The sequence below is a fragment of the Gigantopelta aegis genome, unplaced genomic scaffold (genome assembly GCF_016097555.1).
Source record: "Gigantopelta aegis isolate Gae_Host unplaced genomic scaffold, Gae_host_genome ctg2877_pilon_pilon, whole genome shotgun sequence".
NCBI classification, from domain to species: Eukaryota; Metazoa; Mollusca; class Gastropoda; order Neomphalida; family Peltospiridae; genus Gigantopelta; species Gigantopelta aegis.
The window spans coordinates 2,127-74,215 of NW_024533076.1; the positions used below are offsets into that span (position 1 = coordinate 2,127).

Consider the following 72,089-nt stretch of genomic DNA (forward strand, 5'->3'; position numbering starts at 1 on the left):
GGACAAAAAAACCTTCCTGAAATAAGGATCTACCTTTCTATGCATTAGGAATAAGTTGTGTCCATACATCCAGTCAATCCTTTTATACCACCATCACCCACTTTAACCGACTATCGATACTTGAAAGTCAATGATGGGTCTGTTATGGGTATAATATTCAGTGGTGTGTTTTGAGTGGGCACAGATTTAACCCCTTATTGAGGAAAAGCACCTTGACGAAGATGATGCTATCCACTTTTCATAGAACTCTCAAAGAGGCTTGTGTGATTCAAATGATGTATCACTTTACCCAAATTTAAAAAGTGGTGTGATGATTATTTCAATGTTTACCCATACGAGGAGAAAGACGTGGGATTGGATGGAGGGATTTTCTTTGATGATCTTGACACTCATTCACAAGGATAAATGTTTCAACGGTATTTCGTACCATCTGTGTGCAAGACGCCTGTCATTCCATCTTATATTCCACTGGTTTCACCAAACACAAGGAAACACCATATACACAAGAACAATACAAATGGCAACAACTTCGTCGTGTGGACGATTATTGTAAGAGTTCAATCTCATTCATGATCGTGGGGACAAGGTTTGGTCTCCTTACACCTGGAGCTTTCGTATCGGAAGAGTATTTTTGATGTCTTTACAAACTGACAGGCCCGCTGGGAATCACATGCATAAACCTGAAAGAAGGATCACCTGAAGATAAATTAATGGAAGTTTTGAAAAAAAGAAACCAAAAGACTGATTTAGGGACATGAATTAACATAGGATAGTTGTGTATAGCATTGATTTAATGATTTCATCTTACACACCTATAACTAGGTTTCTTTCTAAAGTATATCAGTGAAAATAATATCTTTAATATCAATGCTACCATTGTCATGGATATTTGTGTATAGCAGTGATCTCATGATTCATCTTACACACCTATAACTAGGTTTTTCCCTCAATGAAATGCAGTATCTTTAAAAGCAAATGTTACATTTGTCATGTTGGAAACATTCCCAACAGGAAATAGAGAACAATATGCAAGTGATAGAAGACAAGAATATAAGAAATGATAAAAATATATCATACATGACAACGATTGTACTATTTACGTGTTGGTACATATCTATATAATAAATAGAAATAAAAACTATAACAGCTGTAGTGTAGTAGTTTAAAGATATGTTAATCCTGTTATAAATAACCAAGCAATCACAGAATGGAGATAGGTAGATAAAGAGGAAGGAGGTTAAAGAAATGTCAAGAACAGCTGGAACGCTGTTGTAGTAGCTGACAAGCGACAAAAGTGCTTCCATATAATAATATTATTTAAAAATCCACTTTCTTCTTTTCCGAAAAGAAATGAGAATAAATGTAAGTATCCCTTTTAAAAAGTCCTATTTTTAGAGGATAAAAACCTCCACTTAAAAACGGAAGGCATAGTCATGCAGTAGTCACATGACGAGGCAAGTGTCATATGACAACTTGAGAAGAAAAACCCAAAGTTTGGAAGAGAAGATATCTGATACAAGAAGAGGAGAAAAGAGGAGAACTTGAAAACTGAAGAATGAAATAAGGAGATATATAGTTTGAAGAGCGAAAATGGTGGTTACAAATGGATAGGAGGTGAAGTTAGTAGCAGATGAAGAGATCAAAGTGTCCCTTTTGATTGTCAAATTCTAATTCGATAACAAAATCATCTTCGTCATTGAACCTGGACACCATCATCATCGTCAAATCTAACAATTAATCTAAAAAAAGTATAAAAGAGATTAATTAATTAAATACATAATTTATAGGAACCTACCCTTTCTTTTGTTTTCTTGTAATAAACGTATCATCTCTGGAGGTACATCATACTTTTTGCATATCTAAAATTGTCAACAATTCAATAATAAAATCTCTAAACTACAATCAAGACATACAAATCTACATGTAATACATGATTATATGTAGTACAAATATCATAATATATTACCTGTATTTTTAACTCATCAACTGTTAATTCACTTAAAACAAAAGAGCTGATAATTGTCTCTTTATCTTTACGTACATATATGGTAGTGACTATATAAAAAAGATTATAATAATATAATACACTATTACTAGTGTTAGATAAACAATTATATATTAAATAGCAGATTTGATATAAAGATATAACAGCATTGTATTCTATATAGTTTTTATTTTTAGACTACATACCACACGCATATAGCAATAAGTGATGTTAATATAATGGACTTATCTATATGTACACGAACAGGTAATTAATTACCAAGGTTATTAGGGACTTTTCATTGCTTTGTGACTGGTGGTCCAACTTCAAGTTGATCAAGATCCTCCTACATCGAAATTGAAATCATGAATCAAGACATACTGACAGACAGACATACAGACATACTGAAAGAACACAGACACAGACAGACAGACATACTGACAAACACAGACAGACATACTGACATACATACATACAGACAGACAGACAAGATAGACACAGACAGACATACTGACCATACATACAGACAGAGGATACTGACATACATTACAGACAGACAGACAGACATACTGACAGACAAAGACAGACAGAAAAGAGGGTACCTTGTTTGAGTAAGGTGTTTTACTAATAGTTCTTTTCATTTCAGTTTTCCTGTGAATGTAGAAGATGGAATATGTGTAATTATAGTCTGCAAATACTGAAACAATATTATATGTTTATATCTTTATGCAGGACATTGCACATAATAGAATTAATAAAAGAATGTACTTGATAGTTGCTAAAAAAAGTAGACGGAGCTGGAGAGAATGACGAAGGAGCAGAAGATGAAAGAGGAACTGTACCATCCAGCTGTTAATACAGGTTGCTTTGATTCACCCTACAAATGAATACAATATATTGAGTATGTTCTATGCATAGAAGGGTAGACATCTCATCTATTCAAACTATCAGGAAGATGTATATAGATCTTTCAATATATAGATATGTATATTTGAATAGGGTCAGGATAGCATTAGTCCTTATTAGTTATAGTAAAGTTACTAGTAAAGTATTATGACCATATTATACATTGTACATATACATGTACATTTTGCAAGATGTTAAGTGAAAGTTTTAAGTACACGTTTACAGATAATTGTACCTTTATAATTTTTTAACTTACTGGTTGGGATTGAAAAGGAAAGGTTTAGGACCAAACGTACTAGTGGGAGTGAGAGTGGTCTCTTTACAAGGAGGATGAAACACTGTGGATGGACCATATCAGCATCAAGATTAACTGAATTGTACGAGCGTTATGAATTTCTGTAATCTCCTCTCTACACTTCTTGTTTCATCTTTATTTTTACGCTCAGCACCCTAAAAAAATCAGCAACATAGAAGGGAAAGGTAGTTTAGAAAAAGGATATAGTGATGCAGTATTTAGAGTGGTGTAAGAGTTTCCTTCTTACTGACCTTATCTCTGAATATTTTACACGGGGGGGGGGGGGGACAATAAGCTCTGTGTGATGGTTCACGTTCAGTTTTCAATATCCTCATATGTATCAACTACTATATGAAAGAGGTAGGCCTTGACTCCTTTTGACTAGAGAATTCGGTACTTAAACAATTAATCCTCAAGACAACCTAACAAAAAAAAAATCAAGACAAATGAGAAAGAAAGAAAAACTTACTCTTGCTCCTACTTTGGGGTTCCAATAAAAAGAGGCTGCATTATATCAAATCAATAGTTTTTTCTTTTAGCCCTTCACAATTTTTTCGATCTGCATAAAAATAATACTCATATATAACAGTGATTTAAAATAATAAAATCTAGAAGCTCTAGACTCTGTAAAGGCTTGCCAAACAGAAGTGACTTATCATATATACTAAACATACCATTATTTTACAAATATTTTACATCACTGTGGTTAGTATAGAGTTGTATAAATTAATAATAATATCATAGAAATATAAAGGGAATTCAGATATAATAGATGCGTGCATTGACTATTAAGGACACAGATATACAAATACTTGTGATCTACCACTGTTACCTACCTATATCAAATGCTTTTTGGTTTGGGTTTGCCTGGAGATCATACCAATACTGCCAATGGGTATATTCAATACGTCGATCAGGTCATCGAGAAATGAAAGATGGATGTTAGATTTTGCTGTGTCCGGTAATGTTTGATCTGTATTTGCTCGAAAATATAAGTTGTAGAATTGACCTGATATAAAAACAAACAATGTTAATGTTAAAAAGAATTAATAAGATACAAGGTTTTAACAAAAGACTTTCTTTCAAGGCCGGAAAACAATTCCAACCAAAATATTGTAATAAGCATATCCTTTTCATCAATAACTATTAACTATAACAATAGTTATTATTAAATCAGTTGTATACATGTAATTGGACATCACTGATATGGTCAAGCATTTAATACAACATTGTGAAGTGCAAATAGCACATGCTCTGCACCTTTATTTAAATAAGTTAATGTGGTTTCTCCTGTCTTTGAGCAATTGATGTCGGTGCTTCCCAATATAATCATGTACCTCTCTTGAGCTCTAAACACTGTTATTGGTTCTTTAGCAAACTCTACTCCTAAAAGAGATAAATAATAAATATTAATAACTAGTAAAAGTATTAATAACTATTAATAACTAGTTAAAACTATTAATAACTATTAATAACTAGCAAAACTATAATAACTAGACATGTATATACTTAGTACACTATATTCGTGTGCATAGTTAATATCAAAAATGTGTTACGAAATAGTTGGTATTAGTAAAAAGGGAAGATTCTAGAAAGATCAAGTGACAAACGATAGTTCAGAGTCAATTATTTAACCTCTAAACTCTTATCATAACATTCTATTTCAAATAAACATGTACATGTATTGATTCTTCATACTTAGAAACCAAAAAACTTTTAATATATCTATCTGTAATACATGTATTAAAGCTTAGTGAATGTCACAAAAAGTTCGTGGTTGTCTTCGTCTGTAGTGCATTAAGTTGTATTCTCAATTCTCATACCATTAAACTATGGTCTGATGTTGGAGCAGATGAGGGTCCTGATAATACAGTATTAGATTGTGGGAGAACCCCTCTGATTTTGGTATCATTACACCCATACTCATATCAGGTGATATGATATTGATTGAGGGGTAGTTGGAGTTTCTACAGGTAAATGACCACCACTCTACCTCCAACAACTGCACACCCCACCCCAGCACCAGCAAGACTACGCATTTTATCAGGCTTGTTGCTGAGAAAAAGATACATACATATATGTACATATACATTTGTCTATCCATTCATCTGTATTTCTATTCCATACACTATCTATCTATTTCTCCCACTGTGTTGCCATGATAGAGCCCCCACCTGACGGTGCATATAAGTCATACAACCAATTGATATAAGTGCCGTTAGAATCGTCACCGGATATTGTCCTAAAGAATATTAAGTTAGTTTTTGTACCATTGATGTCAATGGTACAATACATTATTGTAGATACACTTTATATGCACAATAATTATTTTCCATTTTTGTTTGCTACTTAGTTGTGCTTAGTAGAAGTGATTGTCTACATAGGAGAATTTTGTAGAGATTTGAGTACTTGTAGTATTTGTTAAGAGTCGTAATATCACGAGTGAGGGAGGGGTACTGGCCTACGAGGGAGAGAGAGAGAGAGAGAGAGAGAGAGAATCAGAGGACAATTACATACTCAATCTCACCTCAGTATGGGCCATTACTGCCGCTTGCATTTGGTTTGGTATGGGAATGGGGACAGAGGGAATAGACCAGTTTCCTATCCTCCGTCGTCCTCGAGTGTTACCTTCTCTCTGTTGACCCTCCACAGAGGCAGATGTGGATATGAGATAGTACTTCACTAATGTATTATTTAAGCCTATACTACTAAGGCTGTTCTCACTAGCACAACTGTTGGAGCTACTGTGCTGCCAATACTTCTAGGAGATCCGTCTAAAAGGATGGGTTGGAGGGATCCTTTGTGTACGTGTAAATCCCGATTGAGTTCTCTACAGAAAGATATAAAATCATAATAAACATGACCACATGTACATGTATTGTAAAGGCTGGTCTATGGAACGAATGTTTTCATTTTGAGGAATCAAAGATTTGGGGAATTATTAATGAAGTAATAAACATATACCACATCTATCTAGTAATAGTTATCAGACTGCAACACATATAGCATGTACTATAAAGACAATTCTACAACCAATAATCTTAGTATATTTTTCTAAGATCAGTAATCTTAGTATACTCCTTCTAAGATCAGTAATCTTAGTATACTCCTTCTAAGATCAGTAATCTTAGTATACTCCTTCTAAGATCAGTAATACTTAGTATACTTCTTCTAAGACATATAATCTTAGTATATTTCTAAGATCAGTAATCTTAGTATATTTCTAAGATCAGTAATCTTAGTATACTCTTCTAAGATCAGTAATCTTAGTATACTTCATCTAAGGAATATTATCTAGTATATTTAAAGATCAGTAATCTTAGTATATTTCTAAGATCAGTAATCTTAGTATTATCCTTTCTAAGATCAGTAATCTAGTATACTCTTCTAAGATCAGTAATCTTAGTATACTTCTTCTAAGACATATAATCTTAGTATATTTCTAAGATCAGTAATCTTAGTATATTTCTAAGATCAGTAATCTTAGTATACTCCTTCTAAGATCAGTAATCTTAGTATAATTTTCTAAGATCAGTAATCTTAGTATACTTCTTCTAAGATCAGTAATCTTAGTATACTCCTTCTAAGATCAGTAATCTAGTATACTTCTTCTAAGACATATAATCTTAGTATACTTCTTCTAAGATCAGTAATCTTAGTATACTTCTTCTAAGACATATAATCTTAGTATATTTCTAAGATCAGTAATCTTAGTATACTCCTTCTAAGATCAGTAATCTTAGTATACTTCTTCTAAGACTAATAATCTTAGTATTATTTCTACAACCAATATACTTTTATACTATGTAATATTAACAATTATATATATACATACATATAGTAGTAAAAATGAAATGCATTTCCTCTATTAGTTCTGGGGGATTACACCACAAGTTTCATAATCTAATATAACCAACAACATCAAAGAGGCAAGCAATACAGTGTACGATGAGAGCCTATTACGAAATGTAATATTGAATAGTAGTGTCAATACATGTCCTTATTGTATGGTGTCAGTACATGTTGTATGGTGTCTTAAATGTATATTATTTACTTGTGTCCTAACATGTAGTGTGGTGTTACTATAATGTCAATTTATGTAATTACATGTTTACAAGGTAGTTTTTTTACAAGTAGCCATCAGGAAGTGGATTATGTTCACAGAATATAAAGCTGTAGCTTTCTCGCTTCTAACAGTGTTTACAGCTAAAGAATATAACATACATGAGTATATATATATATATATGTGTGAGAAGACAGATCAATGAATATAATAACAGTCTTGTTGTTAGTTTAATCACTAGCCCATAGCATACTAATACTACAATGTAGTAATTATTATAGGTTGCTATAGTGAGGTCGATGATTGGTATAGCATATGAAATCCACACCCACTGTATAAATTTATGTATACTTACTCTACTTTCAATAACAAACTAAATTGATTTTTAAGAAGTCATGAATACACTCTATTAACTATATGGTATATCAAATTTATTTTCTATCTTATACTGTCTTATGTTAATATCATATTATGATATCTATTATGTACTAAACATGTTATCTCCAATATCAATATCATAAACATGTCATCGACATAGGAAGACGCAAAGGTTGTTAATTGTTGTATAACAGGGATAAGGTGAGACATATTATAGGATAGGGTGAGACATATTATGGGATGGCTTATACGTAAATATACAGAATACATTGTAGCTAATCTCAGTTCTCTTATACAGATAACAATACAGGATACAATGTGTTACTGGTTAATACAAACTGTCTTCTTCAAAACCTTATATTTTTGTTATATACACTATCAAACCCTCAATCTGCAAATCCAATGTCTTGCTGTGCATCAGGGTCTTTAAAAATGATCCCAAGTTCCAATCTTGTCTAATTAAATTTAATAGTATTGTCAAATAGAATGGAAGGATTCAAGCACAAATAAATAAAGACATGTTTTTCAACAATAAAAGCCAGTTCCATTTACACTAAAGAGCAAAGAAAAGATATGATTATGATCATAAAGAGCTGAGGTCTAGATGATAAAACCAATTTAACAAATTAACATAGAACTTTTAAGAATAATAATTTAATTCTCTATAAATGAAATTTTAAACAAAACTCATACCTCAACATAGGGTGTATCTTAAACCACTAATTTTAGGGCAATAACAGTATAACCATTGTATTTATATTACAATAGACATATTATATAGCAATTAAGCTTCCCTGAATACACCTTTTAGTGAAGAGACTTAGTATTAAAGATATCCTTCAAACTTCCCTGCATAGCTCCTAGTAAACATGTACATGTTACATATATACAAAGAGGGAATATTCCTTTAAATAAAATTAAAACTCAAGGACACCAGAGAAGTCTAAGCAAACAAGATTAATGAATGCATTGTAAATGTAAGAAACTACATCATCTCCAATTCTATAAAAAACCAGTTGACACAAATTGTATCAAAAAATATTAGGTGGAAAATGCAAATTTATGAATATGATGACTAGATAGTAATAGGTTGTTCTATACTACATGTACAATCTCATTGTGAGATATATTTATAAATACTATATACACATGGGATACAAAGAAAAAAAGTTTATATAAACAGTCATGGATATCTTAGTGATTACTATAAAGCTGTTTTGTGTAGTATGCCTACAAAACTTTTTATAAAAGTATTTTATATCTGCTAAATTTAGTAAGCATTGTATACTAAAATGGTCTCAGAACATCAATATAATATACTCAATAAAATAAAGTACAAAGTTCCAATTTTTAATGCTTAAAAAGAAGACATCACCGATGTTTACTTCCTGGAGTACCTTCAGACAGTTTACATAAAAGGTCGATGGTTGAGTGATTTCATTCCTTCTAATACATTTATTGAAAATAACATCGTATTAAGACAAAATTACAATGAACAATGGGACGTACGAAAATCAATCAAGACTATTACCATGATGATGATGATATTAATAATATCTATTGTCCTTATAATCAATTAAACAAAATGAATTAAATAATAGAGGACTCACCTACTTAAATGATACAACTTTTATTTACAAAATATCAGGAATTCACTAGAAAACAATGCAATATTAATTATTACTAATTATAACAATTTAAAATTCATGAAAAATAACATAACTATTAACAACCCCACAAAGAAGTACATTTTTAAAATACTTTGACTATCTGGCTACAAAAACTGGCCATCATTTTATTGCATTGGTATTAAACAATAAAACATAATATAGTATATGTTTACTATGAACAAGTACAAGATAGATAGTAGCCTGACTTCAATGTCTTCACTAAATAATTCTGTGTTATAAACAATACAACAACATCAAAAGACAACTGTCTACATACTGAAAAACTAATATATAACAATTATACAGGTAACTGACCACACAGAGACGGACAGTTATTACTATATCAAATAATAAACATTACCAAAACACAAACTGATAATGTAAGACTAAACTTTCAATCTATCTGTTCTTTGTCATCATGTCTCGTGGTAAGACAAACCACATACTGTTGGCTTTTCCAAACACAATGGTAATGATGGTGTATATCAAGTCACAATATACATATTCAAAGTTCTTAAATCTAAAATCAAAAGACCTGGTATATCACTATACCATTAAGTTGATCACCCAACTATACATGCAAGTTATTAAATCAACCTGAATGAACATGTATATCATTGAGTTACATCATAAAGTTGAACATGCCACCTATACCTGAGTTACACCTTGTATCATGGAGTTGATCACGTTACATGTGTATATGCTACACATGGAATTATATTTGAGTGATCCCGTCCACTTATATACTAAAGTTCTTAAATCATTTCTTTACATTAAACCAGGCAGGTCTTAGAAACCTTATTCTACCACATTAGCTCTCCACAGTTGTCCTTGTGATTCCAACAAAACTAGAACAAGCAAGTTTATAAACTGGTTTGACAACAAGTCTTGCATCAGACCTATCATAAATACTTACTACATACATCAAAGGAATCCACTTACACTATAGCAACTGTTACCATGACAACCATTTACATATGTGTGTGTGTGTGTGTGTGTGTATATATATATATATATATATAATATATATATAACCACACACAGTCACACACACACACATAGTGTATTAAGCAAGTAAAATAACTATACAACCTACATGTACTTATGATGATAATGATCATGTGATTATACATATTATATTGTACATGTGAACATCGTGTATGGTATGATCGATCCATAAATTAGTCCTGCTGGAACAAGGAGCATATTGTATGCCCACATCTTAAGAATTTTATGTCTAATCATAGTTATAATTGATTAGTTAAGATTTTCCTATTAAGAAGCTTACTGACTATAACAATGATAAGAGAGAGAGAGGGGGGGGAGAGAGAGAGAGGGAGGAGAGAGAGAGACAGAGACAGAGAGAGACAGAGAGAGAGACAGAGAGAGACAGACAGAGACAGAGAGAGACAGACAGAGACAGAGACAGAGAGAGACAGAGAGAGAGTGACAAAGAGAGAGAGAGAGACACACACAGACAGACAGAGAATCCTACAGTATCCATTGTCATTGCTGAGACATGATAACCCTTAACTGTCATTATTTGAGGTTTGTTTAGTTGGTCAAGGCACAATTCTGATAAGAATTAGAGTAATTGGCACAAAGCCATCAACCCATCTAACACAACCACACCATGCATTAAAAGATACTTCACACAGGAAAAGTGGTTAAATCATAGTGAATTAGATACATGCAATATACAGCTTGTGTTGTAATGTGTGGTTGTAACATGGAAACTTGATCAGGAGGGATAATCTAATATATATTATATGTGTTATAATAAAATAGTCTTTGTACTGGGTAATGATAAGTACTTCCCAGAAACACCTTTACTTTGCTGCCCATTTTTGTGGACATAAGAGCGGCCTGGTTAGATAATAAATCAATACTGTAGCATTTACTAATACTTTAAAGTTTAACTGACAAAGACTAACAGAATATCAGTGCATCTTAACACAATTAGATAACTCAGCAATGTTTACTAGTCTAGCAAAGCAGTTATATAAGCAGAAAGCTCAATAAAGGCTGCCCATTTGAAGCTATCTTTAACATGTCCTAAATACTGACGTTTAGAAATCATTGGAGTCTAGAACTTACAAGAGTTAAGAAAGCTACCTATATACAGTAATGCCCTGGTGGGAACAAGAAAGGAGTATACACATAATAGTATATTATATATTATATATACATCTACATGTATTACAGAAATTAGCAGCTGTCAGTTTCATTCTTCACCAGTGTAATACTACTACAAACAATTGAAAACAACTATACATCTTTATAGGGACTCCCCCTTCACTATAACCGCACTAATAAGATTATTAACCATGTAATTAAGAGCCTTCCTAAAAAATGTTAGTACAAGCCTAAGTGATACACCCCCAAATATAAGAAAGATCTATTATATCAAAAGTTCTCAAGTTTCGTAAACACCTTCAAATAGAGGGTGGATATAATTTAGTGGTAGATATTAGACCTCCGCCTAATTTGTATGAACTTTATCCTTATATCACTGGAATAAAGGGAAGTACCCTGTAGTCATGAGGCATAACGTCATTTTAGAAAACAAGGGCCACATTCATGAATTGTTAGCAGTGCATGTAGTAGCCATGTCTAACTGCATTACAATAGTATTAGATTTTACACACTATAATTACAGCTGGTCAATACTCTTATTGAAAATGAATATATTGTTTAATATAATTATATAATAGGATGCGTGCCACAAAAAATAAACTGTTCTATAACAAATTATAATCAGGAAATGGAGCTAGTAATATATGGTCATATGACACAGCAGATTACAATACCATTTGTTCAGGAAAGCAAGTCTGATTTCCACAGAAAAAATCAAAGAAGTTGAAATTACAGCTTTTAACCAAAACAAAAACCAATAATCAATAGATACAAATTAAATTGTAAAACCAATTTAACACGTAATATACTTTGAAAAAGCTACATTTTAAATAAATTCACAATACAACAAAAAGCTATTTTAATACAATTGTCTCACACCTCTCCAAATTCTTCACTTGTATTTGCTCCGTTGCTGGCGTGGACATAACTCAACCGCCAATAGTGGTCCAACCTGTGTGACAAACAGGTATTGTAGCAGGCGCTACTGGGAACTCGACCGGTAAAATCGGTCACAAACAAGACAATATTACGTAAATAAACGGTCATTGTCGTCTTGAAATAAATGGCTTTATATAATGTCTATTTACCTAGCAAGGATCTAAGGATCTTCAGCTGTGGAACATCGCGCCAGCAAAGGCTGGAACACCGAGACTTAGTAGTAAGAAACTCGAAATTGCCTTTCTTCTTTACTAACAATCACTTTTAGAATAGTTAGGATATCTCCCGTAGTCTTACAAATTTTGGAGGTGTGTTGGTCATGTGATCTTAATGAGACACGCCTTTTTCATAAAATGAAATTGGAAAGGCGTGTCACTTCTGAAACACTGCATGTTGAATGCATGGCTACCATATGCTGAGTAGAGCAAATAGTGCCAAGATAGAGCTGATGTCTTCTGATATCAAAGAGAAAGTAGAAGAATGGTTGTCTCTTGACAAGGTGAGATCAATTTCATGTTATTTTTTCAGTTTAATTAACAGAATAGCATTTTAGCAAAAATTGTATCAATTCTGTGTGTTGTTTTTGCTTTAGAATGAGACCACTCGGTCTGAGATTGAGTCTCTATTTAAGAATGGGAATGAGACTGAACTCAGAGCTAGACTCGGATCCAGGATGACATTTGGGACAGCTGGTAAGTTCACAGCTACCACTCCTTTCTAGATTTTCATCATTTTGTGTATTTTAACAAGACTGGTACAAGCATTGTCTAGTAACACCAATAAATGTAAAGCAATTGTTATAATCGATAACATCTATATTAATTTTAATTGATATCATGTCAATATTTTCCTATACCATAGTTATTTTTCTATGTTTTTCTATTTGTCTATAATAGCATAACTGAGTTTATTTTTGCATATTTTGGACATGTTATAGGTTTAAGAGCCAAAATGGGTGCTGGATACAGTCATATGAATGATCTGACTGTTCTTCAAACTACGCAGGTATTATAAAGGGATTATATCAATGAATAGATATAATGATATGTAGACAATGATGTATGAATGAATAGATGAATAAAAGATAAATAGGTTGTAAACACAAGATGTACATATATATTGTGTTCTACTTAATATATCTATTGTTCCTGTGGATGTGTTGATGTGTATGAACTGATTGGTCATACCTATAGACTGAGTAATATAACGTAGTAATGCATTAATAGTGAAGTGCTGTATTTGTTGTTATAATGTAATCAGCCATGATATCTTTTATAGTTCACAAGATATAGAGTTACAACTACAGTTAACCATTATATATTGTATATGTGTTTGTTATTACATTACATTATCATATTAATTCTGATGCAATTATAATATATTATAAATGTATTTTCTTTACATGTAGTAGTGATTAGATGTTACATGTGATGTGTATCTCAAGTTAGACTTTTTGACTCCATTTCATAATATTATTACATTTATTTTACTCTGTGTATGTGTGTCTCTCTCTCTCTGTCTCTCTGTCTCTCTCTTTCCTCTCTCTGTCTCTCCCTCTGTCTCTTCTCCTCTCTCTCTCTCTCTCTCTCTCTGTCTCTCTCTCTCTCTCTCTGTACACAGGGTCTAAGTAAATATTTGGAAGAACAGTTTGGTAAGGAGGCGTGTCACTCAAGAGGTGTGGTTGTTGGTTATGATGCTAGACACAATAGTCATAGGTAGTCGATATCATAATAGACTTTTCATAATCTCTTTTTTTTAGATTTAGTCAGTTGGTCTCAACAATCTTTGTAAATCAAGGATTCAAAGTATATGTATTTTCTCGTATAACTCCAACACCTTTCACAGTATGAAATAATAAATATTGATCAATGCACACATGTGTGGACTAAATGGATGGAAGGACATACAAATAGATGAATGAATGCATATAGTAAAATATATGGTTAGATTAGATGGATTGATAAAAGTAATGATTAGCTAAATGGGACAATCAGACAAATGGATGATTAAAGGACACATCAAGGACAATTCAGATCAATCCATTAATGGGTGGTCTTTATATTTTTTAGCCCTATGCTGTTCGTAAGTATAACTGTGTTGCGGTGTCATGGTAACAGCCTCTCACAACCCTAAGGAAGACAATGGATATAAAGTGTATTGGTCTAATGGTGCACAGGTACAGTAATTCCACTATCATCTTTATCATCCTGTGTTCCTCTCTCTCTCTCTCTCTCTTCTCTCTAGATTATTCCTCCTCATGATAGAGGAATATCTGACTACATTAATGCTAACCTTACTCCTTGGTCAACTTCATGGGATACAACAGTTTTAACCAATAATCCATTAATTTTTGAACATTATAAGGAAATTAGAGACAAGCTATTTCTCATCTTTTTGTTAAAATATTGTTTATAGAAGAGATAAGAACAGACGGAGTCCAGTCACTTGTGTATATACAGCATGCATGGTGTGGGATACCCATTTGTAAAGTGGCATTTGAAACGTTTAATTTACCAGAAATAGTACCAGTTAAAGAAACAGTTAGTACACGTTTAAATAATAACAATAAGAAATTAATTTATTGTTAACAGCATTGATAAACAACTGATTATTAGTTAATTAATATACATGTACATGTATTTGTTAATTTACATGTAGGTGGAGCCTGATCCAGATTTCCAACAGTTAAATATCCTAATCCTGAAGAAGGAAAAAGTGCATTGGTAAAATCACCTATAATGATATTCATAGTTTTGTTCATTATGATGTCATATTACATCATTATTTTTAGGATTTAGGAATAGCCACAGCAGAACGTCTTGGACATAAAATATAATAGCTAATGATCCTGATGCTGATAGATTTACTTTGGCGGAAAAACAACCTGGAGATGACATGACACCATGGGGAATATTAATGGTAATGAGATTGGAGCTATTTTAGCATGGTGGCTTTTGAGAACTACAGGCTGAAAATCCTCAGTTTGATGGTAAGTTAGATGGTAGCTTTAAAATTAGAGCGTTTTCTCTCTCTCTCTCTCTCTCTCTCTTCTCTCTCTCTCTCTCTCAGGTTCTAAACTCATGTTATTACAAGTACAGTATCTTCTAAACTGTTAAAAACAATGGCAGAAGTTGAAGGAATTCAAGGTTTCAATTTCAGTAAACTATTACATTTATAAATTCTATTAATTGGAATGAACTAATTTCTGTTTATTCCAAGACTTTTCTTGTAAATATTCAATAGCTTACAATTGAAAATTTAGAAGCAAAACCAATTTATAATGTATAATAAAACAAGATTATAATTGAAATAATCATCCTATAATTATTCCCAAAAGACTTAACAGTGATTTAAAAATTACAAAGATTTCATAATTAGATACAATGTCTGTGGAAAACTAAAAAAAATAGCTATTTTTCAAAGTTTATATGAACAGATCTTACTTACTTTACTTCATGTACTGTAATTTATTTCCATTTAGGAAACTTTAACTGGATTTAAGTGGATGGGTAACGTCTGTCATGATCTCCTTGAGAAAGGACATGAAGTCCTTTTTGCTTTTGAAGAGGCAATAGATTCATGTTTGGTACAACTGTCCTTGATAAGATGGCGTTAGTGCTGCTGTAGTGGCTGGAGAACTGGCGGGATATTTATACGAGAATGGGGAAAACATTTAGTACTTTTGTTAGAGAGAGATATGGTCTTTTTGTGAAAATATGGTCGTTTTGTGTCTGATAATTCATATTATTTTATCTGTAACTAAAAAGACCGACCATTTCACAATCGCTATTTGGAGACTTAGAAAGATAAAAGGTACCTCTCTTCTCTCATCCTCTCTCTCCATCTCTCTCTCTCTCTCTCTCTCTCTCCTCTCTCTCTCTCTCACCTCTCTCTCTCTCCCTTCTCTCTCTCTCCTCCGCTCTCACTCTTCTCTTTCTCTCTCCTCTCTCTCTCTCTCTCTTCTCTCCCCTCCCTCCCCTCCCTCTTTCTCTCTCCCCCCTCTCTCCTCCATTTACTCACCATCTCTCCAGATATCATCAGTCATTTATCTATTGTCTTTGCTAGTATCCTGAGACATGTGGTACAGCTCGTGTTATAAGTGTGTGTGATTTAACAGTGGGGTATGAACAGTACCAGACCACCTGATTATCAGCCTGTAAGTATAGGAACCAGACCTGGACAAATATTATATATTCTCAATAGATTTTACCAGTAGATCCAACCTGTCAACTGATTACATTTCAGTTGGATAATCGTTGTGAGTTCACTCTTCGTACATCAGGAACGGAACCCAAGATTAAGTACTATGTCTATATGTCTGGTCCACTGGCGTCTAGTAAGTTATAATAATAAATACCTATAATGAACAGATGATACATTATATACATGTACATGTAATTTTGTTTTTTTTTCACTAGTACTCCTGAAGAGTCACTTAAGACAACACTTCGTGGAAAACTGTACATAATATTATAAGTGACTTTTTGCAGCCCGATATTTTGGACTTATCCCAAGGTCACCGTAACTATGGAAACTATTATTGACTCTATAATATTTGGCTTTATTTATCCTTCATCAAATGGTTTTGTTTTATAAAATTGTTTGCTTATTAAACCATAATATTGTTAAGATATTATAATTTTATATTAATTTTAATACTGTAACTTAGTTTTGTTAATGGACATTGTATTCTTGACTTTGTTTTATGGGTGTTGTCATAGTTTGAAGATAAGCAAGTAATTTTTTTAAAAATATTCAGTAATAAAAAAACTAATTAATGTTGTATTAAGTGTAAGATACTCCTCCACTTACTATAAATACTGTTTGCAGCAAAAGAAAAGTCTACTTCACAGTAAGTCTATTTACTTTATTTATATTGTTTTATTTACTTATTTTGCAGCTCATACTTCACAGCATGTAAGCAGCCATGGCTACTAGTAATACATTGTATGAAGAGAAGTTGAGAGAGAAAACCAACTCTTGATGAGTTATGTGAACATGTCAATATTGGTACTAAATGGTATACATTTGGTGTACTCCTCAAGTTAGATATAACTAAACTAAATGCTATTGAAGAACTGAATAGAGATGTTGATGTTAAAACTTTAAAGATGTTTCAGCTCTGGCTGAATACCAACCCTGAAGCTATGAGAATGCAAATTGTGGATGCTTTAAAGAAGGAAGTCATTGGAGTGGTGCCTCTTGCTGAAAAATATGAGAAGATATTGAGAGAGTCTTGTGTTATTACTACTGGTGAGTATTGTAAAACTACACTCACGTTTTGTAATGATAATAAATATATATGGATGTTAACGTTTTTACTGTAAAAACATAGAACCAGTATGGACCAAGAGATGAGTAAAATTGTAGAATTGAGAATAAACTTGATACATTGAATAATCAGAAGACAGCAGAGATAGAAACAGTTGCAATCTTAAACTCAAGCAAACAAAAGGTAACATTTTAACATGCTTCATTCGTAGTTAATTATTTATATTTAGTTGAACTGCAGTCAGTTAAGAAACATTAACACAGAAACAACTGGATATAAACGAATTGAAACAGATTCTCAAAGGAAAGAAGGTATGAAACATCATAGCACTGAAATAGTGTTAATACTCACAGTGACTGAATAAGATCCCCTTCACTTCATCAGCAAATTTTAAAAACAATGAGATAATAAGAGTTTTCAAATTTTTAAATAAACTGTCATGAGTAGCATGGACTTATAAGTATACTATGACCATTGTAACACTTCTAACAAGCCATTTAAATAAACTAGACAGTACCGTGAATATTTCTAAAAATGCTTCTTGATTTATCTATGCTTTATGTGCAGAGACATTGGAAACACTCGGAGAAACATTAAAGAACGAGCAAGTTCAGATGAGTAAGCTGAAATATAAACTGGAAACACAACATACCATTAACAGAGAGATGAAAATGAGGTAGACAGCTTGAAATCTACCATCAGACAAATTGAAAATGCAAGAGATAGTAAGATTTAAATACATCAATATAATTATGTGTCGTTATACATGTACATGTACACAATAATGCATGTAATTAACATGTGAAATAATATAAACAGCTGGTAATATTGAATTCTACTTATATGGAAATTTTTAATTTCTTAGATGATGAGAAGGAATATTTGTCTGTGTTAGCCAAGATATTGGAAGAAAACGAAATGTTAAAAGAGACAGTTAGATCACTCATATCACAACTTCAGGAAAAGGAAGAACAAAATTTTCAATTAAAAAGCACCAGAGGTATTATTTATGTTATATACTGTATTATATAATTTGTCTTCTTATAATTTAGGGCGAGGTTTTTTCTTCAGATAGTGGCTATCATTCAAGCTCAATGTTATCTGAAGAACTAGATTTATATTTTGAGGAACGTCATGCAAAGACTACAGAAGTCAAAGAAAGTTAGTAATTTATAATGACACACATATCTTATATGGTATCTATTATTATCAATAAAAATATTTTACTTGTACTGTAGGTAGTGATCATGTTAAGTGGTATGGTGATGGCGTTGATCTTATCTCACCTACAATTCAAGAATGTGAAGAGGTTGTTAGTATAATGAAGAAGCAACAAAAAATACTGGAAGATTTATTTCAAAACATCATCTCCAGACAGTGTACTAAATGTCTTATGTAATCTCAATGACATTCTAGTGAGGGGGCTTGATATACGTGATACACCTCTTGATAGTTGTTGCATCTCTGAATTATCACATTTATTGACTTACAACAAAAACAATGGAGTATTTACGTATTCTTTCTTCTCCTCTTCCACCTAAGGGTCTGGAGATGATTACTAATGCTCTTTCTACTAATACCACACTCAAATCGTTAGGATTTTGGGCATGATCTTAATATCACAGACGAAGATATACCTCACAATCTCTACCCTGTTATCAGGAAATAAAACATTGGAAGAGTTACGTCTTTATTCCTGTTCTAATATTACCGAACTAGGAAGACAACAACTTTCTGAAGTTTTAAATGGAAACAAAACAATACTTACTTTATATGTTAACAATTGTTTTCTTCGTTAACTATTGTTAGTGTTTTTTTATAGTTTTATTTATTATAATTACGTGTGAACATGGAATTGTTACTAAGTTCACCTTTGTGTGTATGGCAATTACAATACATGTAGATTACTTCAAAGATCTGATGATTTAGTTACCAGCTGTAACTGTAATCATATACCCTTGAGTTTACCAAATATATAGTTATGGTTCTCTGGTCTGTCAATCATTGAGTCAAGATAGTGGACACAAGTTGGCTTTGTATCCTCCATAAACAATCTGCTTCATATGATCTAGTTATGAACCTAAAAACAGCAAAAGTAATAAACATTTTATATACTAGATCCAATTTAATTAAGGTAAAAATATCTGAAATTTTTTTTCAGCTTTTTTTGATGGAATCATGTAAGATACTTGTTCTAATAATTGATCATGCTTTAAAAATTTTTTAAACCCTAGTACTTTTGCAGAAATGTAGTTTGATTCCTAAATATCTGCAATGTTTGGAGACGTCAAATAATAATATTAAAGAACCTATAGAGCTGAAACTTTTTGAAAATTAAAGATGAAGTCATTACTACAATTATACGGATGGATTTATTTCTACAATAATATTTGACATTTTTACAAAGCTATAAACCTTCCTACTTTAATCACTATTATTATTATATGTTATACAAATCGTACAAAGAAATGCATCCGTAAAAGTACTAAAAATTGATCATTTTCGTTCTTGAAATTGTCAGCAGGTTGTTACATTATCCATAGAATCAAAAATCACAACAACAGTATCTAACAGTGCAAAAGTCGCCATCTTGATAATGAATAATCGATTTTCATTAATTAAAGCCAATGAATACACTTAGTGTCAGGTTATTGATAAGTGACTTTCGCGGGGTTAAAATAGTTAAATATATTATTACTATTTTTATTATTGTTGTTATTATTGTTATTAAAGCATGGTCTGCTTTGAAAGAAGGACATAAAACTACGAACAATAATAATAATAATAATAATAATAGCAATAATAATTAATACATTTTATTTAAACTATTTTAACCCGCGAAAGTCACTTATCAATAACTTGACACTAAGTGTATTCATTGCCTTTAATTAATGAAAAATCGATTATTCATTATCAAGATGGCGACTTTTGCACTGTTAGATACTGTTGTTGTGATTTTTGATTCTATGGATAATGTAACAACCTGCTGACAAGTTCAAGAACGAAAACGATCATTTTTAGTACTTTTTACGGATGCATTTCTTTGTACGATTTGTATAACATATAATATAATAGTGATTAAAATAGGGAAGGTTTATAGCTTTGTAAAATGTCAAATATTATTGTAGAAATAAATGCCATCCGTATAATTGTAGTAATTGACTTCATCTTTAATTTTCAAAAGTTTCAGCTCTCTAGGTTCTTTAATATTATTATTAGACGTCTCCTAACATTGCAGATATTAAGGAATCAAACTACATTTCTGCAAAGTACTAGGGTTTTAAAAATTTTCAAAGCATGATCAATTATTAGAACAAGTATCTTTACATGATTCCATCAAAAAAAAGCTGAAAAAAAATTTCAGATATTTTTACCTTAATGGGGCTCACCTGAGGAGGAGGAGTAAAGAGCAAATCCCTATAATACTATTGTAGTTAATTTAGCATATCAGGAATGGCTACCAGACATGATACGTCATACGAGGAGAAATTAAAAGAAAAAACCATCTCTTGATGAGTTATGTGAACATGTCAGAGTTGGTACTAATTGGTACAAGTTTGGTGTACTCCTCAAGCTAGATACTACTAAACTAGATGCTATTGAAGAACTGAATAAAGATGTTGACTTTAAAATTTTGAAGATGTTTCAGTTATGGCTGAATACCAACCCCACTGCTACCAGAAAACAAATTATTGATGCTCTGAGAAAAGATGTCATGGAAGGAATGACTATTGCTACCAATTATGTCTTAGCTTTAGGAGGACCTCCTCATGCTACAGGTAAGTAATTATACTAGTATTAGACAGAGAACACAATCATACTATGGATGAAGCTCTTTGATAAAATGGTGCCTATATGTCTCTGTTGCCAATAATGCAAATAGGGTTTGTGGTACACAATAACAAGTCCCAATGGTGCCTGTATCCTCTATGTGTCCAATGGTGTCCATAATGTATATGTGTAGTGCCCCTAAGTTTTCTAATGGTACCCCGTAGTCACTGTGGTGCCTAATGGTGTCCGTATTCTCTGTGGTCCTATGCCTATGGTACCTAACATGCCCATAGTGTTATGTGGTACCCAATGATGCCCATAGTTTCTCTAGCTAGTATATTTAACTATATATTTTTGAGAAATCTTATGACATTTTTATGCAGATATCAATCAAAAACTTGACGTAATACCTACAGATAAATCTAGTTGTGAAGAGTATGCTATTGCTATATTTAATCATCATTATGGTCAGCTATCTCAATCTCTTCAAGATTCTATTAGTGTTGCTCATATTCTTCATGAAGAAGAGATATTATCAGAGACACTACTTGAGCATATTGAGTCCACCAAGTCAGCCACTGAGAGAAGAGCATTTCTGTTATCTGCTATTTGTGGTGCTATTCATATTAGCCACTATAATCTAAAGTGTTTGCCAGTGTACTTTTAAAGTTCACAGACAATGTACCATTAGCTATGCTATCTTGAATGATTATAGTAAGTTTTTACAGTAACATTCTATAATAGTTATTTTACTACTTTATAAACAGGTGTCATTGTTCCAAGAAAGAGTTACAATCAGACAGGAATTCTTGTGCCATTCTAAATACTAATGAATTCATGTTCATACATTAATACAATTAAGGGCTTTTGATTCCATCTATGTACCTTAATAAAATAGTTCAATAATTGTATGTTTTTTTAATAGAGACAGAACATTTCATCAAAATCAAAATTGGTTGTCAAGATAAAGAGGCTTACTACTATAATGGTCAGACATTTTAAATACTTTATACATGATCATTGTTGACTAAATAGAAACAGATGTACTGCCTACTTCTCCTGTCATAGCAGCAGTGTCAGGTGAAACCAACTCAAAGTAAGTTATGGTTACATAATGTCTTCAAAAATAGATAGGCAATGTTAGTATTATGAATGATGTAGATTGAAATAAAAATCATTTTATTATAGTTTTACAATTTGTATGTAGTATTTGTATTATATTGATATGCAAAAGTTTTTATCAAGAAAGAATTATGCAATTAATTTGTTAAGATAGTGACTCTATGTCTTCAAACATAATGGGTGTCATTACTAAATGGTACTCAATCTCAAAATAAAACAAGTGCACATATGCACACAGTGTTTACATTTAATTCTTAATAGATGCTAGCATTCTAATTCCTCAAGCTATGGGAAAAAAAATTTAACGAAATCAGAGGGAAATGTGGACGGATATTCTTCAAAGTTCGATGTACTATTCTAAATAACCCACCACCTATCAAAGACATTAAAATCTTACTTCAAGATTGCTATACAGACCTTAAATCTCAATTAGTTAATGTTAATACCATTGATGAAATATTTAGATATAGTGCGAGACAAGTGTACCCTCACTGATATCAGTTATCTGGAAACAATAGTAGAGGAACTTGACATCAAAGAAGCCAAAGTCCATATTCAGGCATACAAAATATCTATCGAAGCATTTTGTACAACTGTGTCTGTTCGTCTCTGTCTTGATGAGAATTTCAGATTATCAACTACTCTCCCTGCTCTCTCAAATGTGAAACAGCCACATTTATTTTAGATTGGAATCCTGATGATTTATATTTTAGATGATATTAGAGATGTTCTCTCTGAGTGCTTCGAAAGATTATCAAAACATGTCCAGATTAATATCATCAAAAAAACTAACTCTATTGCTGTGATTTGTACATTTCCATTTAGTCTAGCAACTTTATTAATTTCCAAAGCTCAGGAGACCATTGATTTAATAAAAAGAGAGAGTTTAATTAAACTCACTATTGGGCAGTGCATTGTTTTTGTTAAGAACAAAAGAGATGAGGTAAACCAACTTGATTTTGCTATCATCATAGTTAAAGAGAATGTGTTTCTTTTTTTTTTGTAGGAGATTGAGTTGGTAATGGGCAGAGGGTGCAAAAGAATTGATGTATCAATTGAAAACATACTCAGCCCTCATACAGATGAAGGATTTTGAAGTAGAAAATTACAAAAAGAGACTAAGAAAGATTGAAGGTAAAACTTTAAGTTAAGCCTGAAAAATTGAGTTAAAGATATTGCATTTTACAAAAATGCTTTGGATTAACAAAGAATTAGAGAATCAATGTTATAAATTCAGAAACGTTTGTCAATCAAAAAATCATATTGTAAAGATTCATTGGTTGATTTATCATAATTTACATTGCATCATATGATGAGGTAGTAAATATCACACTGTATTCTATTACTAATATACTGATTGACAAGTTAAATATGAATTGATAGAATTATGAAGAATCTATTGAAAGTGTAAAGTGTTTAAAAAAATTAAACTCATAAGGTTACATAAGCCATTATGTATATGTATTCAAAGGTAGTATACATTCTAATATTAGTTTGTACTAGTTAATAGAATTACTTTGCCCTAATATTATGTTATACTTATTCTGTAGTTTCTGAAGAGATGATATGTACCAATTTGTTAGGAAAACTCAACCAGACAATCTACATATACTAAAACCACATGTGCCCTCAGACCAAAGAAATGATCTTTCTTCTATGAAGAGAACAACATAGGTATAGATACTCATCTATAATATCTATTTCATCTACTAACTACTAGTGTAATAAATATTTCTCTTTGGATTAGGGCCAGCTGTTTTAACATTAGATAGTGACTATTGTTCACAGTCTTTAGATGTCATTCCACTGTCAGAAAGAGGAATCACAAGAAATGCCTATGTTTTCTAGCAAAGGTTAATATTTATAACAATTACACTAACAATAAAATTTGTTTTAGTTACTTGGTAGTTTTGTTTGTTAAGTTTTGTCCATCCTAATATCCATATATATATTTCTATAATTAATAATGTATTGAGTATATGATTATAGTATATTACTTAGTAATTTTTTTGTAGAAGACAATGGAAGCGTCAAGCTCTCAAATAACACTGTTATACTCACTTCACCTAGTGTGGAGGAATGCAATGATGTCATGAGTCAATTAAAGAGTCAACATCTAATGGGAAAACATTGGAAGATTACTCTTAAGGCATTATCTTCTGATAGTTTACTAGTTGTGCTATATTACATTAAAGATTCTCTAGTCCGTGTAAACACACTTGATATAAGTGACAGTCCTCTTGATACTCGATGTGTTTTTTGAATTACGTCATGTACTGACATACAACAGAACAATTGAAGTATTATGGTTTTACTCTTCTCCTCTCCCTCCTAATTACTTGCAGACAATAACCGATGCTGTCTTTACAAACACTACACTAAAAGAATTATTGTTATGGAATGATCCTACCATCACAAACAAAGACATACCTCACATTTGTGACATAATATTACTTAATACGTCATTACAAAGACTGTCTCTTAATAACTGTCCTAACATTACTGAAATTAGAGAATTCTCTAAAGTAATAGAACATAATAAAACATTAACTGTACTATATGTTAATGGTACCTACCTTCGTCTTGAGTAATTTCATTATTTATTGCCATATAATTTAATACAGAATTGATTTGATTTGTTTTTAGCATTACAGGAGTTTTATGTTAATTGAAACTTCAGCATCAGTTCTCTGTGTTCTAAATCATTTCAATTCTTCTTTGAAATTTCATACTTTGTAAAGATGGACTGGTTGATTCAACCAATCCATTGTCATCATTCACATTGCATTATATGATAAGATGCAAAAAATAGTAAATATGACAACACTGTATTTTATTACTAATATACTGATTGACCAGTCATGTAGTGAATTGGTAGAGTTTTGAAGACTCTGTTGAAAAATATATAATGTTTGAAAAAATCAAACTCACTAGGTACATTGATTGTGTCATATATGTTAGCATGTGACATACATGTCACTATTTTTGAAACCTATTTAATCATTTTAGATGCAACTAATATTGTTGACGTTCATATAGGTAACACTCGAGTCAAAAGAATCTCATGCGGTCTTTGTGCAAGTTGAATAACAATTGTTTGCATTTATTTACTAAGCATTATATCAAAATATTTGGAGAGAATTATCTTCACAACAATATATTGTAAACCAGTACATACTATTATCATACATATTTATATTTATTAAATGGTGTATCCAACTGACTCTTCTCCCTGTCTGCAGCACTAGTTCACTATACTTTATCAAATACATGACATAAGGGTCACTATGGGATTATGTGTAGAGTTTACTACATTACCTATTCAGTTATGAAATCAATAATATGTATTATAATTTGATCATTTTACACATCATTTCTCACTACAACATGTATAGTAACCACATCACACAAATTAAGGGTATAGCTCAAATTACTAATCTGTAGTATAGACAAAGCAACTGATGTTTTCTAAATAATGCCACTCATAGGATATATGAAGTGTTTTAAGTAAGATGGATATAAAAATCAGAGAGTCCTCAAAGTCGAAAAAGGGCATTAAGAGCTCAGCTAGTTAAGATTGATCCAGGTCTTAGTGATCATCAGCTCCACTCTCTCAAGCTGGCATGTCGTCTTCTGGATATACCACAAGAGACTGCTTACAGTTTTATTGACCTCTACGAACTAATAGAACATAAGATGCCTCATTGTGCACCCTCATTGGTTTATCAGATGCTTCTTCGTGTCGGGTTTCCAAAGTGTAATTTACAAGAACTACATCGATTTGTAACTTTTGAAATTCATCTTGAAGAGAACATAATGTTAGATCTGGTGCTAACATTAGCATTCTTATTAGGAGAAATGAATAGTGAATGTTATGAAAAAAAAGTCAAGGAGATTGCAAGGAAGACATTTCTACCTGAATATCACCAAACTCGTATCTTATCTCCTTCTCATCTTTTAGAATTGTTATTAGATAAAGGTGTTATTTCATTAGAAAACTTAAACTACTTGTTTGCTTGGTTTGAAGCAGTTGGTTGTGTGGAATACCACGATCATCTCAGACAGTTTTGTGTACGACATGGGATACAGGAACCAGACTGGAGTAATTTGAGAATACCTATAGGTTAGTAGATATATATCTTTGTAAGTAGTTCATATTACTGGTTGTTTTCTTTGACCACTACTTTGATTATATAATAATTAATTAAACTATTAAATTATTGATACAGTCATAACTATGTATAAAGTAGTTAGGTATGTTATAAGATACCGCAATGTAGAATAGACATTATTTATTGTGCAATAACTATCTCTAAATCTGATAGTGGTATTTCAACTCTTTACATTAACATAATGATAATTAGGAAGTCATATTTGGAATAGTTTATACTAATCAAGTTGTAGCATGTATTAGTGGATTACTACGGAATTCATAATACATTTGAATTACTACTCACTGTTGTTTTAAGTACAATATACCAATTAGAGTGTAGATAATTCATATTAATTTAGATTCCATAAAAGAGGTTGTTCAAATAACTCTTAAAATTATGTTTTCAGTGTAGCTAGAATTCTACTACTGTTTACTGACATGTCTGCCTTTTCATTTTCTACAGATCCTAGTCATCAAGAAGTGACATCTGATAGATCTAGATACGAAGATAATGCTATCACATTGTTTCAACATTACCATAATGCTCTCTGTCAGTCTCTACATGATCCTATCAGTGTAGCTCGTATGCTTCATGGAGAGAAGATATTGTCAGAAGCAACATTAACAATTGTGGAGTCTACTAGACAAACACTGTCACAGAGAAGAACAACTCTATTAGATGCTGCACTTGATGCTATTCGAAACAGCTATCACAATTTGGAGGTGTTTGCCAGTGTCTTATTAAAGTTCACTGATAATGTACCATTGGCTAATGCTATTTTAAGTGACTTTAGTGAGTTTTATATATATATATATATATATTTATATGTTTATATATATTACTTTGTTTGTTCCCCACAATTAAAAAAAGCAACGTGTCATTTCAATGAGGCCTTGGTTACCATAGTTTCATTTATATAATGTAGGGCCAATACCGAATTACCTCAAAGCTAAACCTACAATATGTATAAACCCAATTAGAAGCCAGAAGTAATCTTTGTGGTTTATTTGCCCAATAATAGAAGCCATGATGTTTATTTCTTTCATAGAAAAAGAGTTTCATCAAAATGATCATCAAGAAGAGTCTTACTACGTTGAAGGTAAAGTATATACACATATAATAATTTAATATTTGTTAAATATAAATAAACATCCTAATTCTCTTGACATAGTAATATCATTAATACCAGCTTCTTCAAGTAAATAAACATTTAACTACAGGGATGAATTAGATTTTTTAACACTTATATACCCTCTACTGATATCATAGTATACTCTGTTCACGTTAAGAGTGACCAATAACTCAGATTTATAACTCTGTCTAGGAATGAACTAGAACAAAGTAGTTGATATTATTCAAAAGCCCTTGTAAATCTGCTAATTTATATATAGCTAATTATTTGATGTAATAAAGTAAACATCATGTACAATTTTATTACATTATGTAATAAATGTACTATAGAATTGACTAGTGTCATGTAGTTAATTATTAGAATTATGATGATGAGATGTTGGACCAGAACTGTTACTATGAAATTTGTACATACACTTCAATGTATTTTATAGAGATGTATGCAGCTTAAATGTATATGAATTGATTAAAATAACTAGTTTATTTAGCTAAGATTTAGGAAAGTTACAAACCAAAAATCCCGTATAAAAAGAATGGCATTAATAAAGTAGGCTAGACTAAGAAGAGACAATTGCAAAGAATCACGAAAAGCTTCAATATGACTTGCAAAATTTTTACAAAACTAATGCTATACCAAGTTAGGTTGATGATGTAGGTCATTATTGGGATTCCACTAAACCACAGTCATCCTTAACGTGAATAGAGTATAGTAGCAACTACAAGTGATAATCTACCACAATTTATGACAACTGTATGGTTCCATTTAACCTAATTAAAATTTATGAAAATTTCATTTCAGGCAGTGTTCTAATTCCTCAAGCAATGGGTAAAACATTTAATGAAATACGAAAGAAATTTGGTAGTACATATTTTAAAGTCCGACGAGCTATTTCAAATAATCCACCTCCTGTGGAGGAAATTAAAATGTTACTTCAAGTTAGTTTCATTGATCTGAAGCCTCAAATTGTTCACGTTAATACCATTGATGAAGTATTAGATATAGTACGAGACAAGTGTACCCTCACTGATATCAATTATTTGGAGATAATAGTAGAGGAATTTGACATCAAAGAAGCCAAAGTCCATATTCAGGCATACAAAATGTCTATTGAAGAATTTTGTAAGACTGTGTCTGTTCGTCTCTGTCTGGACCAAAATTTTAGAATGTCAAATACTTCTCTCTCTCTCAAATGCGAAACAGTCACATTTATTTTAGATTGGAATCCTGATGATTATATACTAGATGATATCCGAGAAGTTCTTTCTGAAACTTTCGAACGATTATCTATATATGTACAGATTAATGTCATTACAAAGACTAACTCTATTGCTGTGACCTGCACCTTTCCTCTTAGTTTATTTCCTTCACTTATTGCTAAAGCTCAGGAGACTATTGAATTAGTGAAGAAGAAAGGATTATTGAAACTCAGAATCGGCCATTGTATTATTTTTGATAAACGCAAAACAGATGAGGTAAGAGATAACTTTGATTATTGGTAAGGTTATTATTTATAATGATCCCATAATATAGGAGAAAAAAGTTCTGGAGATGGCAATGACAATAGACTTAAAAGCACTCATTCAACGAAAGAATATGGAAATAGAATATTTGAAGTATCAACTTACACAATGTAAAGGTAACATTTGACAAAAGTTCTAATTCTGAGAGTAAAACAATTGCCAATTAATTTCAACTCTGCTGTGATTATTACTGGAATGATTTATATTAAATTGATGTAAAGAATACATTTTTTTAGCTTTATTGTAAAAAGGGTTTTATTAGTGAGTTAATTTAACAAAAATAAAATATAGCAAATTACTAATAAAGTTATGCTTTGTAAGTTAAAATTTAATAAGTTATGATTTTTTGTTAAGACGTAAGTTTTCTATCAATGATCACACAAAATGTTAAAAGAAATGTATTACAACTAGGTTGAAATACTTTTTTACTATTTTATTAGTCATTATTAGCATAATTGAATAAATTCTTTTTTTAATAATTACTGCAGAGAAACCGTATGTTACACTACTCACTGAATCACAACCTAGACCTGACAACCTATTACAATCTGAAGTCATGTCACGTACCCTTCTTTTCCCAGGTGACATTGTTGATGTCCACTCATTCATTTATTAGTATAGTAGTTACGTTGATATAGGACATTGTGTAGATATAAAAAATTGTGACATTGATACCAACTTACCACACTACCTTTATTAAACTTATATTTATTTGTAAACTATAATATTAATTTATGTAATTTATAATTTATTTTTAGAGAAACGCTTTTCAAGAGCAGAGAGTGGTTATAGCTCACAATTATCACTTTCATCTGGTAGTACTTCTAGTGATTACTTAATAGATAGTAATGGTGGTGTCACAAGTGAAGAGAAATCGACTGAAAAAAGTATGTCACCATCCACATCATTATACCTCAACTATTGAGGATAATATTTAGTCTGATTAGCAATTCAAATTTGTAGTATGTAAAATTAATCGTTTATATATGATTTAGATCAAAACATGTTAGACATCTTTTATTTAACATTAACCACAAATTTTGTAATTGCAATGAACAATTTTGTATAGGATAGTACTTAAGTTCCTTTAACAACTTACCATAACTCCGTAAAAAAATATATGTGCATCACCATGCTAGTAAACTATATACAAAACTGCAATTATCATTGAGCAAAATCAGCATTAATGCCACGAATTTGCAAAGAACAATTGTTAAAAATGTATATATTTTCTAACAGGAGTTGGTGCTGGAACCCATATCATGTGGCACAGAGATTGTGTTACTCTCACCTCACCTACTATGGAGGAATGTGAAGAGGTGATAATGAATTTAAAGATACTAGGAGAACATTGGAAGATAATCCTCGACAAATCATCTCCTGACTGTTTACAAATAATGCTTACAAACATCAATCAATGCTTAGTGAGGACACTTGAGATATGTAATACAGCATTTAATAGTCACTGTGTCAATGAGCTATCCCATGTATTGGCTCAAAACGAAACATTGAAGAAAGTATGGCTTAAGTCCTCTCCTCTTCCACCTGATAGTCTGACAATTATTAGTGCTGCTCTCTCTGTTAACAATACACTGCAAACATTATCAATATGGAATGATAATAACATCACAGACAGAGACATATCTCATCTTTCTCGAATGTTAACAGTTAATACGACATTAGAAGAATTATGTGTCTGTGATAGTCCTAACATTACTAAATTTGGAGAGCAACAAATATTTGAAGTATTAAAAGATAATAATATATCTATTACAATATTAATTAATGGAAATTGTCTTCGTCATAAGCAGTAATTGTGTCATTTTATCATTGTTAATAAACATCTTATCAACCAATATTATGTTAACATTTATTATTATAGCTTTTTGTATAAAATTCTATTATCAGATACTACAGAGTGAAATTGAAACTGAGTAGCTAAAAAAGATTGATAGAATTCACTGGTTTTGATAACAATAATAATATACTCGTATAAACATAGTACAAAGTTATGAATAATTAATAATACATCTCTAAGTGATGTCAATAACTTCCGTTTCCAGTGGCGACGTGAATATGCTGCAAACTCTTAGCTCCTCCTCTTTCTCATGTGATGTTTTTATAAATATTCTAGAGAGAAATTCGCTTACCTGTAAGTTAAAGCGATCAATAATTTATTTTACTGCTTTATCAGTATTGTTTTGTACAATTATAGTGAAATGATAATTACTTAATTATTTTAATCAATATATCTTAGCAATAAGTCATATATATATATATATATATAATATTATATATATATAATACTCATGGTAATCCTAAAATTGGTTTCCAATTTTGTTTCTACAGAGATATCTTCCTACAATTTTACAGTCAGTATATGACAATGGCTTCTGAAGTATGTCTTTTGAAGTAAAAATAGAAGAAAAACCATCTCTTGATGAGTTATGTGAGCATGTCAGAATTGGTACTAATTGGTACAAGTTTGGTGTACTCCTCAAGCTAGATACTACTAAACTAGATGCTATTGAAGAACTGAATAAAGATGTTGACTTTAAAATTTTAAAGATGCTTCAGTTATGGCTGAATACCAACCCCACTGCTACCAGAAAACAAATTATTGATGCTCTGAGAAAAGATGTCATGGAAGGAATGACTATTGCTAGCAATTATGTCTTAGCTTTAGGAGGACCTCCTCATGTTACAGGTAAGTAGTAATATTAATGCAAATAATGGCATATGTAGTATAAGGCTAAAAAAGGAATTGTATGTCATAAATTTCATGCTTTGTTGTAAATTATGACATTGATCCTACCTCCTAAATACTACATAACAATTAATAATAATTTGTAACAGAATTTGGCTTGATACTGGACAAATAGTCATTGCAAACTACATTTTTATAAGTGAATCCTTAATATATAAATTTATCAGTATATCTAGTAATGAGAGCTGTTGACCTTGCCATTTCTTCCACATAAACAATTATGTTTAACAATTAAAATTTTATTAGTGTTATTGTTTGGTAATAATATTGAAACAATTTACAGTACTAATGTTTGCGTTTGTTAATTCTTTAATGTCTGTGATGTCACGTTTCAATAGGTGTTTATATAACATTGAAAATGTGTTTTGTTTTGACAACTTTCAAAATGTCTATGGTTTACACAGATCTAAATCACAAAGAAGCTAATGAAGACTATGCTAGTGCGTTATTTGTTCGTCATTTTAGTCAATTGTCTCAGTCTTTACATGATCCTATCAGTGTAGCTCGTATGCTTCATGGAGAGAAGATATTGTCGGAAGCGACATTAACAAGTGTGGAGTCTACTAGACAAACACTGTCACAGAGAAGAGCACGTCTATTAGATGCTGTACTTGATGCCATTTGTATTAGCTATCACAATTTGGAGGTGTTTGCCAGTGTGCTATTGAAGTTCACTGATAATGTACCATTAGCTAATGCTATTTTAAGTGACTTTAGTGAGTTTATTTATTATATATGCACAATATAATGATTTAAATGGTTTATAGTTATTGTTTTATTTCAACACTCCACATTGATAGTTTTCCAGCATACTACAAAGAGTAATAGTATGATAATAGAATATTATAGCACCAGGAATCTAATGGCTATGATATTCTTTTTATATGTAAATGAGTTAGTGTGTTTTAACATAGAAAAAGCGTTTCATCAAAATGACGATCAAGAAGCTGAGTCTTATTGTAATGAAGGTATAGTATATTATTATATGGCCGTTGAATAATCTCATACTTGTTAACTGTATAGATGCGCAAACTAATTCTCATGACACAGAGATATTACCAGATTATCCACAACAAAGTAAATGAACGTTTAATAATTAACACTGTAAATGAATTTTAGATATAAATTATTCTACTGATGCTACAGTAGCATCAAATGATAGTCTGTCTCAAAGTAAGACAATTATACATTAGTTAATTCCATTTAATCTCCAATTCTTTTTAGATGTCACCTCAAGGAGCATTCTAATTCCTCAAGCTATGAGTAAAACATTTAATGAAATCAGGAGGAAATTTGGTAGTACATATTTTAAAGTTCGACGAGCTATTTCAAATAATCTACCTCCCATGGACGAAATTAAAACATTACTTCAAGACAGTTTCATCGACCTGAAGCCTCAAATTGTTCACGTTAACACCATTGATGAAATATTAGATATAGTACGAGACAAGTGTACACTCACTGATATCAGTTATCTGGAGACAATAGTAGAAGAATTTGACATCAAAGAAGCCAAAGTCTACATTCAGACATATAAAAAGTCTATTGAAGAGTTTTGTGCAACAGTGTCTCTTCGTCTCTGTCTTGATGAAAGTTTCAGAATGTCAACTACTTCCTTTTCTCTCAAATGTGAAACAGCTACTTTTGTTTTGGACTGGAATCCTGATGATTACATATTAAACGACATCAGAGAAGTTCTTTCTGAATGTTTTGAACGATTATCTAAACATGTCCAGATCAAAGTCATTAAAACAACTAACTCCATCAGTGTGACCTGTATCTTTCCTCTCACGTTACTTGGACCACTAATTACTAAAGCTCTAGAGACCATCGATTTAGTGAAAACAAGGGGATTAATGAAGCTAATTATAGGCCACTGTGTTGTTTTTGATGAGATCAAAAGAAATGAGGTATACATAAAAAATAATTGTTGTTCTAGATATTGTATTTATCATGTAGGAGGTGAAAGCTCTTGAGATAGCAATGGAGGCAGATTTAAAAAATCAATTGAAAACACAGTCCATGATTATTGAAATGAAAGATGTGGAAATAGAGGATTTGAAATCAAGACTTAGAAAATATGAAGGTATTATTTTATTAATATTCATTTGGATTATTATAGTAATGTACTAATGACATTAAAACAAAGTAACTCTCTCTCTCTCACTTTCTCTCTCTCTCTCTCTCTCTCTCCCTCTCTCTCTCTCTTCCTATATATCTTAGCTGAGACATCTGAGATCATTTCTAAACGCAGAGCAAAAGTGGCTTACAATTACATAGCAGAGAATGAAGATGAGTTGTCACTGGCAGTTGGCGACATTGTAGAGATCATAAGAGATGAAGAAGAGGGTTTTTGGTATGGGAGAGTTAATGGAAAGGATGGACTGATCCCATATAATTTTGAAGAATTAATTGAAGAGGAAGAACCACCTCCATATAGCAGTAAGACAGTACTTATCTGTACTCTATACTTTAAGCCTACTATTAATAGCATGTAGTATATTAATGGTCTTAGTGACTATTGTAATAATTGGTAAGCTTTATACTTACTAAATCTAAGTATTTTAAAATGTTAAGGTTAGAAAGTGATTTTCATGGTGGACTTCAGGTGTGTGTGTGTGTGTTTTTGTGTGTATGTACATATTGTAGTTGTTTGGTCATAATAAGCTAGTTATACATTGTAGTGAATGTTTGTTTGTGTTAACATATAATATCAACAACTGTTTATATTTTATAATAGCAAACACAAAATCTGTTCAGTGGAATACTGACAGTACTTCAGTACACCTCACCTCACCTACTGTAGATCAGTGTGAAAAAGTGTTGAGTCAATTAAAAGAAACAAATGAATTCTGGAGGATTATTCTCGAGTCAGCAACTCCTGAAAGTTCACTAAATGTGTTTAGTAACATCAATGAAAGTCTAGTGAGGGGACTCTATATTTTGCACACACCTCTTGATAATTGTTGCGTATCTGAGATGTCGCGTATGCTGACTTCCGATAAAACAATGAATGTACTATATCTTATGTCCTCACCTCTTCCTCCTAATAGTCTAGAAATGTTAAGTAAAGCACTCTCTAGTAATAAAACAATCAAGACATTTTTGTTGTCAGGTGACGATAACATCACAGATGAAGATATACCTCATGTCTGTAAAATGTTAGGTGTTAATTCGACATTAGAACAACTTTACCTTGATTGTTCTAACATCACCAATTTTGGAGAGCAACAAATCTCTGAAGTATTAGAACAGAACAATACATTGATTATATTGTACATTAATGGTAATTATCTCCGTAATACTAATGTTTGGTCCAAAAAAATTTTTAATTTACCAATTCATAATTTAGTTTATTTGTTTTGTCTTTTGTTCAACAACCTCATATATTAATAATTTGAATTAAAATTGTCCACACTGACTGGTATTGTAATGAGAGCAAAGCAATCAATCTATTTCTTATTTATCCAACCATAGATCAATTCAAATGTCCTTCTTTTAATTCCGATTGTATCCACGTGTTAACTAAGCCATCTATTCATTCATTCCTTCAAGTTCTGGTAGATAACTTCAGCTGGTATGCATACATATTAATAATAGCTTTCTCTGTGGTATGTGACCTGATTTGCAATAAGACACCACTTCTTATCAAAATATTTACAAGCTGATTTGTGAAAGGGACCACTGTTAGAACATCTCACAAAAAGTTTTATATACACACAGTTACAATGAATTGTTGTTGTATATATAGCAACTGTATAAGTATAAAACTGTTTTTGAGATGCTTTAATAGGAACTCCTTTTCACAAATCAAATCACAAATGTTTTGCCAGAAATGGTCCCTTATTACAAATTAGGTCACACATTATAGTTTAGTTTTTCTGCTGTAATTTTAGATTAATTTTCATTGTGTCATTCATTTTTTTTTTATTTTAGTCACCAAGCAAAAATTTTTATCTTTGTTGAAAGTAAACATTAATGATACAATACTATCAAACATTCTAGAATATTTAAGAATTAATTCAGTAATCACATATCATATCAGTAATCAAATATCACATCAGTAATCACATATCATATCAGTAATCACAGATCATATCAGTAATCACATATCACATCAGTAATCACATATCACATCAGTAATTACATATCATATCAGTAATCACATATCATATCAGTAATCACATATCACATCAGTAATCACATATCATATCAGTAATCACATATCACATCAGTAATCACAGATCACATCAGTAATCACATATCACATCAGTAATCACATATCATATCAGTAATCACATATCATATCAGTAATCACAGATCATATCAGTAATCACATATCACATCAGTAATCACATATCACATCAGTAATCACATATCATATCAGTGATCACAGATCATATCAGTAATCACATATCATATCAGTAATAACATATCATATCAGTAATCACAGATCACATCAGTAATCACATATCACATCAGTAATCACATATCATATCAGTAATCACAGATCATATCAGTAATCACATATCACATCAGTAATCACAAGCATATCAGTAATCACATATCACATCAGTAATCACATATCACATCAGTAATCACATATCATATCAGTAATCACATATCACATCACATATCATATCAGTAATCACATATCACATCAGTAATCACATATCATATCAGTAATCACATATCACATCAGTAATCACATATCACATCAGTAATCACATATCATATCAGTAATCACAGATCATATCAGTAATCACATATCACATCAGTAATCACATATCACATCAGTAATCACATATCATATCAGTGATCACAGATCATATCAGTAATCACATATCATATCAGTAATAACATATCATATCAGTAATCACAGATCACATCAGTAATCACATATCACATCAGTAATCACATATCATATCAGTAATCACAGATCATATCAGTAATCACATATCACATCAGTAATCACAAGCATATCAGTAATCACATATCACATCAGTAATCACATATCACATCAGTAATCACATATCATATCAGTAATCACAGATCACATCACATATCATATCAGTAATCACATATCACATCAGTAATCACATATCATATCAGTAATCACATATCACATCAGTAATCACATATCACATCAGTAATCACATATCATATCAGTAATCACAGATCATATCAGTAATCACATATCACATCAGTAATCACATATCACATCAGTAATCACATATCATATCAGTGATCACAGATCATATCAGTAATCACATATCATATCAGTAATAACATATCATATCAGTAATCACAGATCACATCAGTAATCACATATCACATCAGTAATCACATATCATATCAGTAATCACAGATCATATCAGTAATCACATATCACATCAGTAATCACAAGCATATCAGTAATCACATATCACATCAGTAATCACATATCACATCAGTAATCACATATCATATCAGTAATCACATATCACATCAGTAATCACAGATCATATCAGTAATCACATATCACATCAGTAATCACATATCATATCAGTAATCACATATCACATCAGTAATCACATATCATATCAGTAATCACATATCACATCAGTAATCACATATCATATCAGTAATCACATATCACATCAGTAATCACATATCATATCAGTAATCACAGATCATATCAGTAATCACATATCATATCAGTAATCACATATCACATCAGTAATCACATATCACATCAGTAATCACAGATCATATCAGTAATCACATATCACATCAGTAATCACATATCATATCAGTAATCACATATCACATCACATATCATATCAGTAATCACATATCACATCAGTAATCACATATCATATCAGTAATCACATATCACATCAGTAATCACATATCACATCAGTAATCACAGATCATATCAGTAATCACATATCATATCAGTAATCACATATCACATCAGTAATCACATATCATATCAGTAATCACATATCACATCAGTAATCACAGATCATATCAGTAATCACATATCACATCAGTAATCACATATCACATCAGTAATCACATATCACATCAGTAATCACAGATCATATCAGTAATCACATATCATATCAGTAATCACAGATCACATACACATATTGATTTATTTTTTAGATATTTCTGTAACTGATTTAAACATCATTAAGACTTACATACCAACTAACACACACTAACAAACCATTAAGCATCGAGTTATTTGAATTAATATCAATGCATTTGTTATAATTAGTATAATTAATTATGGTTGTGATGTGTGCATATCAATAATAACACTTTATAATTACAAGTCAATATCTTAGAATGAAGTAATCATATCTCCATTACCCTCCCTCTGTCACAGTATGGAAATAATAACTAATACCATTTCTGCTGATACCACACTTAAAAGATTTGTAGTTATCTGACAATGATAACACCACTGATAAAGACCTGCTCTACATCTGACAGATGTTAACACTTAATACAATAATAATGAGCTACATCTCATCAAGTGTCACTGACATTGGACTACATTTAGATTTAATTACAAATAACTAGATTTAATTACAAATAAAGCACTTACTATATATTATAATAGTTTGTATACAATAGATTATTATGTTAGTGTGTGTTGGGTGGCATATCTATAATTTACACAATGCTATTTGTGAATCAAAATATTGCTCTCAGTCCTTCCTCTTTTTATGCACGAATGGTGTGGGGGCTACAGCAAATTATAACATTCATTGTTTATCATATCTAGCGGAGCTATGTCACTTGATCAAATATTGAGAGAAAAACCAAATCTTGACGAACTATGTGAACATACTAGAGTTGGTACCAAATGGTATAAGTTTGGTGTGCTTCTCAAGTTAGATATAAGAGAACTAGATGCTATTGAAGAGCTGAATAAAGATATTGACTTTAAAGCTTTGAAGATGTTTCAACTATGGCTGAATACCGACCCTGATGCTACCAGGAAACATGTTCTCAATATTATGAGGAAAGATGTCATTGGTGAAATAATTGCTGCTGAAAAATATGAAAAATTGTTAAGAGAGCAATATGGTGAGTATACAACTCTCTATAGAGTTATTATAATAGGTTAAGGCTGTATCTATACTGTTATAGGTATAGGTATAGGCCCTATACTTGCAGTTTCAAGTATAGAGGTATCAAAGCATAGGGGAATAGCAGTATGGGTACAACCTTATAATAGATGTTTATTTTATTCTATATTATTCATACACATCAGTCTGTCCACTTTTTTCTGCCTGGTACACACAATGTGCCAGGTGGTCCTATACTTGTTTTGGACAAAGTGTTAGTTATAATTTATATGTCTAGTTGCTTCATTTTATTATATTGTTGTATATGACATTTGAAAGTGGTGAATTAAATTAAACCACATCCTTTAACCACTGATGAGTATAGCAACCGTTGGATTTCATTAACATTAACCATAAATGCTACAAAAATGGATATGACAGATAATACTTCAAGCTATACAGCTCACTTTTATGCCTATATTTCTAGTATCCTTGAGTTATTTTCTTCCACCGACACTCCTGTTATTAATTATGTAATCTTTGTAGTTCTAGTCTGTGTTTCAAGCATAGTCATTGTCCACCAAAAAATCATAGGATGATTTTTTAAAAATTATAATCTTTTTATATATTAATTTTACAGACTCTTTGTACATAGTTACGATCCAACAGGTGAAACTTAATCAAACAGATGATGAGAACTATCAAGAAAAAATTAAAGCACTTATAGCTATGAATAATGAGAAGACCATGGAGATAGAGAAGTTAAAAACTCAAATCAAACAATATGAAGGTAAGATAATGTATAGCAGTCACTATACATTATGTCATCTCTGTTTATTAGCTGATTTGCAATTGAAACAAAAGGAAAATGATCAATTAAGAGCTACTCTTAAAGAAAGGAAAGTATATAAATAAATATGTGTAGTAGTAACATATCAAGCACTGTTTTTTCATTTATTCGTTGCATTATGCAATTGTTAAAATAGATTGGTTGTTTTAACTGATTCATATTAATTCATAATCAATGCATTCATTGGAATGAGTAACAACAGTATACATTGTTTTGATTAATGGTATTTCACAGTTTGTATACTTAAAAGAAATTATTTCTAAAAAGGAATATGTATATATTATATGGATATTTGAGCTCATGTCATGTGATATATTGTTTACTAATCTCGTCTTTTACTAATCCATTGTTGTATTATAAACACAAAATATTAATTTTTTCAGGTACTGGAGAGGAATTGCTTTCACCATCTCTTTCAATTGAGAGACTACAACAGATAGAACTGGCACAGGAGATAGCAACATCACAAAAGTCACAGCTAAGAGAGACAGAAGGACTCTTAAAAGAGTGTGTAAAAGGTAAAATAAATATGCTCATAACATTTGAGTTCAATTTCCAAATTTCAATTTACATGGTAGGGAAAACCATTTTAGTATCACATGGTTACTGTCCAACTGATAGTGGGTATTAATGTGACTTAGCAGAAAGTTTTGAACCAAAATCTATCAAAATGGAAAGTAAATAGCCATATTATATCTTTATGCCATTCAGTAATATTGAATGACTGGTAGAACCAAGAACAATCTAAAATCGCACTGATATTATTGTAAAGCATGGTCAGAAGATACATATGATGTATTTAAACTATATATGTAAAAAGAGTAGTACATTGATCAAGTCAGCAGGTGAATACTTTGATTTGTATGACTGCTTGCTCTAGATCAGTGTAAACCAAAATTACAAAATTGTTGTAATAACAGTCAGCTTAGTTTGTATTATCAGCAAAGTCTTTCAGGGTATTTGCTAGCCAATTTTTATTAATAAGAATAATACACATACAAAAGTAGTTTTTAATCTGACAAAAGAAATTTATAGATGTCAGGCAAAATACTTTTGTTTCTGTTCAATTGATCTTGGTGATTTAACATATGCTAGGATTCTAATAGATACCTCATTTTGCCATTTTTGACAAATACCTAAAACTTTAGCCTTGCCTCAATTTACGTTATGACTACTTGTCTATATATGATTTACAATTGCTGATACATTTATATCTTCATTCACAACAGCTCTTCTTGTTCATATATTCTGTAAATTAAGAATCTCTCCAATTTCAGAGTACATATGGTAGTCTTTATTAACAAAAAATTGTCTAGTGAATACCCTGAAATCTTTGCTGGTATTTCTACCTAGTCGCAAGGGCTATTTCAAAATAATTAATGTTACGTTATGCCACAATTTATATAGTCAACTACATGTATTGTATAATGACAGGAGATACTGGGAATATTCAGTGGTATAAAGACAGTATTTGGCCTAGTGTTACTCTCACGTCACCTACTATAGAGGAATGTGAAGAAGTTATGTGTGAATTAAAAGGACAACAACAAACAGGAAAACAATGGTGGATAAGATGCAACTCATCATCTTCCAAAAGCTTATTAACATTGTTTAATAACATCAATGAATGTTTAGTGAAGGGTCTTAGGATATATGATACTCTTCTTGATAGTTGTTGTGTGACTGAAATATCTACTGTTCTGTCTTATAATAAAACAATTCAGGAATTAACGCTAATCTCCTCTCCTGTTCCATCTAATAGTCTGGAGATGATTATTAATGCTGTTTCATGTAACACTACACTCAAGTCATTAGAACTGTGGGGCGATCGTACTATTACTGATGAAGACATACCTCACATTATAGATATGATCATTATTAATAGAACACTAGAAGACTTACATTTTGTTTCAAACAATGTCACTGATATTGGAATACAACAATTCTCTAGAGCATTAACTAAAAATAAAACTCTTAAGACTTTATTTATTAATGGTAGTTTTCTCCGTGGTAGTTTTCTATTATAATTTTCTTATTAATTCTCTTTGTTCAGTAGTTACTTATCAATTTATTTTGTGCATAATTATTTGTGGTAACTGATTTAAAAATCATTAAAACTTAGAATTACTTGAAAAACTTATATTCAATATATATATATATATATATATTGAATATTGATTTTAAAGCTTTGAAGATGTTTCAATTCTGGCTGAATACCAGCAGGCCCTGATACCACTACATAAATAACATGTTGTCAATATTTTAAGGAAAGATGTCATTGGAGAAATGATTGTTGCCGAAAAATATGAAAAGTATAAAGAGAGCAGTGTGGTGAGTACATAAATCTCCATGTAGTTAGTATATAATATTTGTTTTATGATCATTTGATTATATTATATATTAAATGGCAATTATCATTGTAATACTAATGTTTGCATTGGAACTAAAACAATTATCAAATTATCAATTGTGACCTGATTTGCAAAAAGGGACCACTTCTGTCACAACATTTGTGACCTGATTTGTGAAAAAAACACTGTCAAAACATAACAAAAAACAATTTTACATACATGTGGAATAGTTATGCATATGTATCAACAGTATGTATACAAAACTGAGATGTTTGAGATGTTTTAACAGTAGTTTGTTCAAAAATCAGGTCACAAATGTTTTGACAGAAGTGGTCCCTTTTCGCAAATCAGGTCACAATTTATAATGAATTTTGTTTGGTTTTTTGGTCAACCTCATTTTGAATAGTTTACAAAATTGGCCTATGTTGACTGGTATTTATTGAGAACATCCATACATCAATTCAACCATCCATCCATTGATCCTGATTTTATCCATGTGTTAACTTGTCCATCCATCCTTTCATTCATCCATTGCTTAAAGTACTGGTAGAAAATCCCAGCTGCTATAATTATTAATAATAACATTCTCTGTGATATATAGTTTTCTGCTGTAAATAATTTTGGATTAATTATTTTTATGTCATTCATTTTTACTATGATTATATTCATCAAACATAACGTTTTTGTTTGGTGAATATAGTCAAAGTAAATATGACATAGTACTATCTAAACATTCGAGAATATTTAAGAATTAATTCTATTTATTTAGTAGTCACATGTTCAGTTATTTTCACACTATTTATTGCAAACTAACACACACACACACACACACACACACACACACACACACACACACTGTATTTGGATTAATATCAATGCATATACAATATTAATATGGTCATTACATAGAGTGTATACAGTAGTCAATTATATTAATGCGAGTTGTCTATTCGTATTAATTTGTTACCGTAGTGCTAGAAATAATTGCGTGATACAAACAAATGCGAAAAATGCGAGTTTCTGCACAATCGCAAAATTTAGTATCGCACTAATTTAAACCACGCCTAAATGATACCCCGCCCACTTTTAGTCACGTGTACGTGTAAGGGCTCAAGCAGGTGTCAAGATCAACATGGCTCTCCTCAAGTTCTTCAAAAGTTCGAGCTCTTTACCATCAGCCAAGGACACGGGAATAGGTGAAACGGCGACCAAAGAAGCTAACGCGGCTGTATCGCTAGTGCTAGCAGAGAAGCAGCCGCAGCATTCAAGCTCAACGCCAGCGGATCGTCCGAAAGTTAAGCGAAAATACACTTCTTTTAGCGCAGAACAGAGAGCCTCGATCGGGCGCTACGCTGCAGAGCACAGATGATGTCGATATCTGACATTCATGTATATAGTCAGTGACATGGTTAGCCTACTCATGCATTCAATCACTTATAAATAATTCTTTATGAATCTTGTCTGAGAAGAAAATCGCATTATTAAAAATCGTATTTTAAAGAAAGTTACCAACAATTGCAGAAATCGCAATGTTTAATACCCACAATTATTTCTAGCACTACGGTATGAACAACTGTCTAGTGCTCGCTCCCAGACGCCTACTCGCTATTTAACACGGAAAATCTTTTCTGAGTTAAATAGTGAGTGGGCGTCTGAGAACGAACTGCTAACTGCCAGCCATTTCATATGTAATGAATGGGTGGGGCTATTTAAGATTATTACGTAAACATTGTTAATCATATCTAGTGGAGCCATGTCACTCGATCAAGTGCTGAGTGAAAGGCCGAGTCTTGATGAATTGTGTGAACACGTCAGACTTGGAAATAAATGGTATAAATTCGGTGTACTCCTCAAGTTAGATACAAGAGAGTTAGATGTTATTGAAGAATTGAATAACGATGTTGACTATAAAGCTTTGAAGATGTTTCAGCTCTGGCTGAATACCACCCCTGATGCCATCAGGAAACATGTTCTCAATACTTTGAGGAAAGATGTCATTGGAGAAATGATTGTTGCTGAAAAATATGAAAAAGAATTGAAAGAGCATTGTTGTGAGTGTAATGTAGTTATTTATAAATATATTAATTTTATTCTACATTATTTATATATACTGATCGCTCTATCCACTTTTTTCTCTTATTTATTTTATGGACACATTAAACGATACAGTCCAACAGATGGAATTTAAACAAACAGATGATGAAAATATCAAGAAAAAATTATAGCACTTACAGCTATGAATAATGAGAAGACCATGGAAATAGAGAAGTTAAAAACTAAAATTGCACACTATGAAGGTAAAATAATTTATAGCAGTCACTATACATTATGTCAACTCTGTTTATTAGCTGATTTGCAATTGAAACAAAAGGAAATTGATCTATTAAAAGCTACTCTTAACGAAGGAGATTTTATTAAAACACGCGTGGCATTAATTTATCCCAACACTGTAATTTATTTACTTGTTGAATTATATGTATATGTTTAAATAGACTGGTTGTTTTAACTGATACATACTTGAATTGTATACATTCACAATATATAATGGATAAAGAGTAATAACATTTATTGTTTTGATAAATGAACTCCACAGTTTTTTTACTTATACAAATTAATACTATAAAGGAGATGTCTATTGTCTGAAGGGATGTCCATGTGTATTGTCTGAAGGGATGTCCATGTGTATTGTCTGAAGGGATGTCCATGTGTATTGTCTGAAGGGATGTCCATGTGTATTGTCTTAAGGGATGTCCATGTGTATTGTCTGAAGGGATGTCTGACAGCTGACAAATTCTTAGAAATTTTATATTATACTAATTTATAGCATGACTACTTGTGCTCTATAATTGGTGATGTATTTACTGTATCTTTTCCATTCATGACACCCTTTCCATGTTCTTTCATTCCGTAAGACAATGATCGTTCTGATTACAGAGTACATATATGGACTAGTGATGTAATTTGGAGTGAGCAAAGGTTGTAGGTGTCTGTAGTAATTGGGCATGAAATATGTCTATTAGAATCCTGGTATATGTAAACCACGAAGATTGATTGAATAAAGACAAAAAATATTTTACCAGATGTGAGATATTTACTAGAAATAGTTGTAATAAAGCAATTTAAAATATAACACTTATCTCTCCTATCTCATCTAATGGTCTGGAGATGATAACTAATTCTGTGTCATGTAACACTACAGTCAAGTCATTAGAACTGTGGGGTGATCGTACTATTACTGATAAAGACATACCTCACATTATAAATATGATCATTATTAATAGAACACTAGAAGAATTACATTTTATTTCAAACAATGTCACTGATATTGGAATACAACAATTCTCTAGAGCACTAATTAAAAATAAAACTCTTAAGACTTTATTTATTAATGGTAGTTTTCTCCGTGGTAGTTTTCTATTATAATTTTTTTATTAATTCTCTTTGTTCAGTAGTCACATTGGTAACATATTTAAACATTAAGATTTATAATTACTTGAAAACTGATATATATATATATATATATATATATATGTATGTATGTATGTATGTATGTATGTATGTATGTATGTATGTATGTATGTATGTATGTATGTATATAGGTCATATGGATTCCTATTATGTAATAATTGTAATAACAATGGTTAACAAATAATTATATTAAGTCATTTTTTATTACCACAGGATTATCATTGTTTACACAAAATGCTCCCAGTCACGAGTATAACTCACTACTCTTAGAATACATAGAAATTCATTCTGACTTTGTGCTAACCTCTCCACCTACCTCATATCATGTGATAGGGTTATACAAACAAAAAGAGAAAAGACAGCTTTATGCCTCCAATAAGTAAAAAGAAGAGTGAAATAGCATTAAAAGAAGTCCATACTTTATCTACATAATTGGAGTATGTTATAAAGATTTATTGTTATAAGTCAGTTTATTCATTTTATGTCTCAATACATGTAAATTAATAATGATATACCAATTGTTGTAAGTTAAAGTTTTCCATTATAGGTACATTGTTAGTACATTGCCAACCAATGTCTTCTTTAGCTAAAGAGATTATGTCACTTGAAGATATATTGAGTAGAAAACCATCTCTTCAAGAGTTATGTGAACATGTCAATATTGGTACTAAATGGTATACATTTGGTGTGCTCCTTGGCTTAGATACTACTAAACTAGATAGTATCGGGAAAATGAATGAGGACAGTAGTTTTAAAGCTATAAAAATGTTTGAATTGTGGCTTAGTTCAAATCCAAATGCTACAAGAAATCAAATTATAAATACTTTGAAGAAGGAACCCATTGGAGAAATGTCAGTAGCTAAAAGCTACATGTCAACACTTAGAGAACATTTTAATAATATTGGTGAGTTATGAAGTGGGCATGTATGAGCATTAATTTTTATGTCTTTATCTCAGTACCAGAAAATGAGTTTGAAGCTGGCGTTATTGTCCACCTATATTTATCTCCACAATCTTTAATCCATCCAATTAAAGTAGCTCAGTTATTATTCAGTAAGAGATGTGTCAGTGAACAAACCCTTGACAACATTGAGATACTGGAAGAATCACTAGAAGTTAAACAAACCACTCTTTTCTCTGCCATATGTACAGCAGTGTCTTTAGATTACCAAAATCTCAAAGCGTTAGCAACTGTTTTGTCTAGCATGGAAGAGACGAGAACTGTTGCTACTAGCATACTCCAAGAATATGGTGAGATCCGGTTTGCCTATATCTTATGTGTATCTATGTATCTATTTTGTACAGCTCAAAAGTTTCCAAATATGCATGCTTGTGAGGTACGAGCAGATCAAATTGATACAGTCAACAATGAAGATTGGGCTAGTTACATATTACGGAACTACTATGGCAGGCTTTCTCAATTTCTACGAGATCCCATTGATGTAGCTCATATGCTTCGTAGAGAAGGAGTATTTTCAGAGACGTTGTTAACAAGTATGAATATGGAGTCACCCAGAGTATCACTCTTGCTGAAAAGGACTGCTCTGTTAAGAGCTGTACGTGGTGCTGTTCATTCTAGCTCTCATAATCTTAAAGTGTTTGCCAGCGTACTATTGAAGTTCACAGACAATGTACCATTAGCTAATGCTATTTTAAATGATTACAGTAAGTATACTATAAAAAGGATACATTTAATTTTTGTATAACAGATGAAATATTTGATAAGAATGATATTTCAAAGGAGTCTTATTCTATTGATGGTAAACTTTGTCAAGTTATGATAAAATAATAATTTGGTTTATCACTTGCTTAGATTTTAGTGAAACATCTGACAAAGCACTACTACCAATTCCAAACACCAATCTATCCCAAAGTATGATATATTAGTATATTTATATATTTTATTATCTAATTTATAGTTTGATACTCGGAATAGAATTCTAATTCCAGAAGCATGAGTAGTAAATTTAATGAAATCAGGACGAAATTTGGTAGTACATTTTTCAATGTTCGAGGAGCTATTTCAAACATCCACCTCCTGTGGAAGAAATTAAAATGTTACTTCAAGACAGTTTCATCGACCTGAAGCCTCAAATTGTTCACGTTAACACCATTAAAAAAATATTAGATATAGTACGAGACAAATGTACACTCACTGATATCAGTTATCTGAAGACAATAGTAGAGGAATTTGACATCAAAGAAGCCAAAGACCACATTCAGACATATAAAAAGTCTATTGAAGAATTTTGTCGAACAGTATCTCTTCGTCTCTGTCTTGGTGAAAGTTTCAGAATGTTAAGTTCTTCCACCTTTCTGAAATGTGAAACAGCTACCTTTATCTTGGACTGGAATCCTGATGATTGTGTAGTAAATGACATCAAAGATGTTCTCTCTGAATGTTTCGAAAGATTGTCTCAAACTGTTCAGATTGAGATCATTAAAACAATTAACGAGAAGACAGAAGAGATAGAGGATTTGAAATCTAAACTTAGACAATATGAAGGTAATATAAACTACATAATAACATTTAATTTGAAGTATCTACTTTTATTAGATGAAGAAATATTAGAACTCAATGAGAGCCAAAAGGGAAGACAGTTATCTTATGAAGGTGTGAAAAAGTTACACTATACATGTGTGTAAGTACTTTAACAATTTGTTGTTTATTTTTATCTTAGATACATGGAGTGTTAAATGGGAAGACAAAAGTGTTACTTTCACATCACCTGAAATCGAGCAATGTGAGATGTGATGGATGAGCTAAAGATACGACAAGAAATAGAGTGGAGGATTTGGCTCAAGAAATTACAATTTGACAGTTTTACTTGTGGTCTTACAAAATGTCAATGAATGTCTTGTGACGGAACTCGAAATATCTCATACTAGTCTTAGTGGTCTTGTGTTGATGAATTGTCTCATGTATTGATGTATAATAAAACAATTGAAATACTAGTTCTTTCATACTCTCCACTAACTGATAATGGCCTGGAGCTGTTGTGTAATGGTGTCTCTGTTAACACTACTCTCAAGAAATTGAGCTGTTTCATGATATTGAAATAACAGATCGAGGCATACGTCACATTAGTAAACTCTTATTAGTTAACAAAACATTACAAATATTAGATCTCTACTGTTTGAAGGTGACTGCTACAGGCAGAGGATATCTCTCTGATGTTGTAGTTAATAACGAGACTCTACGTTATTTGCAAATTAATGGTTATGTTCTCCATTTTATCTGATTATTTTATTGATTTCTGATAATTATTGTTGGACATTATATAGCAAGAGTATATCTAAACACATGAGATGGCATAGCTATAGTATAGTGTATAATCAAACATTAAAAAGCAGACAAAATATTTTTTGAAGATTCTCGTTAAAAAGGTATAGTGATCTTGAACACTATATAATTGATAAAACAGTCATAGGGTCATAAGGTAATACCCAATATCTTGCTATGGTGATATATATGTGTTGTTGCTATGGTAATGTTGTTATGGTGATTGTTACCACGGTAATTGTTGATGTGATGATAATATAGTTACTATGGCAATGTTGTTATGGCAACTGTGACTATCTAATGCTATTATATTGTATCATAGTAATGTCCGATGATAATAGTAACCATGGTAATTATTGGTTGTTGTTTGTATCAAGATTGGAAAATGATATGAAATAAGTCATGATTTATTAAATAACTCTTGATTTTACTTCTTATTTATTTAATAAATCATGTATTAATTAGTAAATTATACATAATTTAATAAAATCAAGCATTATTTAGTAAATCACAAGTTATTTAATAAATCATATGTTACTTTAACAAATAATGACCATTAAAAGTAACCATAACTTGTTAACTGTATCATTGAATACATTGATTTTGATACAAACGTTGCCACACAAGTAATTGTTTCCATGACAATACACATGTTATACTATTATGGTAATATTTAACAATATGATATTTATGTAGCAATGCTGTTATAGTAGTTATTACCACATTCAGTCTGGAGCTAAGTCTATAAATTAGTAAAATGTTTGATCAATAAAACATATAGTAAATAAAGAGAATCAAAAACAAAATTTAATACTAAAATTATGAAATTGTACTTAAAGCAACAAAGAAAACAATACATACATTTAATATATGTCAGGTCTTTAACAATACTATAATAATGTGAATACTAAAAAAAACAAACAATTTAATAAACAATCAATCAATACAACAACACATTATAAATATTACATATGATTTATATAATTAACTCAGAGTTCTTTCCGGACTGAGACTATTGCCTCGTTTTTTAAATTCTTGTAATAATCCTTGATTGTTGGTACCAACTTTAGGTATAACAGTCTTTGGAGTAACAAACTAAAACAAAGATAATAACAGATAAACAAAATGATATATACATTAATTGGAATTTAGCTTATAATATTTAGAGTGAGTGAATATCTTTTTTGATTTTAAAAATATCCTGAAATCACTAGAGTATTAGTATAGGACTTGAGCATGTCTCATGATTTTGAGGTTTAACGATATTATCTTATTGGTAATAAATGCATCTGTTCATTTTAAAATAAGTACCTTGTAATTGGGAAAAGCAGCTTCATGAATAGGAGATGTATTTGGAGGTGACATTGGATGCTATACAAAGATATACAGTTAATATACTGATATGTATGGTAGAGTATCCCAATAATATTTTGAATTGTACTTACCAGTATACTAATACCTCTGTTTTTGATTTCAAAGAGGGTGCAGATCTGACTGGCATTATCGGAGTTTGGATACCATCAGGATGCTAGAAGACAACAATCAGATATTAATCCATTTTTATTCATTCCATCCATCCATAATTCATCTTTACCTTAGCATAAATAACTCCAGCTGAGATAATTAATCTATCCTCGTCACTATCAGCACAAAGGAATTTATTTTGCTCCTCATATCGTACCAGTAAACAAAAAGGATATTTAGTTGGTAGTGGATTACGAACATCAATCTTTTTTTGTTCAATACCAACAAACAAATCTAGATCAATAATAGGTATTCTAGCTAACTCAGACTGTGTCTAAAAGAAAAAGAGAGGAGTGGATTAAATAAAAACAAAAGAGATTATGTGATAAGTGATGGACTTATTGGTAGATAGATGAATAGATGTACTGATAAAGAGATAACAACAACAAGGTTGGTACTAACTTTGGAGTCTTTATAGATAACAAATGAATTATCTCTAACACAACAAGGACATTTTCTCCATTTCTTTTCTCTTGTACATGTAACTGTATACATTGACCTTTGTAAGGCATCATCCTGAGATGTGTGTATGTGTGTGTGTAAGAGAGGGAGAGGGAAAGAGAGAGGGGGGAGAGAGAGATTAAAGCAGCCAGATCTGTACTTAACACTTACATAATGTAATAATTTATCAGCAAACGTGTTTGGTTTAATACAGAGATAAGATCCGGTTTCTGAACCGCTAAAATATGTTCCAACGAATGAAGAGGGCGTTCTATTTAAACATAAACATTATGGCATTAATATTACATACATATATATTTAATATATAATTTTGTACAATTGGTTACCTGATTCAGCATCTCCTAATACTAAAAATAGAGCATAATTTCTCTCTGGGGCAAGCTCTTAGTTGTTGTGACAAACTCAACAACTTCTGCAGCTGTTGTCGTCACGGTAACTTTCATACTACATGTACCACCTTCTTGTTATTGATATAAATAGAGATCAAGAAACTAGTGGCAGAGTTTAACATGGTAGACACCTGAGGAAGGATAAGCTAGTGAAATAGAGGGAGAGATAAATGTTGGCATACTTTGTGTTGTTGCTGTGCTGCTTGTATCTTCAACATAGCGGTATGCATTGCCTAAGAATTAACATAAAATCATTTTGATTAACAAGGATGTAGTGATGGTAATGTTAAAAATCTACAACCAAGAGATGCAGTAATCTCTACATAAAGTCAAGCATACTATGTTACATTGTAGCTTGCTTACATGAGGGTTGCTATACCACACTTAACTTGAATCTCGTATTATCTCTGATTACCTTAAATCTCATCTCATTTCTAACTATCTTTGACTACTTCAAAGTAATATCTTACCTCTTCTTTCTTTTCTTCATCATCGTCAACACTAAACAGCCATTTATAATAATTTAACATGTGATTGATACAGGCATATTGTGCACGAGCATCCTCAAACGATATCTGAAGTGGGTGGAGTAAAGGGGTGGAGTCAAAGATGTAATAATAATATTATATATATATATATATATATATAAATAGTAGTTTGTTTACTTACAGGATCAGTGTCTACTGTCATTAGTGTGGGTCCAAATAGACTGATAATATTTGATTGACTCATTTTGTTTTCAGACTCATTCTGGATTACTCTGGAATAGGAATCAGGATTTGAAAAATATTCTATACCATCTTGTTATTATCACTGTCTGTCTATCCATGATCAGTTTCTCCTTCTAATTATTCATCAATCCAATCCCTAATCCACTCCTCTATTTAACTATCCATCTTTTCTTACTTTAATAAATGTCCAGTGAGTTTCTTTATGTTTCTCTATTAACATCAGGCAATTGTTCAATAAGCGATTGTAATTGATACATTTGGTCCTCATGATCTGTCATACCTGATATAATAAAAATTAATAGAGATAATGTATTATTATATCATATTGATAGTATCTTATAAATGTGTTAAGTGTGTGGATATGTAAAGATTGTAAACACCTGGATGATAAATAGATAGGTGGGTTAGTGAAGTAATGAATTAACAGACATAACAGAGAAAGGTCAACTCATGTGCATGTCTGTATTAATGTATGTATACATGAATGTATGTATGTATGTGTTTATGTATGTATGAACGTATGAATGTATGTATGTATGTGTTTTATGTATGTATGAATGTATGAATGTATGTGTGTATGTGTTTATGTATGTATGAATGTATGAATGTATGTATGTATGTGTTTTATGTATGTATGAATGTATGAATGTATGTATGTATGTGTTTATGTATGTATGAACGTATGAATGTATGTATGTATGTGTTTATGTATGTATGAATGTATGAATGTATGTGTGTATGTGTTTATGTATGTATGAATGTATGTATACATGAATGTATGTATGTATGTGTTTATGTAGTATGAATGTATGTATGTACGACTCATCATTATTAATTACTTACTTGCAGCATCAATGAAGGGATAATAGAGATGGTGTGTAAACAAGGGGTCTGGTAAAGTTTGAAAAAACTGTTTCAGAACCCCTGTAACATCGTGCACAGTGTACTGGTCCTGATCAATCATTACACCTTAGGATCTTGGTTGAAGGCTAAGAGAAGTTTACGAATTTTAGCACGTTCTCCACTTTTCCGATAGAGACCTTCAGTTTGAAGACCTAATGTGAGATTAATGATTATTTTCATTGTAAAATTCTATAGGTATACAAGTATCAATTGACAATAAACTGATAAATAGTGTCTGTCGTGAATTAATCTTGTTAGTAGACTCAAGCAACAATAAAAAATGAAATAAAACATTATTACATACATTACTACCTCAAGGTTTATAACAACATTAATTCCTTTAAATTGACTATTCCAAAGACTCAAATGAACACTTCCTGAATATATTACTTCATGTCTATTATTACTAGGGGAATCATACCCCCCCAAAAATTTCTTTGACTAAGTTGACATCGTTAGAGTGTGTAATAGCAATAATTTATATACATTATTACAAAATTAACCTATTGTGGACTAGCAAGTGTGTCTGGTTAAATATTCATAGCTAGTTGTCAATAAGAATGCAGATACATACTTTTTTATTGTATTTAATAACGTAAGAATATATAAAACTCATGGCAAAAGCCATTGATATTCTATTATATACATGTACGTCATATAAAGTCTGTGTACTTACTAACTTATTTATTATAATGTATATAAACTTAATATACTGTATAAATTAACTTAGCAAAAATTGGTATATATTACTATTGGTATATATATTACTATTGGTATATAATAATACTATTGGTATATATTTACAATTGGGTGTATATTGATATGTAATATTACAATTTTAAAGTATAACTTTTCTTACCATATGTCTCCACAAATTGTAAACACTTATGTACAATGATAGTATACCACTTCCCGTTAGTTTCATGTTCTGATATGGTATAGTTGCCTATTATAATAATAAATTAGACAGTAAATTGTAGTGTTTTATTGTTGTGTGTTTATTTACTTGAGTGTTCTTTAGTGCTTGCATCCATGAATCTGCTTCTGTGTGGTGTGGTCTGCTCAAAAAAAGAAGTGCATATGGTTCTATGTGTAAGAAAATAAATTTAATTTGAAAGAGGGAGAGATAGATACCTTTCCTGAGTAACAATTTGAAAAGAGCACTGTGCTTCAAAACTACCACCACGTTTCAGGTCCACGCAATTCAGTAACTGTCGCTTAAATCGATAGATGCAATCTCTTCTTTGTCATTTTTAAAATAGGTAAGTGTTCCTGTTTTTTAATGCAAACCACCGTCTCTTCCAGGTCTAGAATGAAATATAATGATCAATATTTACTATGTCTCTTAATGTACGTAGTAGAAAATAGGACATGATTTGTACTGTTATTATATGGTATTACCATATAATAACAGTAATATATGATGGACTCCTTTAATGTACTATGGACTATGTGCTTTTACAATGGACTGCCCAAATGGATGATGTGTTGTAGAGTAGAATATGACTGTCCAAATGGACTAGTAGACTATGTGCTGCAGACAGAAGCATTTAAGTAATGAAATACTTCTTCATCATATCAACATGATATATCTGTTACAAATGTAATACTTCATCTTTTAAAAAGTGGCCTCAGTTCTAACTTAGACCACCATTCATTAAAACTAATATCTATATTTCTCTTCTTTGTTGTTATATCAGAGGAACTTACCACATTTTGCGGTGGGCTTTTTTTCTGAGATACCCAACTTTATCATACCCTACATAGAAGATAAAGAATGGACTCTTTGTCATGTAATATTTTTTTGCAAACTTACCAATTTGTCACTTTGCATCTTTAGGTATAATCTAATGAATGGATAGATAGATAAATGTATGTATGTATTATGTATGTACAAAAGGAATGGACTGATGTATGATGTACGTTATGAATTCATTGAGGAGATATATTTGGCAGATCAAATAAATAAATAGGCAAAAATTGTCATATATGACAAACAAAATAATAGATAATAAAAGGTTGTCGTGGATATATAGGAAAGTCAACAGACATTGTTTAATGGATGTATAAATAACATACTACTAACCTGTTTAATTGTGCCAATCCAGTCATTCATCTCAGCTTTCAGTATCAGCTCAAATAGGTAAGCTCGTCCAGTAGTGATGACGCTCAAAGCAATGCCGCGAGTCTTTAGCTCCACCCTCTTCTTCACATTGACTAACACCTAGTATTTCGTCACATTTGATACTGCCGAGAATTTCTAAATCCTAGTGGGTGGAGTCAAGAATTATTTAAAACATCAGTACATGTGTTTTAACTGTTAACGTACTGTTTTCCGATTTAAAGTACTCTAACCCTCTGTAATTATCTAAAGTACATATCTTTCTTTTCCATCCTGACGATCAGAACAGTTTTATGTATGTAATACCTTTTTGTTAATGGACATTAAAGATACCTAATAAGGAAAATTAATAATTAAATTAACAATTAACAACAAAATAATAATTCATGTCTATTTTGTTAGTTCTATATAATCATTTACTTACATCATCCATTATTGCTTGCAATAATGCTCCATTTTGTTCTAACAATTCTACTTGAAGTGTTTTGTGACTAGCTTTAGCAATAGTTAGAAGCTAATAAAAGAAAGATTTAGGAAAATAATAATACATTTGTAATACTATAAAGACTTACGAGTATTAACTTCTTGATCTTTAGCATCTGGGTTTTGATAACAAGGCTGGATAGATGAAAAAACATGGTTATAATATGATTATTACTTAATAAATAGAGACAAATAGATCATGGATTGACAGAGATAAATGTAAAAGATACAAAGAGATATTTATGTGTGTTGTCCTTACATCAGCTCCATTACAAGTAGCTCTGTTGTCCTCATCAAGTCATCGTTTGCAACAGCAACACAAAGAGCCTATATATATTTATAAGATGATAGATATAGATATAGATATTCACATGACAATCACATGACAGTCCAATGATCATATTAAGCTTATACCCACCTTATTAAGAACTTCTTGACTATCTCTCGTAGTACGAGGTATCCATGCTTTACTCTCGTATTTTGTACGTATAAAACTCTCACTGTATTTCCCGAGGAGAGTCTACTGGATCCTCTCTCCTGTAAAGTGACATTCCCAGGGAATTTTTTAGCATTGTTTGTTACCAATGGATGTGAACAGCTATGAGAGAGAGAGAAGAGAGAGAGAGAGAGAAGAGAGAGAGAGAGAGAGAGATACTTAGTGACCCTAGCTATGAATAATATATATAATGCATCAAGCAGATGGGAACTCTAGGATATGGATTAAAACAATATAAATATATAAAATATGATTTTAAATTTATTGTCTACTTACTACATATTAGCAAAAGTTAACGTAAACTAATTTTTGGAGAGGACAAAAGTCCTTATGATAAAAAAAAAAAAAAAAAAAAAAAAATATATATATATATAAATACCTTACATACAACATAGATATAGATATATTGCACAACACACTCATGTATGTAATATTTCAATTCATTGTTATAAAGCTTGCTTCAATTATTGGGATATTAATATTGGACACACCTACATTGTGTGTGGTAAGTATAAATAGTCAAATATGTCATTACAAAGTAACAGCAATTTCCTACCACTATGAATGTAATTATTAATATAATTATTTTAGTTTAACAAATTAGGGACCACAAGAGCTTGCCCATCAACACAGTATAAGTACAGAGACCTTGATCCCACTTGTGCTGCTGCATGAAGAGGTGTTATACCACCAACGAAATAATAAAATTTTTGAAAGGGCAAATGTCCTATTAATTTATCATTTAATCTATATACTAATTAAGTCATAAGTCAGAGCATAGAACAAAATTAAAGAAGGTAAGAGTGGTCCTCACACTACTGAAGAACATGTTTGTTTCATTGTTTCTATATGACGAGGAGATGCATCTGTTGTAGGAGGTAATGAATACTGTGCTGACTTGTGTATCAGCATTCAACGGAAGTTGTACTATATATATCATTGTATGTGGCTTTTATAGTAATAATAATATTAGCAATTTTTATTTGTTCAAAATATTCAATATTTTTTCATTGTTAGAAGGCAACCATGAAAATTTTTATTTTCCAGATTTATGGTCATAATTTTTTTAATTTTCTAGATTTATGTCATAATTATGATACTAGAAAAAAGATGACAATAAATAAAATAGCAGAGGGCTCAAATTTTAATATATAGTCTTTTAAAAAATATAGAGTTCAAAAAAAAGCTATAAGTTTTTCAACTCCAAAAGCTTTAATTTGTTTACTATGCGTGACAGTGGTTACTGTGTCTGGTTAATTGTATGAAATACAATTAAGATAAAGACCACAAAAGAGCAGCTTGATGTGTGATAATTTATAACGGTTACATGATTTAAAGAAAGAAAATCAACGTGGTAACAATAATCAAGTCTTAGTATAAAAATTTTTGAAAAGGGACAGTTATGTCATTACATAATGAATAGAAAAAGTAATGTAGAGTCTCATGCACTATTTTTATTACAATCTGTTGATTTTTGGGGGGGGGGGCAGTTATTTTGAACCGGACTTTATCTTGTTGCTATTGTGTGTTTATTTCCATCTCTCTGTATGAGATATGTTTAAAAGAATTTATTAGATAGTGTTTTGAGAAAAAGAACACATGTAAAAAATCCTCCATTACAATACTGAGAGTGTGATGTTAGGAACATCAATTGTCACTCGTTAGTAGAAGAGTAAGAGAAGAGTAATATTCGTTAAGTAGAAGAGTAAAGAGATTGTAATATTCGTTAAGTAGAAGAGTAAGAGAAGAGTACCCAATAGAAATTTAATAGGTGGGTGTTTGAAGCTGTGAATATAATTGTATCTGGACAATTTAGTAGACCACATTGTTTTACAGAAATAGCTCACTATATAAAGTATACTTGTCTTATAAACATAGGTGAGGTCCTTAGCAACAATAAATGTTTCCATGTGACATTAAAAAAATTTTGAGAAGGACGCAAGTCCTCAATGTGAAGAAATATAAATATTAGTGCACTTCATGTAAAGCAGATAATCTAGTTGAATCTTAGAAAGAAGTGTTATACTTTAAAATTATCTATTGATAGTTCAATGACCATTGATGTTCTATCCTATTCCCTCACAGTATAACTCACACATCAGGCTTAAGCTAATTCATACTACTAACATGCTTTTAATGGACATTTTTCCTTCCAAAGTGTTATATGTGAAAGAGATTAGCAGAATGTGGAGTCCTACAGTACAAGTTTGTGGCCTGTTAGCGATAGCAAGACTAACAATTGATATAATATAACCCACAAGATCGTTCCAGACCCCACTACACTACATAAAGCCTCACTTTCGAGAATAATAAAACATACTGCAGCTGCTGAATGCAGAGGTCTTCTTCCTTATAAACAAATTTTTGGAAAGGACGCAAGTCCCAAAAACTAATGTTTTATATGAAAAAATGAGACTGTTATTGAAAAGTTATCCATTAGACTAAAAATATATTATTAATAATGGCATAGCATCATTGAAGACTATTAACTAGAGAATTAAAGAAATATAGGCAGAGAAGCAAACCAGTAAAGCTTTCAGCAATATCAGTTCATAACCATTGTTGTAATGCTTGCTTTTGCTGTTTAGGGTTTATTGAAATTCAATGGTTGACCGCTGTATCTTTGTTTAAATGTACAGTTTAATATCATGTTGTTCTCTTGAAAGTCACATGAGCATAAACATGAAAAAAATGAATAGAAACTTGTTATATCTGGAGCATGTGTCCCAAAATGATTATAGCATGGCCACACACTTTACCATATCAATTTGTTCTTACCTCTTTTCCACTTGTTTTCATAAATGTGATATTCTGTTAGTAAAGTAGTTATAAATTTAAAGCTTTTTTCTAAAAAAATTCATAGGCATGCCTCACCATTTGGTGGTTGACCAAGCAGAAAAACCCACAATTGATTGACTGCCTAGTTAGGTATAAAATTAATGTTATTATACAGTTTCAAGTATTTCTTATCCCATTACTTTTCATTAATTTTTAAAGGAAAAACTTTCCCTAATATTTAAACCCCCAAATAGGTTGAATAAATTACAAGTTCTGATTTTGGTACCTCCTGAACAGCTAAAATAGGGGAAAAGATTAGAATTTTTTGGGGAATGCCTCTATTACAGGTTGTTTTACAGACCAGACCAAAATTGTTTGAATCACATGAGGGGGGGGGGGGGGGGGGGGGGGGGGGGGCACATGTTAGATCACCATGACACGTCATGTATGGATACCATAAACTTATAACATACTAACTTTTAAGATTATTGTGTTGTTGCATATGACGACCATTCAAAGCTTTTGTCATGGGAAACGAACAGGACTACCCCTCAATAAACTCTTTAATCTTTCCTTATTGCATCATTCATTCCCCCCCATCAAAAACAATGTTGCAAGTTTTTACATAATCATGTCTTGTAAGAATTATGAATATAGTTATTACAAACAGGTAATTGGACCACAACAGGTTGTGTCACAACAAACATATAAAACTAGAATAATGTATCGCTCTACAAAATACCTGCGGCATAATCCTGTAGTGGTGTGTACATTCAACTTATGGTAACTCACAAAAATTTTTTGCAACAAGGGAAGTAATAAGTCCTTACAGTTCACCACCCAGTTTAAAAAGACGGGTTATCTAGTGATTAATTAAACATTGATACGTTTTTCTGTATTCCTTAATTTCACCTGTAGGGAGAATAATATGCGAAACAGTTTGATGTGTTGATGTATATATAATATATATTCACAGAAATCATTTGTTCATGGCCCTATTATTAAGTAAATCCTGTATCAAAGGTTAACTGCATAACGATACCTGTATTTTTTTCAAAGCTCCATTTTGTTTTTTTTTATTTGTCTTTTTATATATTCAAAATCTCAGCTCAACCGAGTGGATCGGACTTTTGATATAGGCAACGCCCTTGCTCTGTGAACTCCAGAACCTCAATCATACCATGATACCTCTATTACCAAAACACTCCATGAAGGTTCTCGATCAGAGAATTAACAGGTTATGAATTGATTTGATAGGCTAGAGATCAGATATTGGATTGAAAAACGGAGTTAAGAATATTATTACTTCACTGCCACAGTCTGCACATAATTGTTTGATGGATCTCTCTGATTCGAGCCAAAATATCCTACACGCCAAATAATGTAAGTAATAGCACATTGTAAATATTCGTTTCTAGTTAATAGCCAAAAACTCCAGATGCTATGCTTCTCTACTTAATATTATACAATAATAAATTCCCTATTTAATGACCATATGTTTGTATTAGTTGTCTATAATGATTAATTGATGTTTTTATAACTATGTCCCATTGAAGACGTAACAGGCAGTCATATCATACTTGTCAGCATCAACACCAGCGGAAATAGATAAATAATATACCAACACTGTTAACTAAAAGTCTTCCCGCCCCCATTGTCCCTGTGCCCTCGCGTGCTATAATTAGTTACAGTTATCAGGTATATTTGTTGTAATATGATTTCTATTCTTAGAGCTTACAAAGAAATGCTATTGTATATCACTAATGTGTGTTTGTTTTGGTGATAGATTTGTATAGAATTGTCGCACACAATACATTATCTAAAACCACAACTTAAAAGTCTAAAACCACTACTGTCAAATTGCTAAACACACCAGCCATTACTTATAACAAGACCAGCTGTTACTAGTGAAGCAGCCATTACACCAGGTTGCACTTGTGGAAATGTGATCTCAAGTGATGTTAATACAAGACTACTACAATATAGACTAGACTAGAAGACTACCCCAGCTAAAACAGAGATGCTGGTCATCTCAGCATGAACATAGAAGACCATACACTCCACAACAGACCCCAATTTGTAACCGTTGATATTCATGTATCTGTCCTTATTTTATATATAACATTGTGATTAACCCACCCCCAACCCCTTTGTGTATTTTTTTTTTTTTGTGTTTATTTTTTTATATTTTTTTAATATGCAATGTCATAACAGAATATAAACTATTGGATGCGTATATTATTTTAAGATATTCATTACTTACAGCTGCTCGAACGCCTTCTTTCCCGCCTTTTGTTCAGGTGCTAAATTTAGTCCAGTCAATATGGCATTATGCGTTTCTCTATCCAGTCATTCTCCTCTACATCATTACAGGCTTGAAAATCTACAGAGGAAGAGAAATTCTCCCTTATCATAGAGGTAATTGAAGGAATAATTATAATAAGTAACATGAGAATGATACTATAAGCAAACACTGAATCAGTCTCAATTAAACATAAATCAGGACTCAGTCTATAAGAAGAATTGTAATCAGTCCACTACTCACACATTAAGATCGTTGATTTGCATGGTGATTGTGAAATCGAGCTCCGCCATTTGATTCTGAGGTAACAATGCTAGACGCATGTCCAAAAACATGTATGGGCTTTCCTGATAAAATCCTATAAATTATGAAATGTATGATAATCACATATGATTAATGTCCATACAAAGTGTACATCTATAGTAAATACGTCACATGATTATCATAGGACTCATGTTACATGTATATGCAATACTCCTTTTGTCATAGTAGGCCAAACTTTGACCCTTGAGTGCAACATATCTGTGTGTGTGAGGAGAGGAGAGAGAGAAAGTTTAAAATCATTTAAACAAAACAACAAGAACAGTGTTTTACCGTAATGCAGTGTCTACTGATAGCTGTGATGATACGTTATACCCAAAGGCCCATCTTTTCAAATTATACATCAAACACTGATGATGTAACCCCAATCATATAAAAAGAGCGTAATATGGTTTATTGGTTCAGTAAAATGTATAGAGGAAGAAACCGCTTGCCATGTGTTAGGAATTAGCAACTGAGGTGCCCTTACAATACTTACATAACAATATTAATTGACAGGAAAGTACAAAGATAAACAATGATCGAATACACAGGAGGATTCTGATCATCCACTTAGTTGGTAAGTTCAAATTGTTTATCTGTTCATCTATTCATTAGTTTAACTGTCTATTAATTCATCTATGGATCTAATTTAGCTAACCTATTAAATACCTTTGCCTGAAACATCAAATCGTCCATGGCCTTGTCATTCATATAACCTTTCTTTATCAGGAGCATTCATGTTTCCTCCTACTTGGGAAAGGACTTGATCTTCTGATGGCAATGGAACAAAATAAAGATACAGTGATGGATGCTAGGTTAGTGAAATTGAATTTATAGATATAGGAGAGTATATAATAACAAAGTGTCTTTCTTACATCATATTTAGTAATAGCAGCATGGTAGTACTACGTGATCCACATTTGGGGGCATCATCTAAACACAGAAGATAGATATATGGATATGTTAGAGATTAATTAGTAATATATAATTTACCTTCATTATCCAGGCATAAAATTGAAATACTCTATTAAATGACATACCACGGTCAAAACGATGATTCTGATCAGGCTAGAGAGAGAGAGGGATAGAGAGAGAGAGGAGAGAGAAAGAAACTATACAAATAATCTATTGTTAATAATTATGTGTTAAAACATTATATCATAGTATACTACACAATTTTAAAGGCAATATCAAATAATTACTGAAAAATTCTCACTCACATCAACTGTCACTTTCTTTACGTCAATCATCTCTGATAATTTTCAATTATTAGAGCAATCGATTCCTACAATGGGGGTAACACAGAAGACCATAATTTAAACCTCATTACTCATTACTCTCAGAACTCATTCCAAAGTTTCCATGTTTCCTACCTTTCTCCTCTTGCTTCTGAAATATTTGAGTTCCTCACCATCGAATTACGCTACCCCCATCCTTCTTTCTGCCATGGTTATCATTCTTTCTCCTATAAAAAGGTAAAGTATGAATTACAGAGTAATAAAATGAATTAACTTACATTAGCACTATTCAAAAGGTGTACATCTCCTACACAGTCAAATTCATTCATTATTCTAATATAAGGGACTTTTTAAATGATATTACTTATTAAGCCAACATAGGTGCAATATATGAAAGAACTAATTAACAAAAGTATTCTAATCAAAATTAGTCAAAAACGATTATTAGCGCAAACTAGCAGAGTATGTTAAGGATAGGCTGATATTGAAGGCACTAACTATATTGAAGGCACTAACTATATTGACTAATTTAACTCACAGTAAAGCTCATTCTAGAGAGACAAAGCTAGAAATTGGACTGATAGACAGACAGACAAAATAATATAAAAATCTTACCCTCCTCCTTTTATACAGGAATCCTTCCTTTGTTGGAGGTACCTATACAATAGTATTAGGAGAATGCATATAAATCTAAGTGGAGTTGAAGTTATGGATCAAGTACCTATAGTATGACTAGACAAGTTGGACCAAGAGCCAATGACACTATTTACTACATAGTTTTAGTTTAGATGAGATTGATGGAGAGAGTCTTGTACCATAAAGGGATATCTTATTAGCATAGCGTCTATTATGAAAAATAGTTCAGTCAGATAATACTCATGTAAGCATAAATAGTTGAATAAAGGCCATGTTATTTTGTGTTCTTTGTAAGAGTAAGTGCTTACTATACACAAGTAAAAACATAGTCCATGTTATAGTAAACATTGGTAGTGTTACATATACTATGCAACATAGTCCAAAATACTAGTCAGTGGTTAATAATATATGTATAAAGCATATATATTATATGTTGTATGCTGAAGCATTACACCAGTGAAGTGTAAGATTATGGACAACTAGACTAAGAGTCTATGTGTTGATAGTAAATATGACAAGAGTAAAAAAAGTTGGAGTAATGATTGAATTAACATATAATAGATGAATTAATTTTAAGTGTTTAAGTAATTGTTATAGTTAAGTTGATTACAGACATTAATATTATTGATAAAATAGATAAGAAAGGATATGAAGTAAATAAGGTATTTGATATGTTAGTGAGTACTCGAACAAGAAGACACTAAACCATTAGAATTAGGGAATCTATTCCTTTATCAATATTGTTATAACACACAATATCATATACGATGTTAGTAACATTTTATAACTAGTGATTATACGAAGAAATCTAAATTATAAGAAAAAGTAGGCAGAGTAAGTGACAAACTTGGTTTTCACTCAGACTCAGCCCTTGATCAGTTAATTTCTCTGTCCACTCCCTAAACTCAATATATACAACATGATAGCTATATCATATATAACACAGTTTATGAATATAATTACAGATATACACACATTGTTGTCCCACAACATGTCAGCTAACCAGTAGAATATAAATAATTTTACTGGTACCCAACGACATCTGACTATTGTGATAACATTTTTCATGAATTTTTGAAGGGACACATCCCAACAATTCTCATTTACCAAACAAATTTTAAGCAAGAGACAAGATTGACATATTAATTGTAATCATTACTGATACTGTCCATAATCAAAGCAAAACCTCAAAATGGTATGTAACAACAGCAAACTCTCAAATATTGAAAAAAAGGTATGATATAGTCACTGTGACAACAGCAACTCTCAGTATGATATAGTCACTGTAACATTACTAGAAATTAGAACGTTTGTTGAGAAGCACATTTTTGGAAAATTCTAACACTTATGGTATGTATACTTCATGTATTGAGTATAACACTATTTCAGAACTTAAGCGACATAATTCAGAAACCTAGTGACATAAGATAAACAATTTCAGTAAATGGTAAAATCACAAAAATGAACTGTGGGCATACTTGCTGGTCAGGAAGCATCCCAGGTGGTACAAATTGTAATTGAAAACACTTATATGAAAGGAAGCTTAGATCAGTACACAAGTTACTAGCAAAAGTCATGGATACATCATAAAGATGTTTCAAGTATATATATTTAAGTAGTAATTTATCTGTGAGGTGATAATGATGTCATAGCAACAGAAACCTTTAGAATAATTCACACAAAAGTAAGTCAAAGGAATAACATCATGTCATTACTTATAATAATATATGTAGAGTAAACAGCTTAGGTCTTGATAACAATGCATTCCATATAATTAACACCACCTAAGTTATTATTATGTTCATATTATCACAATAATACACAGTGGAGCATCCTATAAAAGACACTGGGATTAGATGACATCTATATTAATAAATTTTTTAGACAAAAAACTATGAATTCTATTAAATATTATGACCCACAATTACTTTGCCTACAGGAAGACTAGAAAAGCAGCCAGCCATACATCGCTTAATCATATTGATACCATGTTTAATTAACACTTAATTAACATCTAAAATTTTTGAAAGGGTATCATTCATACCCTGATTTTGATATAAAACATTAAATACTAATAGTATGACCCACCAAATAACTAACATAAGAACCTCTACTAGTTTCTACAATTTGTATGTCTAGAGATATAGAATGCTTTAAAAGTAACAAACAAACTCATTTTATTGTTGGATATTGATTGTACTATTACTACAAGAGCAGTAGAGAGATGAACATGAAAATATCACAGACAAAGAATACTTCTAATGATTTATCTTAATATCTATACTAAGAATTATCATCTTCAATGTCATTACTCTAATGCCTGTTTTTTCGGGGGGGGGGTTTCTCTAATACTCACTAAACATGGCTTACAAGGTTCAGCAACTTTTGATATTATTGACAATCAAAGTATATGTAAAATATCATATTAGAATTGTGTAGATTAAAATCAACAAGTTCCTTGTTGATTACATACTTTTTATCACAGTGGAGGTGTGGCACACTAGTGAAAGGTTGGTCATTGTTGACCTCATAAAAGGAAGTTGGTTCATTTGTCTTTGGTAAGACTGACCAGCTGGACTAAATGCCAACAGGTAAACATACTAATGGCCATTTTGGGTCATAGTAAGCTACAATGATATTCACTGTGTAAAAATATTGATGTAAAGAGTCTATAGGTAACAGCTATCCTAGGTCACTGTGGTAAGTATTAATGTAATTGTTAATATAGTGCTCCCAATCAATGATCTAAGATAGCCATGCAGTAGCACTGCAAGGGAACATAACAGATGACCTTGGAGAGTGTAGTCTAAACAACTCATTAAAGTTATTATACAAAAGACATATCATATCATACAGATATTACACAGTTGACTCTGTAGTGGTTAATAGACTCACGATCGTTACCATAGACTCTAGCTTTGAGGTTAATCAAAGACTTTGGTATACCTCAGTATGTCATTTAAATAGCTAGTAACAATTAATACATATCACATTAAACAGGAATGTGCGTTGTTGAAAAATATTACAAGTGCAAGAATGTCATCCAGTAATTTGTTATACAACATAATGATTGGTCACCATAAATACTTCCTCTACACGTAATAAATAAGCCATTATATAAAACAATCGAAAGACTTGTTTGTTATCTTTGATAAGGAAATGTTTTAGTTACTGTTATCTCTTTATTACATACATCTCTGAAAAGAATGAAGTTGATAAACCAGAATGGGTTAAGATTTATTAGTCATTGAATTATCACATAGTAGAGTATAAACATTACATCATATCCTTAAACTGAAGTATGTTAAGAATGTACATATATATGTGTCCCTTACACAAAACAATTAAATCATCATTTGTTATGCCTTATATGTTACAAGAATTACATACATACGTACATATATATATATATATATAAATATAAATACTCATGTATTCGTACCAGGTGGTTGCTTACAGGGAATAGGAATTCTAAGAAGGAACAATTTATTACATTAAAACAATTAATATGATATCATCATCTTCAGCAGTCCAATAGTCTATCTGTTCGTTTATCTATTCGATTCATCCATCAATCTATCTAATCTTCCATCCATCTGTATTTCATGGCATAGTTATACCCTACAGCATATCATCAGTTTTACACAGGGGAATAAAGTTACATTTTATTAAGTGGTACTAAAGAGGAATTAATAATTTACATCATTTAGTAGCAATAACATCACAAAGCTAAGTGGCATTACCAAGGAGAGTTACTTACATTATGAGATGGCTCAATAGACAGATTAAGAACAGAAGATGAAAGAGAATTATTTCGCATATAAGGATTTGGGGAAGCTGGTGACGAAGACAGGCTACTTAAACTTTGAGCAGGAGATAGTTTGGTAGGTTGAGATAGACTAAATGAACCGCAAGGTGATATATGACAGATGATTGGTGTACATGTTTCTATACGACGAGGAGGGTGTGGCAAGAGTGTAAGAGTCGTAGCCAGAATCTGGAAGACTCGATTACTTGAGCGACCTCGTTGCTCTCTCATTATAAATGGGAAAATACCAAAATTAGAAGGACCATCGATAGCATCACCACGACTCTGGTACCAAAGCTGAAACTATTACCACGATTTTACTTTACGACCGAGAGTACTGGTTTCTATAGGGTAAGGACGTTGAATGTCCACAAACTGTCCCACGTCTCTCATTGGGAACAGCAAGGAGCTCAAATTATTTCTAAGAGTAAAAAAACATTGTTACGTCCTCCTGACACTTCAACACTGACTCACCTGACCCCCCATCACTAACAGCCATGTCAAAAATTTGACTCAGAGAAGATTGAAATAACTAGAGATTAGCACTCTTCAAAAGCAAAATCATAAAATTAAATGTGTTGGAGTAATTACTGAACTAGAAAGGCCACTGACAAACTGGACAAGAGATTGCTTATTATTCTAGAAATAGTAGCAGATATGTAGATCTCTCTAGACACAAAACGTACTGATAGTGACAATTTACTACAAACTGCAAGTGGAAAAAAAACAAACAATTCTCTCAGTTGGCGAGCTTTTGATATCTTGACTCACAGGACGCCACTGAGATAAAAACGATCTGATTTCTCTTAGCTTTCAGTTTACTGATGACAACAGCTCCAGCAAGTTCAAAAAAGCAACTGTCGCTTTTTTGCTCTCGTCTTCGGGCGTGTACTGCGTCGTTAAAACAGTTCGTCTTGAAGTCTTCTTGTTAGAAGATTCAGTTCCAAACTTATTGCAAGTTAGAGAAAATTACAATGTTTCTATGCAAGTTTCTCCAGAGAAAAAAATTGTGTTCTTTCCTTAGTACCGAGACACTTTGACGTACCACGTTGATAGTTCGCAATTAGACAATGCTGAATTATTTTATTAACACATGGTTGGCTTTACAAAGGAGGAGCCAGACAGTAATTGTTAGTTATTAAAAGCCACACCTAGATGAATCGAAATGGTGGTACGCGACACGTCTGCACTTAAAGTGATCTAAGAGCAAGCAAAGTTTCCTTTCTCATCAAGCCTTCAAAGACTTGAGTCATTATACTCCAGACCTTACCTTGAACTCTTGACCTAGTGATCAATATACATCCTAAGACAAAAAAGGGCTATCATTATATGACTATCAATTGGATGTTGGTTTGATGGTCTTTGATCACTTTCAGGTCTGCTGTCTGTTAAATCGTATTTATACAATCATTAATTTCAATAGTTGATGTGTATAGTTCTTCACATGGTGGTAACCAAACATGTGTTACCTGTACATATCAAATATTGAAAGTAATGTAGATATAAACTTTAATTGTATACGTAAGAGATCGGCATTCATTAACCTAAAGTAATACATGTTTGCTACATTGTGTGAAGAAACGCGTGCTAAAAAAATTGCCTCATCAAAATGTACTTTAGATAACAATCATGATTAGTGGATAATTTGGAACCAGCCCTGGCTTGCGTCTTGAGAAATAAAAAACACATTATATATATATATAGATATATACAAGTTATTTGTTAATAAATAATTTGTTAGGTCTATTAATAACCGGGCTACTAGAAATCCCACATTTCTAAATTATTAGAGATCCAAAATAAAATATTAAAAATTAATGAACTGAAAAACATTATTAATATATATAGTTAATTCTTTCAGTCAATTTTTAATATTTTCTCTAATAATATAGAAGTAATTATCAACTATGGGATTTCTAGTACTCAATTTCCATTGGAGATAATCCGGTTATATAATAGACCTAAGGATTATTTCTTAAGTGCACAACCAAATATATTACATTGATAATCAGGAGAGGTGAGAGAAAGATATCAAAGTCTTTGAATGAAATACCTAACATGAATGCTTGATCCATCTAATACTAAAACATATAGTATACCTCATCATCTTCACTGTTGTCAGAAAGATAGCATATACCATTAGGCCACATCAACATTTTCCTGACAAGTATTAACAGCCAACAAGAGACAGGGTGACAGCAACAAGATTACACAACAAATATTACTTGCTAACAACACTGAGCCCTCATCAAATTTCTTCAAGACTACAGACACTATGAAAAGCTATTTTTGAATCAACAGAATATTAGGAACTAATAAAGTGAACTTTGCTTGGAGTGACTCCTAAGGATATAATCAATGCATAGAGCTTCCTTTAACACACTTATAAAGGGGAAGTGCTGACAGGAGATAAGCTTTAAAACAAGTCACACGCACACACACATTTTAATTACCATCACTATACGGTACTACACATGACTTATGTCTGTTAAGCTTGCCAACTAAACTATCTCCATAAGAGGAATTATAAATAAGGCATGGCAAAAATAACGAAGCCATGCAAGTGTAGATATAGTATGGCCTCGTGTATAAAGAGTATCTTTATTACACGAGGTCATACATGTTATTATATATGATATTTATGTGTTTATTTAGTTCTACCTATGTCAATATTATGGGGAACTATTATAAGATAATGTGTATTTGTTTATTAAAAATAGTATAGACCAGTGCTTGTCAGTGAGGGAACACACTTTAATATATATATATATATATATTTATTAATCCTTGCTGCTCTTCATGTATGAGAGGGTTATGTGTCTTTCTGTCTCTGTTAAAAAATACAGGCAAGTATTATAATATCATATAATCATTTTATTTCCTGTTTTAGCAAGTTAGTCAAGAAGTATCCACTTGTATGCTTTGGTTTCATGAAGAGATATTATCCTGTTAGGACTGAAAGCATATTGGTTTGACTAATGAGCTGTTTTCTGCTGCCAAACAAGTCATAATTTAGCTTAGTGAATAGAGCCTTATTAAAAAGAACTTGAGTGTGATCATGATACTAGGAAGACAAAACTGTTTATGCCACATCCATGTGATTTAAACTATTGTCAAACTATTAACTATATATTATATTATATATTTATATTGAAATAATTCTTACCTCTGTTGCCTACTTTATTCATTAAGTAAGTTTTCATGCACTACATATGAAAACTTATTGAATAAAACATGAAGCTAACTAACATTATGGTATCATACTATATAGGCAGCTGTAGGGGAGGTTTCGCACTTCAGTGCTTTTAATTATATAATATAGTTTGAACAGTAACATATGGAGCAACTAAATTATTACGAAAGTATACAATGCTGTGAAAGTTATGGTGTCAGACATCTGCTTCCAATCGTAAAAAAAATTATGTTAAAGGACTGGCCATGAACACATTGTGGAAATATTTATATGTTTATTTTTTGGGTACATTATATCAAGGTCGCTTGGAGGTGACAACCTGTAAAACCATTTTCCAATTAGAAAAGATTGACGGCATTAAGATTATAATTAATAACTATAACATTATTTATTTACAAATAGATGCGGACAACAGATATTATCAGAATGAGGTAAGTACAATTGCCATAGCTTGAGAATGGAGCATTTTTAGAAAATTTCCACGTTGATGATGTAGAATTATTGCATATTGTACACACAGTAATTTTAAGAGCCGTTAACTTAACTGTTATTTGGTATTTGTTTACTGTTTATTGCCTATGCTTATTTAACAGACAGACAAGCACACACACACACACACATACAAAGCAACCTCACCCACGCAGAGATCTGTGAAGGTTAATAAATAAACCCTTATAATATTATAACTCTCTAATTATAACACTTAACAATGATAATATATATATATATATATATATATATATATATATATATATATTATTTGTATTCTAATTTGTACAAAGATTGTAAACAAGTACACTTAATTTCTGGCAACTACAATTGTTTATATAAACTTTAAAAAGCAAGAAACCAAGGAAGGAGACATGTGTTTGCACACTGATAAGACTTACGTTAATACTGGTATGCATTGTTAAACAAAACTTGTACATATGTGACGAATTAAAGATTTGGTTAAACACAATTATAGTGACCAGCTAGAATAAGTCATATTGTAATTCATAACTATAGTAATCATGTGACTACAATCACTGATCATGTGACTTCCTGGAAACTTAATAAATGTCATATGATTATGTGTGACATAGTCAAAGAAATTTGAATAAATACTAATCTATAAAACAAATACTGTGCCTCCATTTTATATATACAAAATCTAAAATAAAGATAATATGGATGGCCACCATTGTGATTCTTGCTCATCATATTTTAATGACTTTCCATACAATATTGACACATAGCAATCATTTATATGTGAATGCTTGTTTGAACTTTTTATGCAAAAAGACCTCTATTGTCAGACTAGGGGTCACATGTATAATGTACATTTAATATAATAGTCAATGATAGAAAACTTACGTCTGCAAATTTTGCAAAATCTTGAAGCAGCTGGAGAAATCTAAAATAAAAATAGCATTCAATATAGACTTCAATATAGGGGCAGAGCCTTTATATCATATCTGATGATTTGTGTTTTATATTATGTATCCTCATGTGTGACCACATCTGACAAAAGGAAATCTAATTATGCAAAATAAATTTGAACAAATTGATTATATAAACGGTTGCTATGAAGCCATCTTAAACATGATAGTTGCC

At 31.4% G+C, this 72,089-nt stretch overlaps 1 pseudogene; it reads left to right on the plus strand.

Moving 5' to 3' along the window:
- The first annotated feature begins 12,783 nt into the window (after positions 1-12,783).
- LOC121391721 lies at positions 12,784-16,517 on the plus strand (annotated as a pseudogene).
- Positions 16,518-72,089: the final 55,572 nt, after the last annotated feature.